Source organism: Chelonoidis abingdonii, chromosome 4, assembly GCF_003597395.2.
Source record: "Chelonoidis abingdonii isolate Lonesome George chromosome 4, CheloAbing_2.0, whole genome shotgun sequence".
Lineage (NCBI taxonomy): Eukaryota > Metazoa > Chordata > Testudines > Testudinidae > Chelonoidis > Chelonoidis abingdonii.
Genome location: NC_133772.1, coordinates 69,446,800 through 69,499,796, shown reverse-complemented (window position 1 = coordinate 69,499,796; position 52,997 = coordinate 69,446,800). Strand labels below are relative to the sequence as shown.

Below are 52,997 nucleotides of genomic sequence, written 5' to 3'. Positions count from 1 at the left end.
GGCAAGGTTTTGGGGGGACCAGAGTGTACCAGGCACTGGAATTCCTGGTTGGTGGCAGTGCTACAGGTTCTAAGCTGGTAATTAAGCTTAGAGGAATTCATGCTGGTACCCCATCTTTTGGACGCTAAGGTTCAGAGTGGGGAATTGTACCATGACAACTACATAGGAAAGAGCATCTTCTGCGTGATAGTACAGAGAAGTAAGCACTAGGCATTCTGGACCTTTGGTGTGTCAGACTCACCTGCTGGCTGAAGGACCCCTGACTGGTTGCCATGTGTTTTCATTAGGCTGTAGATTGCTGCTGCTTAAGAACCTTGGTTGACAGTTATGACTACATTAGCAGAAACAGGTAACAAAGTTAGGTTCACTTTAACAGAAGTAAGCACTGTGTTTTTGGTTTCTCTGTATTGCTACAAAAGAGGTATTGAACTGGATTCAGATCTCATTTAGGATGATTTAAATCCAGGATGAATAATTCCACCTAAGTTCATGGTGTTACATCAGTATAAAACCAGTGTGGTGAAAGCAGCATCAAGATAATTATCTCCAAAGAAGTGAAAGCTTTGATAATTATTTCCTACTCATTTAAGGGTGTATAATTTGTGAGTTTGACTCATACATTGGACATCCCTTAAAAAGGATTAACTTCAGAGATCCTATCTCATATAGATGTTTGTCTGAAATACTAGTATAAATAATTTTATTACTAGCTAGATTGATACTGAATAGATTGATGTTGAATCATGATTTCAATAGTCTATGTAAATAAAGTGGTTTTCGTGTTTACAATAGGGTCTGGTAGTCAGAAGATCTGTATTCTGTTTCCACCTCTGAGAGTGATTTTGTATATGACTTTTGGCAAGTCACTCAAATATTCTGCAGAATATTTACATCATCCTAAACTTCCCATCTGTAAAATAGGGATAACAACACTTACTGGCTTTTGTAAAGTTTCTTGTTTACAGGGGAAAGATTTTTCAGTATAACCTAAAATATGAATTTATTTAGATATAGTTATACTAATGTAACACAACCCTTCCTCCCTACCCACTTCTGGGGACATTTATTCTCATATAAGATCAGTTTTTTGGTTTAGCTTGTCACCTGGGAAAGGGTTTAAGCTAAATGGTAAAAAGGCTCTCTTAAACCAGAATAAGGGGGTTATAGTGGTATAACTGCGTGTGTATAACCATACCAATATAACTAGTAAAACTTTCCTATGGCTATATGTCCTTACACATCCTGGAGCAGGGAGTATGCATGTGTGTGTTGGGGGAGGGAAGGTGTGAGAGGAAAGTAGGTAATTGAAAAGCAACTGTAACATTTAAGATAATACATGTTCCACCCTACCTGACCCTACAAGAAACCTTATTGTACACATTCCTGCCAGTTGCTTTTTGCTGCTAAACTCTCCATTTCTTACCCCTCTGTGTGTAGATTACACTCATTTTGCTCACCCAATGTATGCCAAATTGATGCAAGTTACCCTTTACAATTTATACCAGTTTTTTGACTCACCAAACTGTAACTTATACCACCCTGAAGACATTAGTGAATTTGTTTCCTTAGATCCTCGTGAAAAAGGCAGTAGACGTCCAACTCCTTTAATAGAAAGCACCAATACAGTGAGGGGGTTAACTTGGGAAGCATCTCACACATATCCCTTTCACAAGTATATTCCTTAAAACAGAGCATGTCTCCAGCAATAACGGGAAAATAAAATGTTCCATCACCAACAACAAAAATGAAAACAAGTGATTTCAAAGTAGTAGAAGTAGTAGCATAATAATATGGACATTACTTCGTCAGCTGATGTTCAAATGCATTGTCCTATACATGTGTTTAATATCAGCATCATTGAACATTTTCTTTCATTGTCCAATTATTCAGTGTCATGGTAGAAAGATGAGAGTATTGCCAGCAATATCGCTTTGTAATTTTGTGCCCTTGAATAAAAGCAATAAGAGCCCAGCATAATAGAGTTTTCAGTAGAGAGACTAATTGGGAAGCAGTTGCTAACGCAATATCTTTCATGAGTACAGGGTACTGCAGCTGTCTCTCCCATCTCTTTTCTCAAGGTAATACCATGCTTCCGATTGTCATTATATTCAAGAAACAAATTATTTGAATTCTGGACACATCAGCACAAAACTGAAGGCTCCCTCATTTCATAGCCTGCTTGGAAAAGAGTATTGCAGTCTATCATTCATTTAAACAACTGTCAGTCTGATGCTGTAAATTCAGAAAAGAAGACAGTCTGAAATGCTGCACTTTAACATGTCTTTCCATTCCTGGAACACCCTCTCACCACCCCCAACAGATATAAGGTAACATTTCACCACTGAGAGCCAACGCTTTTAAACATCTGCCAGGATGCTCATAGACTGTGCATGGCCTATATTTTAATTGAAAATGAAAATATGGCTCCTATTAATTGATTACAGTGACTTGTAACACTGAAGGAGATTCATGATTCTTGGAAAAAATAATCTACAAAGATTTCTGTTGCTCTATAAATACAATGCAGCCTCAACTGATTTCATTTGCAGCAGGTTCATCTCCTTCGTAGAAGACACTACACAGCAGGCAACAGAAATTTTAATGGACACTGGAACAATTCATCCATTCCTCTCTTCCATGACAAACAAGAAACTACACAAAGATATAAAAAGAGAGACTGCGACACTGTATCAGAGAACATTTAAAATAAGGTCATTAAATTATCATTCAAAGGTAGTATCAAATACATGAATGGTAAGCTGATATAAATGTAAGACTAATCATAAACATCCTGTGTCATCCTGCTGGGAGTTGTTCTGTTCCAGCCTAATGAGGTGTCTCTGTGAAAAGGTACCTAATAAACCAAAAAAGCTCTGTGAATGTCATTTAATAAAAGTACAGTGCATGTCTGTGACACTGTCCATCCAAGGACCTCCAAACATTTTTAATGGAGGCTTTTATCAAATTAAATATAAAAAATATTAATAATACATGTTCAGATACCAGCATGACAGGCACTTGGTAAAAACCATTGACTTCAGTGGAACTAATAGTATGTAAAGTTAAGCACATGCATAAGTGTTAGCAGACTTAGAGCCTAAATCTCTGTGAGAATATATGGACTTCTCAGGATATACTTCTTGTATAAGACAGTTTGTTGCCTTTAAAGTGGTATGGATGAGAGAACTGCTGAAGTTTAAGGGTTCTGGCACCCATACCATCAACTAGAGAATCCCCTTCTGCTAGAATAAACAGACCTGATTAAATGTACTACTTGATTCCCCCCCCCCCCCAACTGTAGTCATGTATTCATTGTTTGTTGCAATGCTTACAAACCCTTAATCTGTGCTCCTAGCCAGGAGTGTGTAGCAGCAATGTCTATTTCAGCTGTTTAAGACTCCATCTCAGACTTTACTCAGTAGGAGAGCTGGACAAACATTTTCTATCGAAATTAATTTTCAATGGAAAATTGGGTTTTTGACTAAACAAAATTTTCTGCTGAAAGCACTTCATGTTAAAAAATTAAATCCAAATTTTTGGTTTTCAGCCAAAATGTTTTTGGTTTTTCAAAAAAAAAAAAAAGTCATTTTTTTTCTGTGAAAAACAAAAAAAAGTCTCTGACCATCTCTACTTGATTCCCAAGGTACCCTGAGATTTTGCTATACTGGTCAGATTTATTCTTGGTGTAGCTCACTTGAAGTTAATAATGAAGGATGAATTTAGCCCTAGAGATTTTAGTTACATGTAGGTGCTAAGCCAGGGGGATGTTGTAACATAGCTACTAGAATCAGTGGACAGAGACCTTTGTTCTACCACATTCAGTTCTCCTTCTTGTTTTGTCGGGTTAGTTTGTGAGTGAAAAAGGTGAATGTAGTATGAAAGACAGGCCAGGCTTCTGTTGTTGTTTTTTTTTAATCCTCCAGCTTTCTGTTTAAAAGATAAAATAGTAAAAACATTACTCCTGTGTAAAAGCTACAGTAGATGGTTGCCAGGCTACTAATGACTGGATGGGCCAGATAAGCCAAGCCCTGCTGGAAGCACAGGTGCAGCAGGTTAACAAATGGGAAGATGTGGCACAAGAAACAGGATTTTTTTTTTAAAAAAAAAAGCAACTGCAGAAGTAATAGCCTAGTTCAGAAAGTGTTAGTGATCACTTTATAGTAGAAGATCCTTATGGTAGAATTTACAGTTAGTACCTGTTTGTTTTTTTTATAAAGACAACCCTGACAGTTAGTCTCTATGACATATGGTGTCAGTAGTGAGAAGAACTTTTTTCCCTGATTAATATTAGCAGTCTGGTCAGTATCTGTTGGAGCAGTAGTTCCTTTGATATAGCCCTTCCAGCAGCTTTAGCTAACCTCTCTTCCAGCACCTTAGCTGAGCAGGTACCTTTCCCCTGGCTGGCAAGAAGCCATATAAAAGTCCATCTGCTGCGGAATTTAGCTGCCAACTTTAGTCCCTAATGTTTTGATTTATAGTCCCCTAACTTTAGTATGGGGTGAGTTTGTTCCCATTTAGTATTGCATTCTGCCCTTCACACTATATATCTAAGGTGACCAGACAGGAAGTGTGAAAAATCAGGACAGGGGGTGGGGGGTAATAGGAGCCTGTATAAGAAAAAGCCCCAAAAATTGGGACTGTCCCTATAAAATTGGGACATCTGGTCACCCTACATATATCATTACCAATATATTTCAACAAAGCTGTTAACCAGCTATTTCTAACCTCCCAGTACTTTGAGATTCAGTTACTTGGTTTACCTTTTTTAAAAAATGAATGACTAACCTAATTAAAATGGAACATTCCAAAATGGAAGTGAGACAGCTAGCCTCCAGCCAGTCAGGATCCCTCAGCAAGAGAGGGTTGCATGTAGTGGTTCTTAGATACCATTAAGGTGATAGCTCCTTAAAATGTCTACGATGGATAACAAGGTTCATCAAAACAAAGACACATCAGATCAATGGGGAAGTCTATTGTCTATGTCAGGGGTCGGGAACCTTTCAGAAGTGATGTGCTGAGTCTTCATTTATTCACTCTAATTTAAGGTTTTGCGTGCCAGTAATACATTTTAACATTTTTAGAAGCTCTTTTTCTATAAGTCTATGATATATAACTAAACTATTGTTATATGTAAAGTAAATAAGGTTTTTAAAAGTTTAAGAAGCTTTATTTAAAATATAAATTAAAATGCAGAGCTCCCTGGTGGCCAGGACCCAGGCAGCGTGAGTGCCACTGAAAATCAGCTTGCGTGCCGCCTTCAGCATGCCTGCCGTAGGTTGCCTATCCCTGGCCTACATCTACACGACAGCCTCACAGTATAGACTATAGGGGTGTGAACTGCAGTGTGCACTTGCATGCTGCACTGTAACGCCCACATGTGGACACAGACTAAAAGTCACATAGTCCTGTTTAAAGAGGACTACGTTAATGTGAACTAGCTACCTTTTAGTTTGCACCTAAATTACAGCACACTAATGTGTGCTTCTTTTCACACCTTGTAGTCTGAACGGCAGGGCCCCATGGACATGTAGTTTACAATACCATTGCTACATTTTATATATGCTCAGGAGGAGAGTAAGCAAATAAGCCCGGGGATATCTTCCCTGAAATCCTTGGAGTTAGATGATAGATAAATTTGACCCAGTATGTGTATGAGGAGCATGCTGTTCAGTTGATAAGGGAACTGAGAATGAGCATCAGCATTCACAGTTTGTTTACATCGTAATAACTGTTTTGAGTACTACTAGGAAAAGTGGCAGGGTCTGTGTTAGACAGATAAGAATTTTTACAAGTTTAAACAGACGTCATATGAGTGCCTCTTGGAACTTCAAGAGGAGCCCTTAGTGGGAATGGATGATTTAGGGGATTGTTAATGGGATCTGGAGCCTTTTAGCTCTATGTCACTTTTTCAAATCCAGCCCAAGTTGTTAGTAACCTGAAGTTTTCACTGTCTGATGACTGTTAGGTGGGCTCAGACTTGTTCCCACGGGACAGGTGTCTGTCTGATGATCCAAAAAATACCATCCCATTTGGGACTAATTGGCACCCTTGTTGAAAACTGCAACAAAGAATAAGTGTCCCTGAAAAGTAAGTTGCAAGTTTGCTCGAACAATTGGTCCTCTTGGGTCAGAGAGGAGCACAACAATGAGCCACTGCACCTGTTCCCTGGATAAAAAAGGACTATCATTCTCCAGGACTTTCAATCCAGTACTAAATTCATGCATAAGTCAAGTCCAAGCACTCTCCAAGAGATCAAGAAAATGACACTGCTTTAAGCCTTGCTTTTAATGAGGGCCTTTTACAGTTGACAGATGCTTTTACAGTTGACAGGATGACCATATCATCCTATTAGCACCATAAATCACTCAAAGTGACAAATGCTGTAACTAAAATAATATTATAAATATTCCTGAGGCTTCATTATTGTTTCCTTGACCCAAACTGAATGTGCAAATAACCTTTTGTGCAGAATGTCACTTGAAATGTCTTTCACGAATCTCGTCAATGTTAGTCCAATGAAGACAAATACGTTAAAAAAAAAAAAAAAAAGATGTGCACTGCTCTCAGATGAGGCTACTTACTGATTAACCAGTGCCTTGTGGTTTTGTTCAGCATTATTTGACTAATTAATATGTAAGCTCCTGAATGCAAGGACCCTGTTTTTCTCTGTGTTTTGTACAGTAGTACACTATGCATGCTCCATAAAAAATAAGTAAACCCTGACTGAGTTATTGGGTTGTTTTTGATTTTGCATTTAATAATGTTAATATTTACAGTTGTAACAATCTCAAATTTTGATTTACATTAAACCTAAGAAAACCAGCTTAAAACTGAACATCCATTAAAACAGTGGTTCTGGTGACCCCTTTCACATAGCAAGCCTGTGAGTAGGACCCCCCCATACATTTTTATATATTTAACACCATTATAAGTGGTGGGTGCAAAGCAGGGTTTGAGGTGGAGGCTGGCAGCTCGCAAACCCCCATGTAATAACCTTGCGACCCCATGAAAGGTCCCAACTCCCAGTTTGAGAACCCCTGCATTAAAACATGGTTGTGATAATAATTTGTGCTCATGTGGAGCCCAGCTTACTACAAAACTAGTTATGACTCACAACACGATCAGACATACGTAAGTGTTCTTAGACCCATTTTGAAGATGACAATCTAAGGTTTGGTAAGGTTAAATGACTTTCCAGAGGTCTCACAGCAGCCTTAAATCTGAGCTGCGCAGCTCAGGACAGAGAAGGGGAAAATTTAGGGCTGGTGCAGAAGCTGGCTTGGCCCTCAGTATAAGCAGAGCAGTCCCATGAAGCCATTTGGCAGTTCAAAATGATCTAAAGACTAATTAATATGTAAGCTTCTCTGGCCACAAACTCCCCAGTTCCTATGCTGAGAATGTCTAGACAATACAGTGCTAAAAATTCCAGCAGGCACCAGAGGCTGGTCTATATAGAGCTTGCACCATTGCTACAACCATTAGAGATAAGCCCTATGCGTATAAGAGAAGTACTGTTTCCAATTCTTGCCTTCTCTGCTGAGACAGACTTCCACTAAAAAACAAAGAGGGTTCATCTTCCTTGAGTAATTTAATAATTCATCACAGTTTTCCTTTCATTACTGCTGATCTTATATAGAGCCTAAATAGACTGACTACATTGTCTGAGCTATTTCTCAGATTGAAGGTGGTCAGATCACTTCATGTATCTCATGTTTAATCTTGGAAAACTGATAAAGATTTTACTATACTATGTTTCTTTATACTTACTGGAAATCTCACAAAATGGCAAATCAGGGCCCATTTTTGCAAGGTGCTGAATGCATCTTTAGACTTCCTGAGTGCCCTAAGAATCATTTCATCAGGCATTCTTCATTTCACAATTAGGGACAAATTAGGGCCCATTTTCTTAGATGACATATTGTGTGTTCACACAAAAGTGCTTCTATTAGTTCACAAATGTTCATACAATTGTGATTGCATTTGCTCTCGACAAGATTAAAGCGCATGTCATCCTTCACTGTGTTTTGCTCTGAATCATTGTAGGAAAAGAGCATACAGCAAGCACTGGTGTAATAGCTGCAATCTTGCAGTTAGTCCTCTCAGTGAAATCCCACAATCCTCCAGCTCACTCATCAGTGGCAGCTTTTACACTTTATATGGCCTTTGCCAGTATAGCTTATTTCATTAGGGGAACTGGTACAAGCTATACTGGAAAAATAATTATTTTGCTAGTATAAAATGCACCTTCACTAGGAGGGCTTGCCAGTACAGATCTACTGGCTAATCCTTTCTAATGCTGATAAGACCTTGGTATTGCCATCTCTCACAAATTGACAGAGTAAGGCGACTTTGGTCCCTACTGCAGAATCTCTTATTAGAAAACCCAACTGAGCCCAAACTACATAAATGTATATGAAGTACTGCCTCATGGTGTGACACTCCCAGCTTCTCCACAAACCCCAAAATGCTAAATTATTAATTCTGTGCCCCTCCCCCAGCCCCATCTCTGTCTGTCCCTAGACTCACAACAATTCTGTGTCCTTTCATTCCCATATTGTTTAATGTTGTGCTCCCAGTCTTGACAACTGCTCTAACCTCCCACTCCATCATTAATTCAGTCCTCACAGACCCACATTTGTGCCTTTTCCCCCCAGCACACCTCTGCTCCTAGAGCTCCAGGAGCTCCTTATCGTCCACCCACCTCCCAGGGCAGGAGGGAGAAGACAGCTTCAGAAGCAGTCCTCTATGACCACTTCCCAAGCCTGTAGAGATAAAGAAGGGGGGAAAGGGGAGGAGCTAGGATGACCAGACAGCAAGTGTGAAAAATTAGGTGGGGGTGGGCGGGGGCTGATAGGAGCCTATTTAAGAAAAAGACTCAAAAATTGGGACTGTCCCTATAAAATTGAGACATCTGGTCACCCTAGGAGGAGCAGACCTATTTTTCATAAGAGGGCAGGGGGAAATGGGAGCTGTTGCTGGGCTTTTTCTGCTCTCCCCTCCCTTACCTCCTGTGAAAATGGCATCCCTGCTCCCTCTCTCCTTCTCCCACCAAAACCTTTTGTCAGTTTAAGAGAAGAGGGATAGAGAGATCAGCCTGCCTCCTGCAGCAGCTCTGATTAGCCACTCTTCCTCAGGAAATGGTGAGGGCAGCTAGTCAGAGGGGTTTTTCCCCTAGACCAGTCTCAAAATCCCATGAAATCTCTTGTCATAATGAGCCTGTTTGCAACAGCGGCCAAAATCATGTTACTGGCAATAACATTACAGAATCTGGCAACAGGGGCTTTGGCCCTGTCCACTCATCCTTTGGCAGAAGTCTGAGAGCAGAGGAGGCATTACCTGGCTCTGCCTTTCACATAAACCCACAAACCCCAGAACAGCAAAGAAGGCCAGACAAATCAAACTTCAGCAATATATTTAGTACACTTAAACTTTCTTTCTTCTTTTCTTCTTCTCTGTCCCCTGCACTCTGCCCCGTGGGGACTCACTTGCAAACATGTAAGGGACAAAGAATCAAAGGTTAGTTAGCAGTATGCAGACACACTAATACCGGCCTCTCCCTCACAAGTCTTTACTGGTGTTGCCATGGCAGTCCATAGGCTGTCTCAGTACCACACTACTGCAATTTGAAAAGAAAAAAAGAAAAGGGTTATTAACTGAAGGATATGTTGCATGACTACTCCATCAGCTTGTAATTACTCCAAGTAAATCCACTTACCCAAATGCTCTAACAGCCAGTCATCATCTCCTTGTATGTCCTATGACAGAATACACCCTCTGTGGTCTCAACTGCTTTTATATGAGGGACAGGGATGGGGGAACTTGCTGGGCTGCAGGGAGGGACCTGGAGGGTTGGTTGTCATCACTGAGACATCACCTGAAATTCCTGCCTCTGGGTCCTAGAGGGAAACACAACAGGGAAGAAAACTATTAGTTCAGCTACAAAACAAATAAATTGTTACACAGTCTCAGGTAACAGGGCCAGGTTCTTTGACTGGCAATACCAATATCTAATCAGCTGGGGAGAAAATTAACTAAAATCTTCCCACTGCCCACCAGGTAAAACAGATTAAAACCATAAAACAGGAATGTGGTTCCCAAAGATGGACCTGAAGCCCAGTTCCCAATACAACCCTTGGCAATTTACACTTCTAACAAAGCAAACTAAACCAAGGAACCCCAGAACTGTATTGTATCTCGAAGGATGGATCTCGAGTGGGATCAGCTGTGGGTGTTAAGTGACAGTCTCTCCACTGCTTGGATTCGTAGGGACCTGGACCTGCAACTGTGCACTCAGTGGTTACTGGGGACAGGCAGAGCTCAGGACCTTCCCTGTGTCAGAACCAGGAATCAGGAGACTGCTGGTGTTGGCAGTCACTGGAACCAGGAAAAAGGTAAGTGGATTCAAGTAGAAGATACCCAGATCAGTGGGATAGATCAGGTAAGATGGTGAAGGAAGTCCTTAATGCCCACGCAAACATGACATTCACTGGCTGCCAAGTTCTAGTCCAGACTGGTTTGATCCAGTCTCCTCAGAGGCAGTTTCTGCGGCAAACCCCGCCAAACAAAAAGGTGCAAAAGGGAGTTGTGAACAACCAAAACTGGACTCCATTTTAAAAGATGGATTCCATTGTCCAAAATGCCTTATAACTAATTATTTTAATACAAATACAATAAATTCAAATGTGAACAGTGAAACAAGCATAAGTAAGCATGAATAAATATATATAAGGAACTCCACCCTACAAAATGACCAACAAAAAAGAGAGCAGATAGAATAGCAAGAAAATTAAATTGATAAAATTACTGAATGCACGCATGGACAGGACATCAAGCTTCTTACCTCCTTGAGCTCTTCAGAATAATTTGGGTTTCCAGGCCCAAAGTTGAAGGCTTCAGAGGGAGGTTAGTGACTCTCTGCCATGGCATCTATATTGGAAGCATGAGATCATACCAGGCCTTATTTCTTGTTATTTTGGGTGCATGTGTGGATCCTTGTGCTGGACAGAATCATTCATTGGAAGGAACCAAAAATGTGAGAACTGCAAATAATATAGACTACAGATATTATGTCCCAACTCCTGGAAGTTTTTTATAGTGGGGGTGCTGAGAGCCACTGAACCAAACTGTCAATTGTGTATATAATGGAAACCACTTCAAGTCATAAGAACATAAGAATGGCCCTACTGGGTCAGACAAAAAGGTCCATCTAGCCCAGTATCCTGTCTTCTGACAGTGGCCAGTTCCAGGTATCCCAGAGGGAATGAACAGAACAGGTAAACATCAAGTTATCCATTCCCTGTTGCTTATTCCCAGCTTCTGGCAAACAAAGGCTAGGGATACCATTCCTGCCCATCCTGGCTAATAGACATTGATGGACCTATCCTCCACAAATTTATCTAGTTCTTTTTTGAACCCTGTTATGATCTTGGCCTTTATAACATCCTCTGGCAAGGAGTTCCACAGATTGACTGTGTGTTATATGAAGAAATACTTCCTTTTATTTGTTTTAAACCTGCTGCCTATTTATTTCATTTGGTGACTCCTAGTTCTTGTGTTATGAGAAGTAGTAAACAACACTTCCTTATTTACTTTCTCTACACTAGTCATGATTTAATAGACCTCAATCATATCTCCCCTTAGCCGTCTCTTTTTCAAGCTGAAAAGTCCCAGTCTTATTAATCTCTCCTCATACAGAAGCCATTCCAAATCCATTTGTTGCCCTTTTCTGAACCTTTTCAAATTCCAATATATCTTTTTTTAGAGGGGGCGCTCACAGTATTCAAGATGTGGGTGTACTATGGGTTTATACATAGGCAACATGATATTTTCTGTCCTATTATATATCCCCATCTGAATTATTCCCAGCATTCTGTTCACTTTTTTGACTGGTGCTGCACGTTGAGTGGATGTTTTCAGAGAACTATTCACAATACTCCAAGATCTTTTCTTAAGTGGTAACAGCTAATTTAGACCCCATCATTTTATATGTATACTTGAGATTATGCTTTCCAATGTGCATTACTTTGCATTTATCAACATTAAACTTCATCTGCCATTTTGTTGCCCAGTCACCCAGTTTTGAGAGATCCTTTTGTAGCTCTTCGCATTCTGCCTGGGTTTTAACTATCTTTAGTAATTTTTTAAAAACAACGAGGAGTACTTGTGGCACCTTATAGATTAACAAATTTATCCGGGCATAAGCTTTTGTGGGCTAAAATCCACATCATCACATGAAGCTTATGTCCAAATAAATTTGTTAGTTTATAAGGTGCCACAAGTACTCCTCCTTGTTTTTGCTGATACAGACTAACACAGCTACCACTTAGTTATTTTGTATCATCTACAAATTTTGCCACCTCACTGTTTACTCCTTTTTCCAGATCGTTTATGAACATGTTGAATAAGACTGGACCCAGAACAGACCCCTGGGGGACACCACTATTTACCTCTCTCCATTCTGAAAATTGACCATTTATTCCTATCCTCATTTCCTATCTTTCAACCAGAAACCAAATCCATGAGAGCACCTTCTCTCTTATCCCATGGCAGCTTACTCTGCGTAAGAAACTTTGGTGAGGGACCTTGTCAAAGGCTTTCTGAAAATCTAAGTACAGTATATCCACTGGATCCCCCTTGGTCCAAATGCCTGTTGATCCCCTCAAAGAATTCTAGTAGATTGGTAAGGCACGATTTCCCTTTACTAAAACCATGTTGACTCTTCCTCAACAAATTATGTTCATCTATATGTCTAATAATATTGTTCTTTATTATAGTTTCAACCAGTTTGCCTGGTACTGAAGTCAGGCTTACATGCCTATAATTGTCGGGATCACCTATGGAGCCCTTTTAAAAAACTGGCATCACATTGGCTATCCTTCAGTCAGCTGGTACAGAAGCTGATTTAAATGATAGGTTACAGACTACAATAGTCTAGTAGTTCTGTAATTTCACATTTTAGTTCCTTCAGAACTCTTGGGTGAATACCATCTGGTCCTGGTGATTTATTGCTGTTTAATTTATCAATTTGTTCCAAAACCTCCTCTAATGATACCTCAGTCTGGGACAGTTCCTCAGATCTGACACCTAAAAAGAATGGCTCAGGTTTAGGAATCTCCCTCATATCCTCAGCTGTGAGACCGATGCAAAGATTTCATTTAGTTTCTCTGCAATGGCCTTATCGTCCATGAGTGCTTCTTTAGCACTTTGATCATCCAGTGGCCCCTCTCGTTGTTTAGCAGGCTTCCTGCTTCCGATGTACTTAAAAAAAATTTTGCTGTTACTTTTTGAGTTTTTGGCTAACTGTTCCTCAGATTCTTTTTTTGCCTTCCTAATTGTGTTTTTACACTTCATTTGCCAGTGTTTATGCTCCTTTCTATTTTCCTCACTAGGATTTAACTTTCACTTTTTAAAAGATGCCTTTTTGCCTCTCACTGCTTCTTTTACTTTGTTGTTTAGCCCTGGTGGCTCTTTTTTGGTTCTCTTACCATATTTTTTAATTTGGAGTATACAGGGCCGGCTTTAGCAAGTGCGGGGCCCGATTCCTGGGGGCGGGGCTTGTACTCACCAGGCGGTGCTCCCACTTCCGATTGCCAGCCAGGGAAGGGGGGGGCGAGGGGCTTGCTGCTCTCCGGCCAGGGTTGCGGGGCCGCCATGCTCCAGCCGGAGCTCCAGCTGGAGTCGGGGGGCTGTGGGGCTGCTGCACTCCAGCCGGAGCTCCAACCACGGTTGCGGGGCCGTGGGGCTGCCGCGGTCGGGCCGGAGCTCCAGCCGGGAGAGTGGGGCCACAGGGCTTGCCGTGCTCCAGCTGGCGCTCTGGCCAGGCGAGCGGGGCAGCTAAAGACCCCAGAGGAGTGGACTGCCACCAGGGTGAGTAAAAAAAAAATTAAAAAGGTGCCTAAGGCACGGGGCCCTTTTAGGCACGAGTCCCGATTTCGGGGAATCGGCTGAATCAGCCTAAATCTGGCCCTGGGGGTATACATTTAAGTTGAGCCTCTATTATGGTGTCTTTAAAGAGTTTCCACACAGCTTGCAGAGTTTTCACTTTTGGCACTGAACCCTTTAATTTCTGTCTAACTAACCTCCTCATTTTTGTGTAGTTTCCCTTTCTGAAATTAAATGCTACAGTGTTGGGCTGCTGTGGTGTTTTTCCTGACACAGGGATATTAAATTTAATTATATTATGGTCACTATTACCAAGCGGTCCAGCTATATTCAGCTCTTGGACCAGATCCTGTGCTCCATTTAGGAGTAAACCAATAATTGCCTCTCCTCTGGTGGGTTTCAGGACCAGCTGCTCCAAGAAGCAGTCATTTAAGCTGCAGCACCGCCCCCCTCCCCTCAGTTCTAGCACCTATGTAGGTTAGGTGCAACAATTCACAACCCCTGTGACACTTTCAGAGAATGCTGTGGATTATGATGCACTAGGTGTACTGCAAACAGATGGCTAGTGTGGATGCTCACTGTGTTATAGTTTTCTCAAATTCTGTCACACTAGTCCTCTTTTCTCCTTCTGCAAAACTGGCATAATTATATTTATCTACCTCACAGGATAGTTATGAGACTTTATTCGCTGCTTGTAAATGTATTGAGACCCTTGGTTGCATGGGACTATGGAATTATAAATTTATTATGGTTATTATGACTACAATATCTAATAGTCACAATGTTTTTAAAACTTTGAGAAGGAAATTTGGTTCTTATATAATGTGGAAGATAAACACATTTAAAAATTCTAAAAATGTGTTACATTTGTACTTGTGTCCAATCTTACACAATTTCATCACTTTAATTTAATTTATTTAATTCATGGATTTGTTTCAATTTGGAAATGTACAATCCATTGCTCTTATTATCATTTCAATCCCAGTGGATTCTAATCATTGATAACTGTCCAATGTGACCAACAGATCAAACAGCAGATCTAAAAAAGGTTGAAAAATATTCATGTAGTACATTTCTAAAGGTAACTCTTGTGGGTGTGCTAAATATAGGAATAATGCTATGAAGCAATGTCAGCAGTTTGGTGCTCTTATTTGGAGCCTGTTCTTGGAGGTGGTGAACACAACACTGAGTCTGATCCTGTCCTACCAATATTTATGATTATGCATGCTCACTGACTGGGGTAGTCCAATGGAGATCAATTTATTATACATTTTATTTTTTTTGGAGGGCCAGGAGGCTATTTACCCTGTTCCTTAACAGCAAAACACAATTTAATGTGGAGGAGTAATAATCTGAACACCAATTATCTGTAACTCCTTGTTATCCGAAATTCTGATGAGTTTTATCCTGAGTACAAAAGTAACTTGATTCTCTTCTTGCTCACACCAGGATAAATAGGAGTTATCTCTGTTGAAGTAAATGAGGTTACACCAGTGTAAAACAAGTGTAAATCAGAGAAACGTAGCAGCCAAAACAGGGATTTCTGCATATTTGCAGAACTTTTTTCAGTTTTAACTGGATTTCTTTGCCCTGTACTGATTAGCTGTTTGCTCCCTCTCTCCCCACACCTCACAGTCTCTTCCACCTCAGTGTTATTCCACATCTGCCACTGTTACCCTCTTCTCTCCTGCCCTGTTCCCATCAGCCTTTCCCTTTCCTTGTGTGTGCCTCGCCCCGACTGGCAGGAACCTTTAGCGACCTCATAGTTAGTGGGGTACCAACTGGATGGGACTGAGGTGCAAAGAGGGGGGCACGTCTTGACTGGAGGCTCTGCCAGGCAGAGATGCCAAGGGTTGGCTGTCCTTAAGAGTGAAATTTACATCCCTAAAGAGTGAGATTCAGGGCCAAAGTGTGACAGTTTCCGGGAAGTGTGTTAGGTCATTGGTTAAGACAGGGACTTTCATCTTTGGTCTTTGACGACATCCAATTGCCCAGGTTTTTAATCCAACCCCTCTTAATAGTTTTTAAATGTACACTGCTTAATATTGCATAAATGTCCTAATTCATACTAAAGTCTAGGGCACATGAGAATTCTATAAGCAATGCAAATCAATGGCTTTTAATTAGGGCGGTTGATTAATCGCAGTTAACTCACATGATTAACTCAAAAAATTAATTGTGATAAAAAAATTAATTGCGATTAATCACACTGTTAAACAATAGAATACCAACTGAAATATATTAAATATTTTGCATGTTTTTCTACATTTTCAAATATATTGATTTATATTACAACACAGAATACAAAGTGTATTTTGCTCACTTTTATTATTATTTTTATTACAAATATTTGCACTGTAAAGTAATAAATAGTATTTTTCAATTCACCTTATAGAAGTACTGTAGTGCAACCTCTTGATTGTGAAAATATAACTTACAAATGTAGAATTTTTTTTGTTACATAACTGCACTCAAAAACAAAACAATGTAAAACTTTAGATCCTTCAAGTCCACTCAGTCCTACTTCTTGTTCAGCCAATCGCTAAGACAAACAAGCTTGTTTACGTTTATGGGAGCTACTGCTGCCTGCTTCTTATTTACAATGTCACCTGAAAGTGAGAACAGGCTTTCACTTGGCACTTTTGTAGCTGGCATTGCAAGGTATTTATGTGCCAGATATGCTAAACATCTGTATGTCTCTTTATGCTTCGGCCACCATTTCAGAGGACATGCTTCCATCCTGATGATGTTCATTAAAAAAATAATGTGTTAATTAAACTTGTGACTGAATTCCTTGGGGGAGAATAGTATGTTTCCTGCTCTGTGTTTTACCCACATTTTGCCATATATTTCATGTAATAGCAGTCTCAGATGATGACCCAGTACATGTTCACTTTAAGAACATTTTCACAGCAGATTTGACAAAACACAAAGAAGGTATCAATGTGAGATTTCTAAAAATAGCTACAGCACTCGACTCAAGGTTTAAGAATATGAAGTGCAATCCAAAATCTCAGAGGGAACGAGGTATGGAACATGCTTTCAGAAATCTTAAAAGAGCAACACCCCAATGCGGAAACTACAGAACCCAAACCACCAAAAAAGAAAATCAACCTTCTGCTGGTGGTATCTGACTCAGATGATGAAAATGAACATGCGTTGGTCCGCTCTGCTTTGGATCATTATGGATCATCAGCATGGACACATGTACTTTGGAATGATTGGTTGAAGCATGAAGGGACATATGGATCTTTAGCGCATCTGGCATGTAAATATCTTGCGACACTGGCTAAAACAGTGCCATGTGAACACCTGTGCTCACTTTCAGGTGATGTAAAGAAGCACACAGCATTATCTCCTGCAAATTGAAACCGAACTTGTTTGTCTGAGCAACTGGCTGAACAAGAAATAGAACTGAGTGGACTCGTAGGCTCTGAAGTTTTATATTTTATTTTTAATGCAGTTTTTTGTACATAATTCTACATTTGTAAGTTCAACTTTCATGTTCCAGTGATTGCATTACAGTACTTGTACTGGGTGAATTGAAAAATACTATTCCTTTTGTTTTTACAGTGCAAATATTTGTAATAAAAATATAAAGTGAGCACTGTACACTTTGTATTCTGTGTTGTAATTGAAATCAATATATTTGAAAATGTAGAAAACATTCAAAAATATTTAAATAAATGGTATTCTTATTGTTTAACAGCGCAATTAATCGCACTTAATTTTTGTTATTGCTTGACAGACCTAATTTTAATAAAAACTATTATTTACTGTTTTGAACAAAAACCTGAGGCCCAGAATTAATAACCCCTAATTGAGGCACACAATCAAAGGACAGAACAGGAGAAATATTCAAAAATAAACTTGTTTGTATATAAACCTAACTAAAAAGAAAACTGTTTTATCAACACAACAATATGTTTATTTTGCATATCACCTTGTCCTAGTGATCACCCACTTGAAAAACACTTTACAGTACAAATATTATTTGGTTTGTGTAGTATTACTCATATTAAAAAAAAAAGTCTTGCCTACTAGCAGGACAATGAACGACAAAGAATTTGTCCAGTGTTGTTTAAATTTTGAACTGTATTTTGCAGAACCTGCAAACTTTCAATCAAGTCCTGCTCAATTTTAGGGCAAACTCACCCCTCCCACAGAACCCCCTCTCTCCTCTCACACACTTGTATAACATGCAATCCTGTAGTCTCTATGCTTAACCACAGTACCCATTACCAAGCTTGGAATGCCTCATGCCCGAGTCCCCAGATGTATTGTTGTGTCTTTCAACCCAAGTAAAAACACTTAAAATCTTGTTAAAATGAGTGAGCTAAGCTTAGGCATATGTCTTGTGAGAGTGAGATTGCATGCTAACCAGTGGCTCTCACAGTCACGCCCAATGAGTGAGACTTGATATGTCTGGCATGGTGCCCCACAGACCAGGGCCCACCCTTGTGACTGCAGCTACCCAGAAGGGCCAACTCTGGCACAAGCCAGGTGCTGGAATGAAGGGGTACTGGAGTGTGTGCTGCAGTACCCCCGGCTTGAAGTGGTTTTCAGCATATACGCAGTTTACAGTTTGGTTTAATGGTTTTCAGCAAACCCCCCTACCCATAAACATTGTTCAGCTAGGGTGACCAGATAGCAAGTGTGAAAAATCAGGATAGGAGGTGGGGGATAATAGGCCTCTATATACAGGGCCGGCTTTAGGACACGTGGGGCCGATTCAAATAGTTTTGACGGGGCCCTGGCAGGCATGACTCACCCAGCAGCGCTCCAGCTCTTCACTGAAGGACCTGCCGCTGAAGACCCAGAGCGCTGCCGGGTGAACAAAAACTAAAAAGGCACCTAAGTCAGGCGCTCTTCTTTAGGGCGCGGGGCCCAATTCAAGGGAATCAGCTTAAAGCGAGCCCTGTCTATATAAGAAAAAGGCCCAAATATTGGGACTGTCCCTATAAAATCAGGACATCTGCTCACCGTAGTTCCAGCACATCTTAAGACTGAGTCCAGGCCCTTGGGCCAGGTGGGGCACGTGGGGCTGGCCCCCATTTTGACGTCTCTCGCGAGCCTGCAGTTCCTGAGCTGTCCTGCAGGGGGCTCCAGCGTTAGGCGCGGGCCCTTTAAGAGCTTCCTCCTTCCAGCCCCTCCCTTCCCCGGCGCTTGATAACAAACCGGCGTGAGGGGCGGGGCTCCGGGGGCGGGGGCAGCAACAGGCCCGGCTTGCCGGCGCGGAGGGAGGGAGGCCTTTCAAGATGGCGGCGGCCGTGGAGCAGGAGCCGCAGCCCCTGAGCCTGGAGCTGCTGCCCACCGACCCGCTGCTGCTCATCCTGAGCTTCCTGGACTACCGGGATCTCCTGAGGTAGGGCGGGACCCCGGGGCTGGGCGCTCCCCGCAGCCCGGGGCTCAGACGCTTCTTCGCCGCTACCTGCCGTCCGCTGCGGGACTGGGGCGGCGCCCCTGGCGCGGCGGGTTCCGGGCGCTGATGCGGGCGTGGGCGGCCTGCGGGGGCGGGGTGCTCTCTCAGCGCCGGTGCGGCGCTTCCCCGGGCGGGCGGAGGGGCCCCCGGTAGGGGAGAGGGATGTACGGTAGCGCAGCCGGTGGATTTCGCGATCCTCTCTAATGAGGTGTCAACAAGTGTGTTCCCCGTACGCGCCGCCAGTCCCGTGCTATGCTGGTGCGGCGGGACCCGCCCCGTGCCAGGTGCGTCCCCTGGCTGCAGAGCAGCCGCCCCGGGTTGCCGTCCAGCCCTCTGGGCGCCTGTGCTCACACGCTGCTCTCCCGACTCCGGCGTCGCGGGGCGCTGCAGGGAAACGCTTCTTGCACATTCAGGCTGGGCACTGCTGTGAGCTCACTGAATTGGTGTGGCAGAGAGTGTACAGAGAAGACTGTTCGAGTTTGGGTACCAGGTAAGAAAACTTGAAAATGCTCATAAGAGGAAACTTGACCTATGCGACGTTACTGAAACCTGTACAGTGTCGTAGCTGTGTTGGTCCTAGGCTGTTAGCGAGACAAGATGGTTGAGGTAATGTCTTATTGGACCCATTTCACCCATCTTGTATCTCCTAATTACTGAAACCTGGTGAGAGAACCATGGTATTTGGTTGTTTAAATGGCTGTTTGTAACCTGTTTTCAGAAGGATAGAGTGGATAACAGATGGGGGGATGGTCCTATACTTTAAAGAACCCATTACAGTAACTCCTCACTTAATGTCTTCCTGCTTAACGTTGTTTTGAAGTTACGTCGCTGCTTTATTAGGGAATATACTCGTTTAGAGTTATGTAATGTTCCCTTACAATGCCCTTTGGCTGGCTTTACGAGGGCACATTGCGCAAGTTCCTCTTCTCTGCCGCCTCCCTCTCCCTCCCTCCCTCCCAGTGCTTCCCTCGCTGCCAAACAACTGTTTGGTGGTGCTTAGGACTTTCTGGGAGGGAGCGAGTGAACGGGGAAGCTGCCCCCCCTCTTCCCTCGGCAAGCGGGGCCACGTGGAACACAGTGGCTTTAGGCACTGCAGGGCCCTGGGCTAAGGGGGCCTTGGTGCCCTGGCCTGCAGCTCTAAAGCTGCTTTCGGAATGTGGCCCTGTGAAAATGGGCAGGAGGACCAGGGGCAGCCGCACAGCCAGCAGCCGGAAAGAAGTGTCGCTTTCCCCTTCAAAGCTGGCTGGAGAGAAATGGAGAGCAACGTGCACACCCCCTGCACCAAACAGGAGCTGCCCCAGATAAGTGCTTTGTGCTTCCTGCCTGCCCCAGCCCTGAGCCGCCTCCTGCACCCCCGTCCTGAGCGCCCTCCCACACCCTAACTCCTTCCCAGACCCTGCACCCATGGCCCTGAGCCCCAGAGGTAATCCAGGGGCACCTCCCCACCACAGTACAGTACTGTACAGTGCCACTACATGCATCTGACGAAGTGGGTATTCACCCACGAAAGCTCATGCTCCTATATGTCTGTTAATCTATAAGGTGCCACAGAACTTCTTCTGCTTGTACAGTATATGATGCCTTTTGTCTGCCCCCCCAAAATTTCATTTACATTAAATCTACATTTACATTAAATCTTATGGGAAAATTGGATTTGTTTAACATCATTTCGCTTAAAGTTGCATTTTTCAGGAACATAACTACAACGTTAAGTGAGGAGTTACTGTACCTGTTTGAGTTATTAATTAACTTTAACTCAGGATCTTGAATGCATGTGGATCAATGGAAGGAGTACAGGCTAGTGTTAAAATCACTGAGAAAACAGCATGATTAGCTTCTTACATGCATGTCTATAACGTGTGGAAAGAAATTGTGGGATTATTGGAAACTTCAATTTGGGAGATGTGTGCTAGAGGTCTTATACTGCCAGTAGTAAAACATCATTAGTTTCTAAAAAGTATAGATAACTTTTGAGGTAACTTTATTTTGAACATCATTGTGGTGGATAAAGATGAACCCATCACTTGACTGGTTTCAGAGTAGCAGCTGTGTTAGTCTGTATCTGCAAAAAGAACAAGAGTACTTGTGGCACCTTAGAGACTAACAAATTTATTTCAGCATGAGCTTTCATGAGCTACAGCTCACTTCTTCACTTGACTGGAAGTTGATACTTGTCTGGGAACTAGTGATCATGACCTGGTTCAATATGGGTAAACAAAGGATAGGTCTATCCAATAATACACCTCTACCCTGATATAATGCGACCCAGTATACGACTAATTTGGATATAACGCGGTAAAGAAGCGCTTCCATGGGGCCGGACTGTGTGCTCTGGCAGATCAAAGCAAGTTCCATATAATGGGATTTCACCTGTAATGCAGTAAGATTTTTTGGCTCCTGAGGATGGCGTTATGTTGGGGTAGAGGTGTATGTATAGTTGGTGCTTCAAAAGGGCTAATTTCCCAAAGCTGAAGAAAGTTCATAACAAAGTAAAATTGGGGGGGATGACTTAGTGCAAACAGCTCTCTGACAGTCAGACTGTGCTGTTCTTATTTCATGCTGATAGTTACATTATTTCCTGTACTTTAAAAGTACGAAAATATATTAATTTCAATAGGTAGTAATCAGCTGACAGGTAGTAAAAAGGTTTCTTCCCTCACTGTACTACCACTGATGGAGCTCCATCTGTAGTGGCAACAATGAAAGCACTAGTGTACGCTGACTGCCTAGTAGATAAAACTGATTAAAACATTAACAGCTAGCCTATGCTAGCACTGCCACCTCTAATGGAGTGTCACAAGGGAAAACTTCTAGTAAAATTCTTCTGTGGAACAGATCTATGTCTTTGCCTATTCTACAAAAATATTTAATTGCCGAGAAAGTTCCCTAATATTCATTCTCTAGGGGTGTGCCTACACTATCAGATTCTGTTACTGTAATTCACTGGCTTTGTAGCTATAGTGAAGACAGTCCTCAGACATATTTGTCATCATGGAGTGATTCTGGTGGTGTATTATGGTGACTGCCAATGTAGATGAGACACAATGCTATTTTGTGGCAGGAGGGGGTGCAGGGGTAACCCTCCCACCCCAAATGTCATAAACCATTTTAGAAAACCCTGTTCTTGCTTGGATATCTACCAGGATTAAAAATGTGGTTCTCTAACATGGTTTATAACATTTATTTTCTTCTTTGCTTATGTGGGCGAGAAAGCCTTGTTACATGTTTTAATGACAATTGTGTTACATTTAAAACTGTTTGTACTCCCTAAAAATAAAGTTAAAACTTGTTAAAATGAATATTAGAGCTATAAAATTTTGTTATATAATCTTAAATATGTTAATACCTTGACTTGCATTTGTCCTTCCTTATTTTACTACTTTTTGTGATCAGACATAACACTGACCTGTATTTATAGCTGCTGCTATGTAAGTCGAAGATTAAACCAGCTATCAAGTCATGATCCATTGTGGAAAAGACACTGCAAGAAATACTGGCTTTTATCTGAGTAAGTATGGGTTTTCTTATCTTTTCTTTTAAAAAAAAAAAAATAGTTTGCAGCAGTTTTTTAACAAGCTCATTTGGTTAACAGCACTGTTTTTGCCTTGGATCTTTCAGAATAACATTGCAAAATGCTTCATAGCCTCTCGTGGTCTCTAAGTAATGCTTTGTAGATCCAATATTAACAGAAGTTGTGAGATCAGCTGTACTTTGATATCAACTGAACAAAGTTAATGTTAGCTCTGGAAGATAGTCCTAGAGATTTGTTTAATATTGTTACTTCTGTTACATGGTGGATTTGGCCTCTTCTGTAGGAATGGAGATGGATTCAGGGAGCAATTCAGGTAATTTTTACACAGTGCCACAATTTTCTGTGGTGCTTTTCAGACAGATGATGATGATTAAGGCAGTGTTTTAGGCTGTGTGTGTGGGGCGGGGTGCTCGGGGGTGCTGGGAGAGATGATCCGGGAGCCCTGCTGATGCTGAGGGTGGGGCTTCCTACCAGCTCCATCCCTGCAGCTTCTAAGTGGCGGAGGCAGGGGCCAGGGCAGGACAGCTCCCAGGGGGAGCTGTGGGGGCGGGGCGTGCAGACATGGGCAGTGTGGAGACCTCTCTGCCATGTAGGAGCTGTAGAGGTGCTCCCCCACCCCAGGTGAGCACACCTCTGCACCTCCCAAACCCCTACCCGCAGCTCTGAGACTCCTCCCACACACCCAAACTGCTGCTGCAGACCCAGGGGCTGCCTGGCTTGAGCAGCCCCTGGGCCAGCAGCAGCTGCTGCAGAAGTCATGGAATCCGTGACTTCTGTGACAGACTCACCGCCTTGATGATGATGTCCCTGTTCCAGAGAACTTACCAACTAAGACAATGATCCTGCAAATGCTTTGCATGGATGATATTCCATTGATTTAATTGAAGTGCTGCACAGATGCAGAGGTCAGAGACTCTAATTAGATTGGGACCTAAATGTAGGCAAAACTCAGCAAATGAGGACACATGGAGTGAGTGAACATGGGGAATGGAGGGCACATAAAATTACAGTCACTGTCACTTTACTTGCAATCTCTGAAAATAAAATGGCTGTGAATATTTCCATTTTGCAAATGGATATTGTATTCTATTTACATGTTCTCATTCAAACTAAGAATTGGTAAACGCAAAAGCATTTCCTAACTTTTACATGCTTTGTAGTATTTGGAAATGGCCTTCCCTCTAAAATATAACTAACCTGTTATTTCCGCATCCGAAAGCTGCATGAGAGACAAGAAACTGCCCATTTTGAATAGAACAGCCTAAAAGCAACTTAGTGGAAATATACAAAATGGAGAATTGTTTCCCTTCATGCATACCCAGTCTTGCCAGTCCTCCCCCCTCAGCTTCTACCAAGATGGCATCTGTAACACTACACCCCATATTCATCATGGGGGGACGATTATGATGATTATGACATAATGATGATGCAATTTGTACAAGATGAGTTGTGAGGTGTCATTGGAAAAGTTATGATTTGCTGAATACAATTATCCTATTTGTATGTGTATCATTTTTGTATATAAAGTTATGAATACTTACTATGTATCTGTATTTCAAATGTAGTTACACTAGGGTGACACCCACTAGGCGAGATGTTCCAGTCTAGATACCCTGAATGGGCCCTTCACAACCAGCTAATGTGCCATTAGGAAAAACAGTAGGTCTTAAGCAAAGCTTATCCCCGACCTGGTGAGCCTTCCTGAGAATGCTGCAGACAGTCTGTAATTAATGGCTGCTGTGACTCAGAAGGGCATGCAAAGGCATGTGACCAGACCACAAGACACTATTCTCCATTTTGGGTACCTGTATTTTACCACAAGCTGGGCTGGGAACTGATTTTGAAACATAGGATTCCCACCATATGGAAAAACTTGGAAAAGAAAGGACTTGAGAAGCCCAAGCTGCAAAACAAGTGCAGCTTGTGCCTTGAGAATCTGCAGGCCTGCTTGTATCATCAGGGTGAGAAATTGCTGATTCATATCCAGTCTTTCTAGTATCTTAGGCTTAGTTTGCGACTTTGTTTATTAGGTAATTCACTTTGATCTATTGGCTATTACACCTCTACCCTGATATAAAACTGTCCTCGGGAGCCAAAAAATCTTTCCACATTATAGGTGAAACCATGTTATATCGAACTTGCTTTGATCCACCGGAGTGTGCAGGCCCGCTCCCCCGGAGCACTTCTATAACACGAATTCGGATATAATGCAGTAAATCTGTTCACATTATATCAGGGTAGCGGTGTACTTATAGTCACTTAAAATATATCTTCTTATAGTTAATAAACTTGTTTTATATTTTAATCTAAACCAGTGTGCCTTTAAGTGCAGTGTTTGGTGAAAAATCTCAACTTGGTTAACACAAGCTTGTTGCATATTCCTCTCCACACTGGGGGAAGGGTGAACCCGGTAATAAATTCATGTTGGCCAGAGTTTTGACCAGGGAAGGGCGGTACAGCTCTGGAGTCCTAGGCTGGGAAGCTGGGGTTATTTTGGCGGTAGCCTCTCTATTGTTGGTTCACGCTGTGGCTGGTCAGCCTGCAGGTAACTGCTGCTGCTGGGTGTGTCCCTGCTTGTGTGAATGCTCGTGGGAGTGTAGGACTGAGAGCGGTCTACAGTTTGTCACAGCAGGACTGGGTGAGAAGGAGCCCAGGCTGGTGAGTCAGAGGGCTCAGTGGAACCCCAGTTCCAGGTGACATCCTAGGGGGATCCCGTCACAGCATCCTTTTGACTAAGAACTCTCTTAAGAAAGCTAATTACTTTTGCTCCTCAGTTGATCAGTCAACAGTTCCAGCCAGAGGCGAATTAAGATTTATTGGGGCCCTGGGCATAAAGAACATTTGAGCCCCCCAACACTCTAGGGGGCCAAAGAGGCTGGAACCAGAGAGGACCAGCGTGGCCATGGCCCTCCCCACTTTTAAATGTGGGAGGGCCATGCCTGCCTACTTTTTAACATGGGTGTAGTAGCCTCAGGCAGGCATGGCAGGGGCTGTGCTTCACAGCAAGGGAGCTGATAAGGTGATAGTCATTTCCCCAACTATAAAGCACAGCCTCTGCTAGTGGTGCCAACCTCTTCCTGGTTGGAGGCTAAGATTGGCCTTAGCTCTCACTCACCATGGGGCTCTGCTCCTCCTCTTCCCCCTCCGAGGCCCTGCCCCCGGCCAGGCCTGAAGCCAGAGCCTGGCAGTGGTAAGAACCACCTAGGGGAGCCCAGGCCACTGTGGGGAGCCCTGAACCCTCCACCTGCCCTGGGTGGTGCACCCTGGGGTGTGAGTACCTGGGCCAGGGGCTGCTCTTGCCAACCCGACCCTCCACTCAGGGCAGGCAGAGGGTCTGAGGCTCCCGACAGCAGCTCAGGCTTCCTGGATAGTTCTTATCACAGCCCAGCATTTGGCCTGATCAGGAGGCAGGGCCACAATTCCAGCACCTGTGTTGTCATGTGGACCCCCCCGACACACACTTTTACACAGGTTCCAGTGCTCCTACAGGGGCCCCCAAATTGCCCGGGGCCTCTGGGCAGGGGTGCCTTGGACTGTGTTAATCTGCCACTGGTTCCAGCCCTCTAGCAGCTCAGGAACACTCAGTCCTGGTAGAATTTTCAGTCTTTCAGCGTTAGTGGATGGGCCATATCATTGTATTTGAGCCTCCTAAATGGCAGTGCCTGGCATGCTAGTCTCGTCTTCAACTTCTGTCCTTGTATAAAAAGGCCTAAGGAGATAATTGTTTTGGGAGTTCATTTTCAGTGTTACTTACTTTGATGAGTAGTTGTTCTTTAAGTCTGATTTTTATGGGAACTATTTTGAAAACTTTAAATAAGGCCACATGCTTTCTCTAACTATGCTCCCACCACCTTTTCCTCACTCAGCTCTTTCAGAGACTTCTCTTTTATGATGTATACAGGAATGAACTGATAATAATTTAATAAACCTTCCAAGTTATTACCTTCTCTGTTTCTTAATGTGTCCTGTCTTCTCTGTATCTGTTTTTTAGATTGTGAACTCTCTGAATACTGAGTTTATTTGTGACTTAAATACCGAAATGTTCATTGCTGTTCTACAAATAAGTAAAAGCTGAATCCCCTGCTATTTGTCTCAATTTATAATGGGCTTTGTTTCTTTTTATTGCAGGAGGTGCTCTTTGGAAAATAAAATCTCATCTATGCATGAAATCTTTATTTTAATTGTCACCTCTATGTTTTGTGACCCGGTTTCTGGTCCCGTAGTCCTTATTTAGGCAAAATTGAGAGAGGACAGCAGGGTTGGACGTTTTTTAAAAAAAAACTTAAATGCCTTCTGCACATGCATGTTAAATTGATCTGATTTAGTTTTCTACAAGTTCCTGAATTTAATAATGGCCCATAGTCCTCTAAAGAAAAGATGACTGGCTGAAATGTAGTTACTTGCAAAGGAAATTAAAAATTTGAATAGTTCCATGAATTAGTTGAACATCTGTACCTTCACAGGGCTGAAGTGTATCTATGTACACTATTATAACATAATGTTGACTTAGCAGAACCCTAACTGCCTAAGCAATACCTTTTTTGTTTTTAAAGTGAATTTGTTAGACTAGAAACTTATCATATTTTTATTCTTGTCTATTCAGGGCAGAGAAGACTCGGAGAAAGCAGAGCTGGAAGGCTATCTTCATAAGTATTTACTCTGATTTAGGAAGGTATATTCAGTATTATGCTACACTTAAAAAAGCATGGGATGATATAGAGAGATACTTGGGACAGCGATGTCCCCGGATGATTGGTTCTTTAAAAGGTATTGTATAAACATTATTTTTGTTTTTAAAGCCAAGATATATTTGTATAGTTATAAAGTTTTACATCCACTGCATAATCTAGGTGCCCTTCATAAGCAAAAGTACCAACTTTTAACTGAACTCCAAAAAAGATTATCCCAAATCTTAGACATGGTCCTAGCCTTCCCTCTGTTCCTCACTGATTTCCCAAACTTCTTGGGCAAGTCTGAGAGAACATGTGGGCCCATTTCCTGTCCTGAAGGCTTTCAAATCCAGGGTCAAGTGAACCAAGATGTGAAGCAAGGTCCAAAGTTGAGCCCCTCCACAAGAGTGATTTGCTGCTAGCCTCTTCTCTATTAAATTGGCATAAGTGTTTTAAGAATTATCACCAGAAGGGGTGGAGGAGGAGAATAAGGGGGATGATTTTTCAAGTAGTCAGGCCCACTAAGTGTCATTGGTAAAACAAACATCGTAAATTCAGCTAGGAAACTGTTGGTAGACAGAACAGATTCTAGAGCAGTGACAAAACCTGGCTACTTCCTCTGTGCCTTCCTCAGCACCCAATTGGCACTTCTGTTCATACACTCCTGCAGACCCCTCACTGTGCTCTCTGTAGCACTGTTAACTTGGGGATGACTTGTAATCGGGTAGCCGAGATCAGGTTTTAAAAAGCCTGAGATGGGGTGAGGTATTATAATTTCCCTGACTGAATCCTTAGGGTAGGGATCAAAAGGGCCTAATTTAAGGTTGCCTGGCTACTGTGTGGGAAGTGTTACTCTGCATTTCCTGTTTTTCTAGTATTTGTATCTTGATTTTTCTATGTAAATATTCTTAACTCTACGTCTTTGTTTTGGAATGTTTGAATTCTAGGAATCTAGGCTGAGATCTTCAAAGGCGCCTAAGGGAACTTGGCTGCCTAACTCTCTTAGGCTCCTTTGACAATCACAACAAACTCATGTTCTAGAACAGGGGTCCCCAATGCAGTGCCTACGGGCGCCATGGCACCTGCTGGACTGTTTAAGTGCGCCCACTTATGGGCTGGCGGATGAGCATCTGCCAAAATGCCGCCGACAAGCTGCATCATGCAGAGGCGTCGCCGCCAAAATGCTGCTGATTTTTGGCGGCGGCACCGCCTCTGGATGACACTGTTTGTTGGCGGTATTTTTCCGACGACACCTATTGACGTTGCCGCTTGTTGGCGGCATTTTGGCGGATGCTCGTCTGCCGCCACGGTCCTCTGGGGCTTGTCGTCTGGCACCCACCAGATGAAAAAGGTTGGGGACTACTGTTCTAGAAGGACATGAAGAGCTCGGTAGTGTAGAGGAAAGGACGGTCAGATGGCTAGGCTGCTAGTCTGAGACAACCTGGGCTCAATTCTCTACTATACCACACGCTCCCTCTGTGACAAGTCACTTAATGTGTCTTTGTGACATTTCCCCATCTGTAAAATGGGGATAATAGCACTTCCTACCTCAGAGGTGTTGAGTATAAGTACATTAAAGATCAAGGAACTTGCATACTGCAGTAATAGGAGCCACATTAGTACCTAAAATAGGGTTGAGGTCTTGCAACCTTAACCCCATGTTAACTACTTTTTGTTGTTTGTGGATTTTCTTGTATCTGGCTAGTCTTTCACAACTAGGTGTCTGGTTCAAACCCCTCCCTGGTCGCTACATTCACCAGTAGTAAATACGGTCTTGTGGCTATTGGCCTATATTAAACGTGGTGTGTGTTTGTCTAAGCCCAATTTCCAGAGGATGAATGTCCAGGTTGCACAAAGCACTATATTCATTGGTAGCCTCAGCAAAGAGGCCAAAGATTGAATTATTGTGAAAATTTAACTGCATTCTTATTGCATAAGAGATGCCATGCAATGAGGAAACTTACATTGCTTTTGCTGTACTGCACCTAGCCTGTAATTAAATAGGGATATCATTTTGATGGCTGTCAGGGTGTCATAATAGTGTGATTGTACTATTTAATATTGTCATTTCAAGACTTGGATAATAGAGTTGAGAGTTCACTTATAAAACTTAGGCATGATACCAAGTGTGTGGGGTTACAAGTGCTTTGGAGAGCAGGATTAGATTCAAAACAACCTTGACAAATTAAAGAATTGATCTGAAATCAACAAGATGAAATTCTGTAAAGACAAGTGAAAAGCAGTACACTTAAGAAGAGAAATGCACAATTGCAAAATGAGAAGTAAATGGTTGGGTGATAGTACTGCTGAAAAGGATCTGGGGGGTCCTAATGGGTCACAACTGAATGAATCAACAATGTGATGCAGTTGTGAAAAGGCAAATATTCTGGGGTGTGAGATGTCATATGTAAGGCACAGGAGGTAACTGTCTTGTTCTGCTCAGCACTGGTGAGTCCCTAGCTAGAGTACTATGTCCACTCCTGTATGCCACACGTCAGGAGAGATGTGGACATGTTGGAGAGAATCCAGAGGAGAGCAGTAAAACTGATAAAGGGTTTAGAGAACCTGATCTTTAAGGAAAGGTTAAAAACTGAGCATGGTTAGTCTAAGAAAAGAAGACTGAGGGAGGACCTGATTAACAGTCTTCAAATATATTAAGGACTGTTATCAAGAGGATCGTGATCAGTAGTTCTTCTTGTCCATTGAAGGTAGAAGTAGTAGTAATGGGCTCAATCTGCAGTGAGAGAAATTTAGATTAGATATTACGAAAAACTTTCTAGTTGTTCATTTGCTGATGCCACTATAGCATAGCTGAAAAACTTGAACATTTAGTTAGGCCAAATTCTGCTCTGATTTACAGCAATGCAGCTCCAGTGAAATGATTTAGGTTGCATTGAAGCCAAAGGGGTTGCAACTGTGTAAATAAAAGCAACATTTCTCTCTCGTTGTCTTAAGAGAGCCACCAATTTTTATCAGGCATTATCCAATTGGATTTTAAGAGGGGTTTATACAAAATAAAGTACTTTAAGCAGGACCCAATTTATTGAGAGAATCTCTGAAGCAACAGTTTTCTCTTGTCTGAAGATGCCACCTAAAAAAATCTGTTTTTAATGTGTTTGCAGATAGTGTGCAGGAAGACGACCTAGATGCTGTGGAAGCACAAATAGGTTGCAAACTCCCTGATGATTATCGGTGTTCATTTCGTATTCATAATGGACAGAAACTAGTTGTTCCTGGGTAAGGAGTTAAACCTACTATCAGTTCTGTTATTTAATTATTTCTTTTTCTTCATGGTGGCCAGTTCAGTTAAACTGAGACATGGAGTGAGGATTGCAATGCCTGCTGAGCAGGCTATGCAAAATATTATATATGGAATTGAAGTTAGCTATTGTGTTCTTTGGGTGAAATCTTCACAAGAACTTATGTCCCACTGTCAGCTGTGCCTTAGCAGTGGGACCTAGGCATCTAAGTTCCTTTGCAATGGAGCTAGGATCCTAAATGCCCAAGTCACTTTTGAAAATGGGACTTCAATTCTTTTGGAAAGTTTTACCCTTCATAATTAACAAAATTTTAGCCGTGGATATTTATGGCCCTCAATTACGCCAATATTTACAGAGTTACTCTGGATTCTCTGTGTTGTAATTGAGAGCAGAATTAGCCTATTTTGTACAAGAATTTGCAGAATAAATGGTATAAAATGGTTAGGGAACTAATTTCCAGACCTGGCAATACAAGAATAGTCTTAAGTGTGGAGGTGGAACTACCAGCAAAGTAGGAGAATAGAATAGAAATTTTGCATCCTACAAAATATAATTTTTAAATTTTTTTTTCCGTATTACTGAAAAGATGAAGTCTCCCTGAAATGTAAAACTGACAATTCTTGATATCTTAAACAAGTGACTAAACATAATTGCATATTGTGCACCTTCAAGCCTCTCATGTTTAGCACACTGGGCTGTATTTGAGGGAAAGTGACATCAGTGGTAGAAATACTGCCAAGAATGGTATGTTGATGAGAAAAGATGGGGATCTGTGGGGTGTGTGTGTGTTTTGAGTTGGCTTTTGCATGTTTGTAGCACCTCTAACTTCTCAATGGGTGGCAGCTTGAGCCTTTTTTGGTATCTTTTCCCCCCAACCCCAGCCCCAGGTGTGTAAAAAGTAACCAGTTCTGCATATTCATGAGGATGACTTGAACTATTTACAAGTAGGTATTCTAGAAGAGATTTTCAAAAGGGAATTAGGCAATGAGAGTGACATGCCTTGTTCCCCTTTGAAAATCTTCCCTCTGTGGGCAAATCAGTGATTTAACAAAAGCCAAGTATCAAGCATTGATGTAATGGAACTGGTTAGGAAATAGTAAAAACTTCTGGAAATGCTGTCCTAGTATGACCCTCAAGAGCTATTAAATCCTGGCTTAATATTACTAATGTATCCAAACTGCACATTTTATGAGAAAATAGTGAAAGACATAAAACAGCTTCTTGAAGGATCTGGTCAGTGTTGCTCTTGACACTTCAGAAATTTCCAAAGCTGTTTACCTGCAACATAAGAGTGTAGTCATGCTTAAGCAATGCTTTGGAGTAACTAGGGCTGCATGCTAAGACAGTTCACGTTTTTATCCTATTAACCTTTCCCTACTTTTTTTTTTTAATTTATTTTAAAGCAAGCTAAAAGTGTGAAATCTCTCTTGACTTCTTTGTTTCGTTCTTAGCTGGAATACAGATACCTTGAACTAGGCACTGTGTGATTCTCTCTCCTTTCCACTCCACCAGTTGCCAGTTATGTTGCATTAGAATTAAAGCTCTTTCCAATGTCTTCCAACAAACACGTCTCTCACCAGCCCATCTGTATTGGAAATATTTGTATGTATAGAGAGCAACTGGAGAATGTCCATCAAATTGTGCCAGAAAAGAATGAGAATGCTGTAATCTACAAAATGTTGTGGTGTTTAACACTACATGTCAAAGTTTTCATGATTATTTTAGGTGTCTGCTTTTTTTGATTTAGTGTGCATTTATAACCTGTGGCAGATTGGCCAGCTAAATGTGAACTATTTTTCAGATTCTACTGATGAAAAAGAGAAGCGTGCTTCACGGGGGTTTTCTTTTCCTTCCAAATGTAACTGAATAATTTTCAAGTCAATGTAAACCCTAAGTGCAGATCCATAAATATATATCTGTTAAAATAATTGCTGACTTGTTTCTATAACTATTCTTAAGGGATGAGCAAAGTTGTTGAATTTTATTAACTTCTTACATCTGGCTTCAGTCTCAACTCATTTTGTGAATGAATCTAGGTAACAATTACAGAGTAGCAGTCGTGTTAGTCTGTATCTGCAAAAAGAACAGGAGTACTTGTGGCACCTTAGTTAGTCTCTAAGGTGCCACAAATACTCCTGTTCTTTTCTTTTAGGTAACAATGTGTCTTTTCAAATATGTTACTAAAGTTGATAATTTCTTGGCCTGTAGAAACTAAGTATTCATGAATATTCCTTTTAGTACTGAAAGGAGTTGATGCAAAAGTTGAAGTGCAGAGTATAGTCCCAGTTTCTGCCTTGTGAAGCTGCCCTATTACACTATTTCAATGTAGAACAGATGTCCTAGGCTGCTTTAACTTGAGGCAACTGGCAGCCACCGGAGTGTTCCAGAACTCCCTTTCTTCCTGTGCTAAGCATGGAAAATGAGCAAGACAATATTTGTTAAAATCGCTTCATTTTTTTCTTAAAACAAAAATGAAATCTGTAAGGCTGGTGTTACGAATTGAGGACCTGATTCTGTAGAAACCATTACAATTCACATTTCTCTGGGTATAAGTATTATGCCTAGATGGCAGAATTAGACCTTAGAATGAGTTGTTGTTCATTGAGTAAAGAGTAAAAGCTATCTTTGCATTGTTAATCAAGTGTTCATTATTTCTGTTTTTGTTGTTCCTTCTAAGGTTGATGGGAAGTATGGCACTATCCAATCACTATCGTTCAGAGGATTTATTGGATATTGACACAGCAGCTGGGGGATTTCAGCAGCGTCTTGGTTTGAAACAATGTCTTCCTCTAACCTTTTGCATTCACACTGGGCTGAGTCAATACATGGCACTGGAGAGTGTGGAGGGTCGTAATAAATATGAGATCTTCTACCAATGTCCAGTAAGGAAGAAATGTTTGTTTATAAACCTATCTTTTTGATAGAACTGGCATTTGTCCTTTGCATGTTATAAAACGTGACATATACAGTATGCGCAGTTTAATGAGTGGATGCTCTGTATACTGTGAGAACATTTAACTGGTAAATAAAAATGTCTTTTGAGTTGCCCTCAGGTGTACACCAAAATTACCCAAGAAGACTGTTTAACACAACAGTGATGTGACTGTAGTGTGTAATGCAGTTACTCCTGGGAATTCTGTGCCACTGCGCAATGCAGAATTTTGCAGAAATTAACATTGTGCATGCAGAATTTTCTTTCCCCCGAAGAAATGGGCTGCAGTGCTGCTAACTGCTACTAGGGGTCACTGGACTTGGCAGAGCTCAGCTTGCACATAGAAGACTCTGCTGGGGGGAGAGCTAGAGGGTTCCTGGCAGCTGCAGTTCCCAGCATGCCCTGAGGAAAGGAGAGGGCGGCACGCAGGAAACTCTGTGCAAGCCTGGGACAGCATCAGTCTGTTTCTCCCTCTGGATCCCTTGGTTCTGGGGTGGAGGGGGATCCTGCAGCTGGGGATGGGGTATGGGTATCTGGGCTGGGGGAAGGCCCCGCGATTGGGCTCTGAGGAGGAGGATGTTTGGGTGTACTGGCTGGGGGACCTGCAGGTGGGCTTTGTGGGTAAGGAGTTGTGAGTGTCTGCCCTCCTGACTGGGCTCAGGGAAGGGGAAAGGGGCAGAGAAACAGGAACTGGGTTGTCATAGGTTTTTTTTTTAAACTCCTGGGCGAATTTTTGTGAGTCTCTCTCTTGTTATAGACATACTTGCTGACAGGTATTTTGAAATAAATTACCAAAATAATGGAAACTGGCATGATTATTTAGTGTTGTTTTGACACACACAGTCTGTGGAATTTTGCTGAATTTTAAAATGTGCGCAGCTTTTTAATTTTTTTGGTGCAGAATGCCCCCAGTAGTAATGATTGTAGCCAATGTTTATGTAGATTTTAAGACATAATGGGTCAAACTCATCACTGCTCTAATCTATTTAATTTGGTAGAATTATGGCAGGCATGAATTTGTCCCAGTCTGTTTTGGCAAGTCACACTTTTTCATTGTTTAAACTTTGTTTTGCATGGTGGGGGATTTTGACAGTGAGTTATAGACTTGTTTTCTAGAAACAGCAAAACAAAGAAAATTTTGGATATGATCTTTTTGGGAAATATACAATGCTTACTCTACAGTGAAAGAACAGAGAAGATCATTGTTACTTAAAAAACAGACAACTTAATCTTGTTGAAAGCTTTATAAAATTTCTTCTGATACTACAATGATGGCAATACCCTAATATCGGAGTCTGGGTGTTCTCGCTTGCACTGGTATAATTCCACTGATTTCCTATAAGGTGCCACGGGACTCTTTGTCTCTTAATAAGTGGATCTGCTATCTGTGTTCTATTTTATTGATAGAAAAAAATATTCCCATCTCTGGTTAGCATTGCTGAACCTGCAGCTTGTCCACTGTCACCAACAGAATTATTTACTAAACTCCAGTTGTCAATTTTGTACTATCTGTGGAAAACGCACAGAGTGAACTCAGCTTGACTTCTCTATTCCAGGTTGAGTTTGCAGCATTAGCAATTTATAAGCTAACTTTTAAAATATTTCTGTTAGAACTTTCTAACTGGTCAGGTTGTACATTACTTACTGAACTGTGCATTTTAAAAACGTACACCAAGGTTAAATCTGAAACCCTCAAAAGCAAGGTCACTCACATTCAAGAATAAATTATTCTTAATTATTCTCGTACTAAAATTATTGCAGTACATATTACTTGGCATCACAGTAAAACTGCAATGACAAGCAACAACAACAGATACCTTTGCTACGGCCTGAGTCTTAATTTTGAATTGGAATTAAGCTAAAACCCCTTGAAAAGCAGTTGCTGAAACTGATGACCTAATTCTAGCTGTCCATGGGATTCAGCGCAAATTCATAAAGAAAGATGCCGGGAGCTTGAAACTATCAAGTAACAGACTTTATTATAGAACTTTAACCTGTTGGGATCTGCTAGTTATTTTCCTCATGTGTAGCAATGGGAGTTCTAGTCACCTGACATTGATGGGGACATTGAAAAAAATCTTGTACACCTTTTTTATGTTATGCTAAATGTCTATTTTGCCTGGAGTATGTTATGAGAAATTGAAGGCATTTAAATGTTAATATTTGTGTTCCTCTTGAGACAATACAGGCTCTTTGGTAGGAAGGAATATAAAGATAGGAGCTCTAAAAATTAGGTGGAGTTAGTTTTCAGGTTATTCTAAGCCTGATTTTCAAATGTGATCACCTTAGTGGAATGTCCCAGCTGTGTGTTTGAACTTGGCACTTAGACACATGGGACAGACATTTGTGTCTTAAATACTGATTTGAACATCTGATTGTGGGATTTGGATGCTCTATTGAAGAAGTTAGGTTTGGGCCTAGATAATACTAGGAAAATAGTCGGGTATTTAGGATGTCAAGAAAAAAAAAATCAGTCTGCTTTTCAATATACACACTTAATTTTTGTTCCATTTTTAGGATCAGATGGCCCGTAATCCATCTGCTATTGATATGTTCATTACAGGTAAGAGCATGTTGAAGTAGGGGGGACATATTCATGCAAAAAATACCTTGTTTAGAGATGCCAGCATATCTAACCACTTCATTCTGTCTTAAGCTGCATATGTTAATAAAAAATATACCTATGCTGAGAGCTCTTTAGTACATTTGCACAACATTTTGACCTGTACAAAGTAAGCACTAAACTTGTATTCTTACTGCTGAGAAACTTATAACTGGTATTGGAACTTGAACAATTAATTGAAATCAGTTCCAAAACCATTTTCTTTCCCTACTGATGCTTGTTACGTCACATCTCTGTTTTTGAGTTATTCAACACACTGGTCAGTATGACACAACCTGTAGCAACCTTTAGGGGAACGATCAGAGGAGCTGTCGGAGACCATGAACTGTAGCCTGGGAGAGGGGATTTTTAGTAGCCTTTGCAGTCATGTTACAGGTTCAATATATATTGTACCTCTCAGTGAAAATTTTCCTTTTCGGGTATAGTTACATTTAGAAGAAATGTTCCTGGATTTTTTCAGGTTCTCTAACTGCATTGTTCAAAGCATAAGGAGGGGAGAGGAAGATTTTGGAGTCATTACTTGATGACTATAGAATCCTTACGATGTTCTGTTGACATGGGCTGGGACTGTAGTAGAAAGTTTCTCGACTCCTCCCCCTTTTCTCCTGAAGGCTATTGGTGGGGCCCTACCAAATTCCTGGCCATGAAAAACATGTCACGGACTGTGAAATCTGAACTCTCCTGTGAAATCTGCTTTTTTTGTGTACTTTTACCCTGTACTATATAGATTTCATAGGGGAGACCAGCGTTTCTAAACTGGAGGTTCTGACCCAAAAGAAGGTCGGGGGGGGAGGTCACAAGGTTATTATAGGAGGGTTGTGGTGTTGCCACCCTTACTTCTGTACTGCTGCTGGCAGCAGCGCTGCCTTCACAGCTGGGCCCACATGAATCATGAAATTTTACTATTTTTAAAAAAATCCTATGATCATGAAATTTACCAAAATGGACCAAAACTTGGTAGGGCCCTAGCTATTGGCTACGAAAGCCTTCAACTAACTGAACTGCTTTCCTGTTGAGTGAAAACAGTACCTTAATTTAGACTTCCATTAATATGCATAATCTATGCTCACTTGCATCACAGGTTGTTTCTAGTGTAACACCAATGATGAGTAATAGCCCCACTGAGCCCTGCCATAATGCTTTCATTTATGGGTAAAAGGAAAGGCAAGAGAAACTCTTATTAAGACTTCCTAGTCTTCTAGTCCTGCAATTTTGGACTTGTAGTGGCTGTGTATTGGAAAACGTGTCACTTATTTCACCCCAGAGGTAGCTGTATTGCAGTGCTGGGTGATGAAATCACTATCTGTCGTCTTCCTCGCAAGAGTGTTGAGGTTTACTGTCTCGTTCTTTGAAATCTTCAGATGAAAAGTGTTGTAGAAGTTCAAAGTTCTATTCTAATTATTTGCAGTTTGAGGAAAATGAGCTATTTTAGAGATAGTGACCACAGTGATCTAGTGTTAATTATCACTTTGGGTTGGCCTTGTCCTTATGGAAACAATGACTTCCAGTTGTTCACCAGTATGATGGCACAGCACATTCCATGTAGATGAGAAGATTAATCTGCTAAGTATTTCCTACTTTCATATAAAAACCAAGTGTTCAAACTGCAGAGTGAATCATACAGCTAGTGTGCACCCCAAACTCTAGCATTTCAAGACCAAAACAAAATGTTGAAGATGATTGGGTGGGTGATAGTAGAAGGAAAATGGAGAAGAGAAATTACTGGAGACTTCTAAGCAACAGAGGAGCCCCAAAGATGGCAGGACGGTACAAATAATTAATTGGCTTTTTAGGAAAAAATTAGGAACAAGAGATGAGAAAATTGTGTTAATTACTGTTTTGTGACACAGCAACCCTGTGTAGCTTGGGAGAAATAGAATATTATGAAATCATTAACTCAAAAATAAACATTTCACATCAATAATATAAACCAAAATTTAAAGAACTATTGATCTTCCATTACTAAAACCCATAATACGTTGCTTGAATTAATTGACTTACCTATAGGGTATTTCACACATAGAGGATAATGTCTTGTCTTTGAGGACTTTGACAGAGTCCGTTTAATGAACAAGGTTGAATCTGTCCCATTACTGAATTTTTATGATCCTGATAAATCCCACTGTTCTCAAAATGATGACTGCAGGTTTTTGGAAAGCTGTTTCTATATTGGGTGACCTATTAAACCCAGAGCTCTGAGCCTTATGGTGGTAACAGGTGTGCATGTTGCACATTCTTCCACCCTACTTTCCAGCTTTGTTCGTGTGAGTACAGAAACTTGCAAAATTTGCTAGATTTCTTAGAAACTTTAATACCTTACCTGTTTATACATGCAGATACCTATGAACCAAAACCAAGCTTGTAGGTCCAGTAATGGACCTACCAGCTTTAGCAAATAGAATATTGGATTAACTTTGGAGTGCAGTACATAGGAAATGGGTATAGTAATTACATTACTTGTAAAGCCATCATCTCCTTAAATCATGCAGTACCATCAAAGGTCTAAAAGGCAGTTGTTGAAGTATAAAACCATCCAGAATTGTGCAGGGTACTTCACAATATAAATAGAAAGTCATGGTTCCTGGCCTGAAGAGTATGCAGTCTCATTTTAGCTGTGACACAGAGAGTGGAGGATAACAAGCAAACCATTTAAGCCACAATTCAGTTCCCAGCAAAAGCAGAGTTCAATGTCTTGAATAGAGCAGGATGAGGAATGTTACTCCGTTACAGAGGTCTAGAAATTGTTTATACTACTACTAGCTTTTATATTGCCTATGTTTAAAAAAAAAAAAAAGTTAATATTGTAACTTGTTTAATTATAAGTGTACCTGCTCTTGTAAAACTTTCCCTCTTTGGCGTCTAGGTACTTCTTATTTGGAGTGGTTCACATCTTATGTAAACAATGTCGTAACAGGGGGCTATCCCATCATCAGGGACCAGATTTTCAGGTATTGTGACTTTGATCTGTAGTACAGCAGAATTATAAGGCAGAGAAAATCAATCTATTTTAAATGCTGATTTTTTTTCTCAAAAAGCTGGGTGTGCATGTGTGTGACATGAAGGTAAATGGGCGGGGATGGAGAGAAGAGGTATGCAGTATATACAACAGATATAGCTGCAGAAATTAAAAGGCTTAAACTAGTCCTGTTTTGTTACCAGGAATATTAGAACTCGTAGCATCACACTGAAGGGATTGTAATTAATACCAGCTCTAACTCATCTGCCTGCCAAGAACTTGAGGTGCAAAATACGTGGGCTAGTGAGCAAGATGCAGCTGCAGATCATGTAGGAATTTGTTGAAGAGCAGTTCTGCATAGCTCAAAAACGTGTCTCTCACCAATAGAAGTTGATCCAATAAGATATTACCTCACCCACCTTATCTCTCTAATATCCTGAGGCCAAAACAGCTGCAACAAAACTGGTAAACAAATGACATTTGCTATTTTAAATAAGGGATTCTTTCAGTGATATGATCTATCTGAATGTTGTATTGAATAAATGTATTATGATACTCTAAAAAAAACAAGATTTGGAGATGGATTTACCTTGAAGCTCTAAAAGCACTGCTCTAGATGTTTTTGTTTTTATCCTGGTTGTTTTATAACAGTAGTTCTCAACCAGGGGTACGCATAAGGGGGTACATCAGCTCATCTAGATATTTGCCTAGTTTCACAACAGGCTACATCAAAAACACTAGCAGTCAGTACAAGCTAAAATTTCATACAGATAATGACTTGTTTATACTGCTCTGTATCAGAGGTCCCTGAAGTGTGGGGCATGCCCCCCTAGGGGGCAGTGGATAAAGGTCTGGGGGTCAAGGGTGCATGGTGGGACCCATGCCAGCCCCCACAGGGGTGAGGAGGGAGTGACACTCAGCCCCTCCCTGCCCCCCACTGTGCTCCAGTCCTGCCCCCAGCAGCATCTCCAGCTCCTGGCGCCGGCCCCAGCCTCAGCACAGCTCCACTCTGGGCCCCATGCCAGCCCCATTCCCAGCCCGGAGCAGAGACTGGGGGCAAGGCCAGGAGCAGAGCTGCATCTGGTTGCAGGCCTGGCTGTCTGACCCCACCTCTGCTCCTGCCCCTCCCTTGGCCCCTGACCACAGCCCCGCCCCCAGCTGTGTCCTCAGCCTTGGCCCCCTTACCTCTGTCCATGGTCCCCTCTCGCCATGGAGTCACAGTCCCCCTCTGGGAGAGGTGGGGAGCAGGGGTAAAAGGGGACATGACCCCCAAAAGTTTGGGGACTGCTGCTCTATATTATATACTGTACACTGAAATGTAAGTACAATATTCATATTCCAATTGATTTATTGTATTACTTTAACTTTTACCATATAATTTAGTTAAAAAAAAAAAAAAAAAAAAGAATGCGGTAATAGTGGGCTGTGATGCTCTTTTGTATTTCTAAGGCCTGGTCTACACTATGGGGTTAGGCTGAAATTAGCCGCGTTAGGTCGATTTTTAAAATGAATGCGTCCACACGGCCAACCCAATTCCATCGACTTAAAGGGCTCTTAAAATCAACTTCTATACTCCTCCCGCAATGAGGGGATTAGCACTAAAATCGACTTTGCTCAGTTGAATTTGGGGTAGTGCAGATGCAAATCCACGGTACTGGCCTCTGAGAGCTATCCCAGAGTGCTCCAATGTGACTGCTCTGGACAGCCCTTAGAACTCTGATGCACTAGCCAGATACACAGGAAAAGCTCCGGGAACTTTTGAATTTAATTTCCTGTTTGGTCAGCATGGCGAACTCAGCAGCACAGGTGACCAGTCCCCCCAGAATCATAGAGCGTAGAAACATTCTACGCTCCCCCTATCATCTCCATCCGTGAGGTTATCGCAGACTAGAAAGCGGAAAAAAAAAAATGCACTCGTGCTGATGTTTTCTGAACTCATGCAGTCCTCCCGCACTGATAGGGCACAGCTTAATGCATGGCAGCATTCCGTGGCAGAGGCCAGGAAAGAATTAAGTTAGCTCGAAGAGCGGAGGCAGGTGCTGAGAAAAGTCAGCAAGAGCACAGACCCCCCGTTGTATCCACTGTATAACTGCCTACCTTTCTCCCCATGTTCCATAGTCTCCTCACCCAGATGCCCAAGAATGTGGGGGAGGCTCCGGGCACCCAGCCGCTCCACTTCACAAAGTGGCCCAAGCAACAGAAAGCTGTCATGCATGGTTTCAAAACAATAATTGCTTTATTTCGAAGGGGAGAGGGTGATCGGCTTACAGGGAATTAAAATCAACAAAGGGGATGGGTTTATATCAAGGAGAAACACATACAACTATCACACCATAGCCTGGCCAGTCATGAAGCTGGTTTTCAAAGCCTCTCTGATACGCAGCACGCCTTGCTGTGCTCTTCTAATTGGCCCGCTGTCTGGCTGCTCAAAATTGGACGCCAGGCGGTTTGCCTTAACCTCCCACCCTACCACAAACGTCTCCCCCTTATTCTCATAGATATTATGGAGCGCACAGCAAGCAGCAATAACAATGGGAATGTTGGTTGCGCTGAGGTCTGACCTAGTCAGCAAACAGCACCAGTGAGCATTTAAAGTGCATGATGGTGAGCTGAGTGGGCTCCATGCTTGCTGTGGTATGGCATCTGCATGGGTAACACAGGAAAAAAGGCGCGAAACGATTGACAGCCGTTGCTTTCACTGAAGAGGGGCAACTGATGACATGTACCGAAAACTACCTGCAATCATGTTTTTGCGCTATCAGGCATTGGGAGCTTAACCCAGAATTCCAGTGGGTGGTGGAGACTGCGAGAACTGTGGGATAGCTACCCACTCTGTAAGTCGATGCTACCATAGTAGTGAGGACACACTCCGCCGACTTAATGCGCTTAGTGGGGACATAGACAATTTACTGTATAAAATCAATATCTAAAAATCAACTTTTATAAAATGGATTTAATTTTATAGTGTGGACATACCCAAGTTTCACCTCACTGAGGGTATGTAAGACAAATCAGACTCCTGAAAGGGGTACAGTAGTCTGGAATGGTTGAGAGCCACTGGTGTATAATAGCCCCTTCTAAGATTAATAGGATGCTGTAAGATGTTGTATCTCCAAAATAGATTTGTACACAACCTAATATGAAGAATTGCATGAACACATTTCTAAAGTCTACTCTCATAGTTCAAGGCAAGTATTGCACTGTTGTACTAGTGTGTTCACAAAGACTAAAGAATGACTAATTTAATTTAGAGCTAATAGTCACACAGAATAACTATGTAATTTTGGGTTTAATAATCCAAAATACTATTAGTGTAGCATGTGGAAACTTATTCTTCAAAAATATCCTTTTAGCATTTGTATTGAACTCATGGAATTGGATTACATCATACAAAAGAAATTTCCAATTCTTTATTATGTTTCTGTTGCACAGGTATGTTCATGATAAGGAGTGTGTGGCCACAACAGGAGATATTACTGTTTCAGTCTCCACATCTTTTCTACCTGAACTCAGTTCTGTACATCCACCTCATTACTTCTTCACTTACAGAATCAGGTGAGAAAAGCAAATGAGCTATCTTTCCTGATAACAGGAGAGAGTCATGTATGGAGTTCAAGCCTCATATGACTGTTGCATGCATACACACACTTCTCAGAAGTATGGTGAAATATAGAGAAATTTATATACCGTATACATATGAGGCTTGGTGTACAGCATACAATATATTTATTTTAATATAGCTTTAAATAGGCTATTTGACTATTTTAAAACTTGGAAAGAGTCTTTCGTTGTACCTTTGTTGGGGCGGTTTCCTTTCACTAACAATATATAGCACATATCACTTTGCAAACAAAACATTTGTCGAAATATTTGTCATGAGTTAAGGAGAGGTAGGTAAGAGAAATAATAAAGCTGGGATTAGTGCTTTGATGTTCCTACTTTGGTCTGTATACAGGTCACTAGAACATACCACTTTCTCTAAGCAGTAGGGAGTATAGGATAGTATTTTTAACATTTTATGGTTGGTTTTTAGACATGTAAGTCAGTCATTTCTAAGCAAAAAATATATTTGATTTGGGTCATAGAATTGAGATGTCCAAAGATGCTCTTCCTGAAAAGGCTTGTCAGTTGGACAGTCGGTACTGGAGAATAACCAATGCCAAGGGTGATGTAGAAGAAGTTCAGGGTCCTGGAGTTGTTGGTATGTAAACTGAGAGTTTGCGTTTCGTTTTACCATTTAGAGCATTCCAGTGATTAATGTGAAAATTCTGTAACTTCTGATGGAGCCATTATCAGTAATGATGCAAGATGGTGGCTATTCTCTTCTCTTTTAGCAAACATGCATTCTGTTCCACTTTCTCATATTGCATTGTGTGTAAGTGAAAGTGTTAAACATTAACTTCAATTTTAAAGGATCTTAAGGAATATAATTTTTGGTTAACTATTTTAAATTGTTGGGCAAATCTGTCTATTAATATACAGTAGTTTAATATTAGTATAAGTAGTCAAGCCATTTAAAGATTCTTGAATTACTCAGATTGTAAGCTGTTTGGGGCAGGAATTGTCTTTTTGTACAGCACTTTGGGGTCCTGGTCCGTGAGTGGGGCTCCTAAGCACTTTGAGAATACAAATTAATATTAATAATCCTGAAGTCTCTAATGCCATCTGTTTTTACCTATGTATTAGGGTTAACAGCATAAGTGCATGTCAGAAGACTTAAGTATTTTTTTTGTATTTAGAAATAATTTGTAGCAATAGTTCTGATCTTAAAAAAACAAGAACAACCTCTTCTCCCTGCCCCCACCCTCTCCAGCATGTTGTTTGGGCATTCTTGTCCTTTGAGCTTGATATAGTGACTCCTGTTCAGCAAGTTAGGCACTTCTGATTTAGTGAACAATGTTCTCTAAAAAACTGCTATTCACTTGTGACTGAAAGTGATGCAAACATAACTAGTCACTAGAATGTTCTTTTTATTTGTATAGTACAGTTACAGAAACACAAACTTTTGTTGTTAGCTGTGTATTCCAGCAGAACTCTAACTTAACTATCTTGCAAGAGAAAGTATATGCTATTTATACCTACTTCTAATTCAAGACTCCCAATGGCTCTTCATTGTTTTTTGTGTCTGCAGGAGAATTTCCAATAATCAGCCCAGGTCGAGTTTACGAATATACCAGCTGTACTACCTTTTCCACTACTTCAGGATACATGGAAGGATACTATACCTTCCATTGTCTCTACTATAAGGACAAGTTCTTTAACGTCATAATTCCCAGATTTCATATGGTGTGCCCAACATTCAAGGTGTCTACAGCACGCATGGTAAGCTGAGATACATGTGGTATTGTCATTTGTGCTAGGCTTTTATCCCTAATCTTTTTGCAGAAAACATGAATGAAATTAGCTCTAACAGAATAGTATAATATACATTCTCTAGAAAAAGGTCTTACTAGAGTCCATAATCATGACACTTCTTTTTTTCCAGTTTTATAATTTTATTTTATTTCTTATTATTATAATGTAGATAATTCCCTACAAGGGGGAAGGACAAGAACAACAATTACAAAATATGGAGATAGATATTGAGACAGACCCCCACCCGCCCAAAAAAAAAAAATCTTGTCCCCTAATTTGAATTCCTCTGAGTTCTTTGGGGTGATTGTAAAGCCAAGAGAACATAACACAAGAGATTAATTTAATCTAACAATTATCACTTATGATTAAATGTTAATGTCACCTCATGCTTGGATTACTGTGTACACTTCATATGGGGCTTCACTTAGTTAATCCACAAATTTGAGTGGAGTAATGGTCTGTCTGTCAAGCAGCACACGCTTGTCAGGTTCAGCATATGTCACTGGAGTTATAATTTGCATTTTGAATCAAAGATGGCTTGAAGCTAAGATGCTGAATTTTTATCCATGAATCCCTAAGTGGGTTAGGACCATCCTGCTTGATGGGCCACCTTTTCCTCCCTCCCACTCTGTTACAGTTTCAGTGGGCGGAAACACTGCACTTCAATCATCTTAACAATGAGAGTAGACTAGTAATTCCTCCAGGTGGGGTCTGCTATTCTGAAATGGCTTCTACCTGCACATTCTAGCCCAGATGCTAGCTCATGTCTATGGACTTTTGGGGCATGCTTCCAGGCACATCTATTTATGCAGGATATTGCAGAGTTGAGCTTTGAGGAAGAAAAGAGTTTGATGTTCTGCAGCTGACTTAGTTTTATGGTTTTGTAACTTGTGATACTGGCACTTTTGTAACTGTGAAATTGGATGAATTACACCCTTATTTATAAATCTAAATTGTTACATATTTGAGCTCTTTCTGTCTTGGTGTGACCTGATTGTGGTTTGCTTCCTTCTATATCAGAAGAATGTCTCTGCTTTTCTCGATAGGAGAGAGGTTTCCATACATGTGCTAACCAGGCCTTTTAAGCTGATGGATTTTAAGGTCAAAACAGACCTTAATGTTCATCTAGTCTACCCTGCACAACATAAGCCATGGAATTTCACCCAATAACTCCTGCATCAGCTCCAAAAATTCAATAAATTGCTGTTCTGTTGAATGATTATCTAGCTTTAAGGTGTGGAAGCAGCTGGTGAATCTGGGCAGTTTTTTGTTAGCTTGTTTTGACGTAAACATAAATTGATAAAATCTGTAAACTGTCCTATGTCTAGGTAGTTTAATGGAATTTAGGGTGTTTAATGTTTTTCAGGCCCTGTAGTTAAACACTCAAAGGAAGCAGAAAGCCTTGCAAAATCCAGAGCAGCAAAACAAAACTGCATTGACAAATAAGCAAAAAGAGCCCAGAGTCAACTGATTCCATAAGAGGGAAATGAAGCTGCTAATCACACTGGCACCCATGTGCAGGGCAATGCTAAAGAGGAATATGGGCAATCAAGTGACGTGATTGATTAGGAGAAGATTACTTTTTTAAAAAGCTATTTTGGGAAAGTAGCACTGGTTTAGGCTGTTAACCGTGAATACAAAGTGCCAACAGAGGTCACAGTTATAACAGATAAATTGCTGCTTTTTCCCTTTTTTCTTTTGGTTACCTATTTAAACTAGGACCTCTTTTCTGTTCCACAAGTTGTAGAAATCACTTGCATTTGATTTGATGATTTTATGACTCTGCCTCTGATACAGATGCTTAGCAGAGGATTATTGTATATTAAAGTTGAGTGGTACACTGATATTTTAGAGTATTCACTCAAATTCATATCTAGTGGCTTAAATTCTGGTCTTTTACATACTTGTAAAACAGAACTAATTGAATTCAATTGTTAGTGATGGGCTGGGATTTTTGTTGTCCCACAGCTGGGAAGAATTTGCAGTATTAGTGCCAGTAAAACCCAGATTTAGTTTTTGTTGTTTTTTAATGCAAAGCTATTTATTTAAAAGAATTTCTCACAGGTGACAGGTTATACCAGGATTTTTTTAATAAGCCTTAATTTTTCAAGCATAAACCCTTAGTAACTATATTGGCCCTACACAGTATCCTGGGGCATGTCTACGCTACAGTTGGGATCGATGGTCTTAGATTGATCCACCAGCGGTCAGTTTAGCAGGTCCAGTAAAGACCTGCCAGACTGACGGCAAATCACTCTCCAGTCAACCCCTCCACTCTACCCCTGACCAGAAGAATAAGGTAAGTCGATGGGAGATTTTTTTCCTGTCGACCCCCCATGGTATAGACCCTGCAGTAACTCAACCTCAGGTACGTAGCTGGAATTACATAGCGTAGGTTGACTTACCTCGGTTGTATAGACATAGCCCTGATTAGCAAACAAAGCAGGTATAGCTACCAGTTCTAGATGAAGGCCTTTATTTTGGGGGGATGGGGGGTTTGTTGGATTTTTTTTAAGCACTTGGTCTGTTACAAGCCTTTTCAGATGTTAATCAGGGTGAAGGAAGGAGCATGTAATATTTTCCAATACATATACCCCTTTTTTTTTTAAAGAAGTTACATGTTCTGAAATATGCCCTTTTAGTATTTTGTAACTTGTTTTTCTAGAACATGAACAGACTAAAGGCTGGCTGAAATTTACTTTATTAATTATTAACTTATTAATTACTTTTTGGGTTAGCTCTTGGTGGTTCTACAGGATTAGTTAACCCAGCTCAGTTAGTTCTTCGTTCACTATTTTCATGTTTTTTGTGTGATCTGTTTGGTAAACATGACTAACCATGACTGTAGTGGTGGTTTTTTTTTTTTTTTTTTACATCAGCACAAATACAGAGACCCTGGTTAAACATCCAAAGTACATAATTGTGTCAGTGTCCAAGTGTAATGTCAGCACTTTCAGTAAATTTTCATACAGCCTGTCTAGTGCCAAAAAACCCGCTCCCAGAATTCTTCAGCAAATTCAGACTTACTAACCTTTACCAAACTCATGTCAGCCACAGTAATTTATAATCATTCAACACCATTCCAACAGTTAGTGAGTCAGATTCTGATCTCACTGGTCTATTTTATTTTTATTTTATTTTTATTTTTATGAATAAAAGTTTAAACAGATTAGAAATTAAATTTTCTAAAATTGATATATGAAAACAAATCTGATTTAGCAGTATTTCATATTTACAGTAACTAGTCTTTATCTGAGACTGACTTTAAATGTGATATAAATGACATCTTGATTTTAATTTTTTTGTTACGTTGTTAGCACTTGATCAAAGTGAGATTTAGGAGACAATTAAGTACTTAATTAAACATGGGGGTGTCTTATTTATAGGAAACTAATCATAATGAATATGCTATGGATGAAGATGAAGACTCAACAGATACTGATGAATATGAAGACAGACATAGAGTCTTGGATATTCCTGCCCCTTCTGGACGCTGTCCACGTCATACCTGATCAAACTTTTTTTTTTAAATAATAAAAACTGTTGGGCAGAAAAGAAGTTTAACTTCCTGGGGCTACTACATAAGACAGTTTCTGAATATTGTAAATGAATTGTTTGTTTTCCACAGCAGGACAACTACCATGAATATTGGTGCCAGTTCTAACTTTCATCTGATTGGACTATAGGGATTTTTTTTGAAGGGTGGGGGAAGGATTTTGTGTGTGGTTTTTTTCCAAAGTGCAAAACAGCTTGACAGTCTAAGGTAATCAATCTTACATTTTTAAACTATTTCTTATTTATGATCATATTACAAACATGATATGGGGATTTGTTTTTATATAAGCATTTAAAACTTAGCAACAGACAGAAAAGTTTGCAAAAGGTGTAAATGGCTTTTCACACTGACTTCCAATTGTTAATTTCTGCTATGAATGAATGAAATTTGCAGTTAGGCCTATGTAACCCCATTGGGTTGGATCAGGTGCTCCTGCACATTTTATATTAATATACAGATAGCATAAAATTCTGGTGACTGAGTGCATAAGTTTGAAATGAAACAAACTTTATTTTTCAGACAATCTGTTTTCAACTTAGTTTATAAATAAATATCTGAGGATGATCAGATACATGCCTTTTGGGATGTAGTATAATTCATAATCTGCTGTTTACTAACAAGCAATTTCTCAGTTACTACATAGTATAAATTTGTAAATACTGTTTCTGATTTTTTCCTTTATATGCTGTTTGCTATCTGACTTTGTGGTAAGTGACACAAATTTTATGTGTAAGACTAAGTATTAGCATATGTTTTCCTGAATCCTATATGGATTTTTGTAATTACGCTTGATTCACAGTTGGGGCTTAGCAGTACACAGATGTCTAAAAGCCTTATATTTAAAGAAACATTCATTTGTTCTATCATTTTATTTTATTTCCACTGCTATTAAAATAAGTATATTGCCTCCATTGTTCTAAATGTTACTTGGAACTATTCCTCTTGCTAAGAATAGAGCAAGGAATTAAAACTTGCAACTGATGCCACGTTGTAGCTGGTTGCCCTTCTTCACGCTTACCACAGCAAATTCTCTCCAGCTTGGAGAGAAACCAGTATCTGGCACTGATGGACCCAAATGAAACCTCATTTGCTGAATATCGTCTTGAGTAATGGTTGGCTACAGCTATTCTAAATTGTAGCCCCTATTTCCTTTATGATTTTAGTGCCATTAGATTCACTCTTAGGTTATGATCTTCATGTCAGGGAGGTTTTCCCAAGGCAGAATTAAGCAGATCCAGGGAAAGTTACTGGATTGAATCCTGTATTACTCAGGAAAAAAGTCTGTGGAAGTGGGTGAGAGACTTAACTACCTAGGTCTGCAGAACTCTGCCTGTAATGGATAATTCTAGTGAACTATACTAACAATTGGAATACTTGAAACTGCTTACTTGTTTTTACTAGACCCTCTTAAATATTGAGTGAAAGGAAAATACTGTGTAATGTGAGAGCCTTGATTCCTATTTCAGCTAAATATGAAAGGTTTTTTCAAGAATTATATAACAAAAGATTAGACTAACTTTCAGCATAACCACAAATCTGTAGTATTAAAATGAAAAGATTCTAATATTCTTTAAGGGCAGAAAGTACCACTGTCGTGGAGCCTGTCAAAGTTAGACTCAGGACTCACAGTTTGTCAGACCACTCTGTTTTATTAGCACAGCGCTATGCTAATAACACCCAGATATGTGAGCACCATGCAAGACACAAACTATTTTATTTATACAGATAAAAGGATGAGCACTTAACAAGATAACAAAGGAAGCAGAATCTGATAAGTTTAGCTGGGCTAGGCATGCATATCTTATTTCCTTACTAACTATTACCGATCTTCTGTTAATGTTTCGCCATTAGTACCCTTGTTTATGCCTAATGTTTCTTTTCTTGGCACCTATTTCAACATTTCTTACTTCTGCTTAAAGGTACATACAACATTTCTTTAATCCATTCTTATTTTTACAATATAATTCATTCTACTTTCACAAGCCTTAATAGTCAATGTGTCTGTCATGGGGGTCGTGGAAGTCATTGCTGCTGTGATTTCTGCAACGGCCAGTGTGGCGATCCAGCCACACCGTCCACTGCTGGAGTGGCCCTGCAGCCAGCCGCATGTGTTCAATCTCAAGTCTTAAGACTAAGAACTTTTCAAAAAAAATTCCCACTGTGGTTGAACATTGGAAGCTCTAACTAGGTTGGCTGTTGTCTGCGTTGCTATCTGGTAGAGTTGAGCGAGGGTGGGGAGCAATTCTTGCAAAATTTCTTTAATGTAGATAAGGTCTTAAATAGTCATAATTGAAAAGGTCATGCTTGTAAGTGGCTGGAAGGACAAAAAACACAATTGTATGTGGTGTTGTAGCTATGTCAGTCTCATGATGTTAGATACACAAGGTGGGTGAGGTAATACGTATTATTGGCCTGACTTCTGCTGGTGAGACAGACAAGCTTTTAGCTTACACAGAGCTCTTCTTCCATTCTGGGAAACAAACTTGTTTCTCTTACCAACTGAAGCTGTGCCAATAAAAGATATTACCTCATTCACCTTGTTTCACTAAAAGCCACATTGGCAATGTTTACTTTGAAATAAGCACATGAATAAAATATCTGATTCTCTAGAGTGTGATTTATAGGTTTGTAGTCTTCCCTGACTCAGTTTCCTCTACTACTGTGATGTGCTTAGGGTAAGAGAAAAGACCTGATATGAGTGAGACTGGAGGAAGAGTATCATGTTTTAGGAGAGAGCTAGTTTGGGAAACACTAACTAAAATTCATACGTGAAAAAGCGGTAACCACATTTGGTTTAAGGCCTGCTTTTGCATATAGCTTTGTTTTAAAATGTTGTTACGTGCCTAAGTGCTCTGCAGGGACGAGACACACACACAGTGAGTGATATGGCTTTTAATGAAGGTAAAGAAAACATACCCGCAACGGGGACTTAACACGTTGCTGATTCAAAGCAGGGAACGAGTCCAAAACAGAAAGACAGGTCCTACTAAATATAACTTTATGCTAATAGCATGTAAAACAACTTATACATAGGCATGTGGGAGCTTTCCCACAACTGGGCTATCTCTTATGGCAAAGGGCCAAGCTTTTCCAAACACGCCGGGCTTCCCAGGCTAAGCGGTTCCAACCGGCTACACAAAGCATTTGCTAGCACAAAACACCCTTTAGTAACCTGTCCCGGAGAAGGCGAACAGCCTTAGCTAAACCACTGTGACAAAATCTTCGGTAGTCCCTTACATTCCTCCCCTCGCCTTCTCAAGGGACAGCACTAGACATAGTCTCATAAATTGACTCAGACGACCCCATAGCATGACTAAAATGCCAAAAGCAACAACACCTGCCACAAAAGCGAACTAAACCACAACATATGCAAAGGCCCACTAAAACAAGAAGGCCAATACACAGGCTCTGAACAAAATGTGCGGCCCAACCACGAAGGGACGTGAGCCAGGACCAGAGCCAGGAATCATCTTGTTGTTAGCCTATACCCTCGGCGAGATGGCGTAAATCTCTCAAGGTCGTCTCAATTGAGCTGCCAGCATCTGTAACATTAAAACAACACATACCAGCAAACTTGTGACACGTATGGCCATGCCGCAGCAACAAATAATCAACAGCCAAGCAATTCTGCAACATGCCCTGGCGTACTTCACCTAATTCATGAGTAAGCAAATCCAAAACGGTAGAGGTCCTATTAATAGCTTTAGCAACTGTACAAGCAAGGTGGGCAACCGCATGATAATTATGCGCAACTAAACCAGGTACACCTACCAGGGAAAAAAGAAGGGCGGCTGCCTGTCCTTCTGAATACAAAGTCACCTTGGCCTTGCACCCAGAATTCAGGGGAATGGTCCCTCTGCGTTGGTGGGAGGGGGCCTTCTGGGGAGGCAAAACCATAAGTGGAGTTATATGCCCTACAGTGCAGGGGCCCCCAAATCTATTGGCAGGAATATAGGTATACGCAATCCTCCCACAAAATAAAAACCACCCTTGTGGCAATTTTGCATGTCCATCACCAAAGCAAATTTCCATATTCGATCTGCAAGTTAAATCATAATGAGTATGATTTATTACATCCCACGTAGCTCCCTTAAAAAACATACACACCGCAGCATGAGTAACATTAGCTAGGCGAAAGGAATACATAGTAGCATCCCGCTGGGGCTGCCCCAGTCCACACATTTGATATAGATCCTCATACGTCATGCGCTTGGTGCTAGTAATCTGTTTGGAGGCAGCTTGCAGCGATTCTGGAGTGGCACTAATACCAATAAAACGTCTTCATAATGGCACCGATGGCATGTACTCTGGGGAGACAAAATGAAGTAGAATTAACAGCAACGCGGGCCAATGTGACCCACGCATTATCCTGGGTAGGAACACCTGCTAACCCAGGTATTATAAAGAGCGCTGTGAGAGTCGTGACAGTGAGGCCATACGGGGATACTCTTCCCCCTCTGGTAGTATATAGGCCCAGCCTGTCCCTGTGGCCAAAACGACGGCCGCGCGGGGATCTTGCTGTGGCAGGGTCCACCAAACGCTTGCCAATACGTGCCATTCTGTCTCCTCAAAAAAAGAGAGAGATCAGGTTAGCTGCCTCCGCTGGCACCAAAGTGTCCCCGGCTTCAAGGCGCCGGCAGTCCAGCCGTGTCACTCGAGGTCAGTCGCGCCACCGCCCCCCGCAGCCCAGGACAAGCCCCCCCACCCGGGGTCAGGGACGCGCCCGCCGACCGCACCCAAGGGCGCCAGCGCGCCCCCCCCCCGCCCCTGGGTCAGGGAGCCGCGGCTTCCGTGAAACTGCCTCAGGCAC

At 41.2% G+C, this 52,997-nt stretch overlaps 1 protein-coding gene and 2 long non-coding RNA genes across 5 annotated transcripts; 2 read left to right on the top strand and 1 right to left on the bottom strand.

Moving 5' to 3' along the window:
- Positions 1 to 1,823: 1,823 nt before the first annotated feature.
- Positions 1,824 to 18,970, bottom strand: LOC116819170 (uncharacterized). 2 transcript variants are annotated; one of them, XR_012655768.1, is made up of 4 exons: positions 18,865 to 18,970; positions 10,841 to 10,997; positions 9,716 to 9,889; positions 1,824 to 9,616 (listed from the first exon to the last, which is right to left on the bottom strand). It is a non-coding gene; the product is annotated as an uncharacterized LOC116819170 (long non-coding RNA). The 2 variants fall into 2 exon arrangements; XR_004372348.2 differs by lacking the exon at positions 18,865 to 18,970 and having other exon boundaries at positions 1,824 to 2,652; positions 10,841 to 12,383.
- On the top strand, positions 9,904 to 13,430 carry LOC142046761 (uncharacterized). The gene is made up of 2 exons (XR_012655769.1): positions 9,904 to 10,391; positions 12,381 to 13,430. It is a non-coding gene; the product is annotated as an uncharacterized LOC142046761 (long non-coding RNA).
- Positions 18,971 to 19,041: 71 nt separating the features above from the next.
- Positions 19,042 to 49,173, top strand: FBXO3 (F-box protein 3). Of its 2 annotated transcripts, XR_012655767.1 has the most exons (12): positions 19,071 to 19,246; positions 22,722 to 22,811; positions 27,439 to 27,602; positions 30,628 to 30,742; positions 33,443 to 33,647; positions 36,215 to 36,260; positions 39,184 to 39,268; positions 42,709 to 42,831; positions 43,362 to 43,477; positions 44,408 to 44,598; positions 45,998 to 46,930; positions 48,018 to 48,158. XR_012655767.1 is itself a non-coding variant. In XM_032770691.2 (11 exons), the coding sequence occupies exons 1-11, from the start codon at positions 19,140 to 19,142 to the stop codon at positions 48,141 to 48,143; spliced, it is 1,368 nt and encodes a 455-aa protein (XP_032626582.1). In that variant the 5' UTR covers positions 19,042 to 19,139; the 3' UTR covers positions 48,144 to 49,173. The 2 variants fall into 2 exon arrangements, 1 of the variants encoding a protein (XP_032626582.1); XM_032770691.2 differs by lacking the exon at positions 45,998 to 46,930 and having other exon boundaries at positions 19,042 to 19,246; positions 48,018 to 49,173.
- Positions 49,174 to 52,997: the final 3,824 nt, after the last annotated feature.

Excerpts from the sequence above, each read along its gene's own strand:
- FBXO3 (XM_032770691.2), top strand. The coding sequence starts at position 19,140 with ATGGCGGCGGCCGTGGAGCAGGAGCCGCAGCCCCTGAGCCTGGAGCTG. Across the intron at positions 36,261-39,183 it reads TATTGATATGTTCATTACAG|GTACTTCTTATTTGGAGTGG; the intron begins GTAAGAGCATGT and ends TTTGGCGTCTAG. Across the intron at positions 43,478-44,407 it reads TCAGGGTCCTGGAGTTGTTG|GAGAATTTCCAATAATCAGC; the intron begins GTATGTAAACTG and ends TTGTGTCTGCAG.